The 72,089-nt window shown below is 41.3% G+C and overlaps 6 protein-coding genes across 6 annotated transcripts; 4 read left to right on the top strand and 2 right to left on the bottom strand.

Moving 5' to 3' along the window:
- The first annotated feature begins 3,197 nt into the window (after positions 1 to 3,197).
- Positions 3,198 to 4,133, top strand: LOC105197611 (uncharacterized protein K02A2.6-like). The gene has a single exon (XM_011164074.2). The coding sequence runs from the start codon at positions 3,198 to 3,200 to the stop codon at positions 4,131 to 4,133; it is 936 nt and encodes a 311-aa protein (XP_011162376.2).
- Positions 4,134 to 25,116: 20,983 nt separating this feature from the next.
- LOC120359457 (protein PXR1-like) lies at positions 25,117 to 26,768 on the bottom strand. Its single transcript, XM_039456946.1, has 2 exons — positions 26,558 to 26,768; positions 25,117 to 25,490 (listed from the first exon to the last, which is right to left on the bottom strand). Exons 1-2 carry the CDS (start codon positions 26,565 to 26,567, stop codon positions 25,192 to 25,194), a joined length of 309 nt encoding a protein of 102 aa, XP_039312880.1. The 5' UTR covers positions 26,568 to 26,768; the 3' UTR covers positions 25,117 to 25,191.
- Positions 26,769 to 38,972: 12,204 nt separating this feature from the next.
- LOC120359376 lies at positions 38,973 to 47,130 on the bottom strand. The gene is made up of 2 exons (XM_039456601.1): positions 45,261 to 47,130; positions 38,973 to 39,419 (listed from the first exon to the last, which is right to left on the bottom strand). The coding sequence occupies exons 1-2, from the start codon at positions 45,892 to 45,894 to the stop codon at positions 39,391 to 39,393; spliced, it is 663 nt and encodes a 220-aa protein (XP_039312535.1). The 5' UTR covers positions 45,895 to 47,130; the 3' UTR covers positions 38,973 to 39,390.
- Positions 39,825 to 47,728, top strand: LOC120359375. Its single transcript, XM_039456600.1, has 2 exons — positions 39,825 to 41,440; positions 47,370 to 47,728. Exons 1-2 carry the CDS (start codon positions 40,807 to 40,809, stop codon positions 47,468 to 47,470), a joined length of 735 nt encoding a protein of 244 aa, XP_039312534.1. The 5' UTR covers positions 39,825 to 40,806; the 3' UTR covers positions 47,471 to 47,728.
- Positions 47,729 to 54,503: 6,775 nt separating this feature from the next.
- LOC120359343 (leiomodin-2-like) lies at positions 54,504 to 56,443 on the top strand. The gene is made up of 3 exons (XM_039456486.1): positions 54,504 to 54,991; positions 55,585 to 55,747; positions 56,428 to 56,443. The coding sequence occupies exons 1-3, from the start codon at positions 54,916 to 54,918 to the stop codon at positions 56,441 to 56,443; spliced, it is 255 nt and encodes an 84-aa protein (XP_039312420.1). The 5' UTR covers positions 54,504 to 54,915.
- A 180-nt stretch (positions 56,444 to 56,623) lies between these two features.
- On the top strand, positions 56,624 to 57,436 carry LOC120359342 (extensin-1-like). Its single transcript, XM_039456485.1, has 2 exons — positions 56,624 to 56,660; positions 56,726 to 57,436. The coding sequence occupies exons 1-2, from the start codon at positions 56,624 to 56,626 to the stop codon at positions 57,385 to 57,387; spliced, it is 699 nt and encodes a 232-aa protein (XP_039312419.1). The 3' UTR covers positions 57,388 to 57,436.
- The last annotated feature ends 14,653 nt before the right edge of the window (positions 57,437 to 72,089 follow it).

Below are 72,089 nucleotides of genomic sequence, written 5' to 3'. Positions count from 1 at the left end.
ATATATTTTAGCTTCAATTTGTAGGATTATTACTTTACATAGAGACATAATTTTAATTAATTAATGAAAGTAAAATTCTTTAATTACTTATTAAAATAATCTGTATTAAAAAATAATTTTAATTCGATTAATTTATAGATATGTTAACATTATCGGGCAAGCCAGTTTACTTTGTAATTGAGGTAAAGCAATACTCGGAGAAGTGACAGACTTCTTCATATTTTGACGTTATAAATTACTGTACGGAATTTAAGAAAAATCAGACGTTTATTCGGGTCCTCTCTCAGAGTATTGTTTTACGCCAATTACAAAGTAAACTGGCTTGCTCGATAATGTTAACATATCTATGAATTAATCGATTTAAAATTATTTTCTACAGATTATTTTAATAAGTAATTAAAGAGATTCACATTCATTAATTAATTAAAATTATGTCTCTATGTAAAGTAATAATCCCACAAATTAAAGCAAAAATTTATTGCCGTGATGACATAATTTTAATTTATTACTGTACAGAAAAAAATTAGAGGACTTCCGTTTCCGGTAGCGAAAGTGATTGACGTGTGTGTGTGGAGAGTGCGAGTGATAAGCAGGTATTAGGGGATAAGGTGAGACGTGGTGGAGGGCGAGGAGGTAAAGGGAAAAGGAAGGGACTGGTGGTAGAGGGTAAATAAGGGTAAAGGGCCGGGGTAAGAGAATAGTGAGGGTTAGTAGTGTTGGGACAGGATTTGGAGGTTAGACGGGAGAGCAGGTTTAGAGTGTAGAGAGAAAGCAGAAAAGAGGGAGGGTAGCGACATCGGGCAGTAGAAGTGAGAAGCAGAGCAGGAGAGAGTAAGTGCAGTAGCGGGAAATTTTGAATTGGAGTAACGTTTGAGTAACCGATTTAATATCTTAATATATGATTTTATATTTTTACATTTGCTACATCTGTATAATAATTGTAAAAATAAGCTAAAAATACTATTACACTTGTTTTCTTAAAGTAAAAGTGTGATCATCTTAAATATAAAAGAGTCATATTTTTTAGTAAATATTTTCTACAAAAAAAATAGATTACTTAATTTAAAAAAAAAAAGAAATTTTTATTTTTCTTTTAATTACAACCTGACTGCAAGTAAATAAACTCTTGAATAGGGAAAGTTGGCAGGTTAGAGGAAAGACGAGATAGAGGAAGGAAAGGAGGGAAGGAAGGAGAGGGAAAGGGAAGTAGAGGAGGGGAAAGAGGAGGAGAAGAGGAAGGTGCAAAGCAGAGGGGATGAGGGATAGATTATATAGTCTGTCGCTGATAGAGGCGTTTAAGAGAGGAGAGAAAAGGAAAGAGATAAATGCATTACAGGCAGATATCTTTAAGAAAAGTATAAAGGTAGTGAAATCGCCGGAAAAACAGCTAGAAAAGCAGTCGGAAAAACAGCTGGAAAGGCAAGAAGAAGGGGGGTTGAGTGAGATATTAAGGGAGGTAAGGGAGGGTTTTAAGGAAATTAAAGCGGAATTAAGAGAGGTAAAGGAGGGGAAAGCAGAGATGAGGGAATGGATGGAAGATATGAGGAAAAGATTAGACAGTTTAGAGAAAAGAGTGGAAGAGATTGAAAAAGGTAGGGGGAGAAAAAGGAAGGGGATGAGGAAAGGAAGGAAGAGGAAGGGGTAAAGCAGATGGAGAGAGGGAGAAAGGGAGAGATGAAGGAATTAGAAGAAAGGATGAAGAGAATAGAGTTAGAGGGGGAAAAGAGGAAAAAGGAAGAAAGGAAGAGAAATATAATCGTAAAAGGAGTGAAAGCAAAGGAGAAAGGAATAGAGGGGTTAAGAAAAGAGATAGAAGAGATAGTGGGGGCAAAGGGGGCGACAGCGAGAGTGGAAGGGATAAGGAGTATAGGGAAGAAAGATAAGGAAGGAAGGGAAATGGTAAGATTAGCGAGTGTAGGGGAGAAAATTGAATTGATGAAAGGAAAAGCAAAGCTGAGGGAAAGAAGGGAGTGGATAGTGGATGATCTGACAGAAAAGGAGAGAAGGATAGAGTGGTGGATAAGAAAGGAAGCGGAAAGAATTAGGAGGGAAGGTAGGAAAGTAAGAGTAGGTTATATGAAAGTATGGATTGAGGAGAAATTATGGGTATGGGATGAGATTAAAGATGAGTTGAGGGAATGGAAAAGAAGTAAGAGAATGGAAGGGGTGATGGAGAAGGGTAGAGGGGTGGAAAAAGAGAAAAAGGATTTTTAGTTGGGTGGTTGACGGAGGGAGAGGAAGAGGGGGAAATAGAAGGAAATATAGAAAATGAGAAGCATAGGAAAAAGAAGAGGAATAAGAAAAAAGAAGATGGCAAAAAGTATAAAATAGGCTTTTGGAATGTGGCAGGCATGGAAAATAAAGAGAAGGATTTCAGGGAGAAACTAAAAGAATGGGATTTGATGTTCCTGAGTGAGACTTGGTTACAGAAGAAGGGATGGGAAAGAGTTTGAAAATGGCTGCCAAAAGGATACGTGTGGGAAGTGCAAGAGGCGGCAAGGAAGAGTAAGAAGGGTGGGCAATGGGAGGAATGATTGTGGGGATAAGGGAAGGGATAGGAAGAGAAAAGGATGATAAGGAAAGAAAAGAGGAGGGATTACAAGCAGTAAAAGTAAATTTAGGGGGAGAGTGGTGGAGACTAATAGGAGTGTATGTAAATAGAGATTTGGAAGAAAAAAATGGGAAAGCTGAGAGAGTTGATGGAGGACAGAGAGGAAGGGGGGAGGGTGTTAATAGGAGGGGATTTCAATGCTAGGACGGGGAGAGAGGGGGGAAGAATAGGTGAGGATGAAGAGGGAGGGGTAGAATAGGGAAAGAGGAGCTCGAAGGATGAAAAGGTGAATAGAGAGGGAAAGAAGCTATGTGGTTATATAGGTTTACCTGAAGATATAATACAGAGTTTACCTAAAACAACTCGAGAAGAGTTGCAACGAGAAACATACAAGGACGGAATTCTAGCCAAAGTTATCGATCGTTTACAAGTCGGATGGCAAAAATCCGATACGAAAGACAAGGATCTGCTTCCTTATTATCGTCGTCGTTAATACTGAACCGTCGTAGAAAAAACTCTTGTGTCTGACGATAAAATTATTATTCCGCACAGTCTTCGGCAAGCTGTTCTACGACAACTGCACATTGCACATCCAGGTATTCGTCGAATGGTACAGTTGGCTCGACGTTATTTTTATTGGCCTGCGATGCACGCTGACATCGAGGATTTTGTCAAGAAATGCAAACATTGTGCGGAAACCGCTCCAAATCCTACGAAGAAACCACTTCATCCATGGCCGGAATCAAAGTGGGAACGTGTTCACATGGACTTTGCAGGTCCAATTCATGGACAATGGGTGCTTATCACAGTCGATAGCCACTCAAGATTAACGGATGCTGAATGGTTTCCAACCATTACAGCAACAGCTACGTGCAAATATCTGCGTCGTCTATTTTCGAGATATGGCCCACCAAAGGCTATAGTTTCTGACAATGGAACGCAGTTTACAGCAGAAGAATTTGCGCAACTCTGTGAGGACTTTAATATTATTCACTTACGCAGCCTTCCAAGACATCCTCAGTCAAATGGGTTAGCAAAACGTATGGTAAATACGCTGAAACGCTCTTTAGATTTACAAGTTCCATCGCAGACAGAAATTAAATTAAATCAGTTCTTGTATACGTATAACTATACACTGTGTGAGGTAGCTCCGGATCACAAATCTCCAGCAGAAGTATTCTTTGGACGAAAATTCCGTACGCTTTTGGAGATTTTCAACCCGAAAAACAAATCGGAAGGAAAACCATCTTATCAGCAGAAAAGAATGAAGAAGCAGTTCGACACCCATCATGGGGCAAGAACTCGAAAATTTAATCCGGGACAATTGTTGACGGTACAGCTGGCAAACGGCCGTCGAGTCCCTGGAAAGATAATCGACTGCATAGGATCTACAATAGCACGAGTCCGAATAGGTAAGGATATCATCAAACGGTATTTCAACCAAATCTGGAAACGCGTCGTTTCCTTGGATGAGAGGAAACGACGCGGTAAACGAAGAGTTGTTACCGGCAGTACAAAATCCGGTAACAGATCCCCCATTGTCTCGCCTACCGTTCGAAGGAACCAACATCACCTACAATAAGGATGTTTCCGCCCAGGAACTAGCTATACGGCGCTCTAGCCGACTCGCAGACAAAGATTGCCCAGATTACAAGAAACTAGGAGGAGCACGCCGCTACGGAAAACGTCCTTCTTAACAAGGGAGGAGTGTTGGGACCTTTGGGGTCTCATGCAACGTGCCGCCCGAACAGACGCCGAGAGAGGTGGCGCTATCGTAAGGGCGCCAAAAAACGTGGATGAGCGCGCCTCGCGTCGCCACGGTGTGTGTGGTTTTCAGATACGCAAAGCGGGATGTGGACAACTTCCACGCCTTGTACGAACTATATTCATTCTTGTATCTATTTAGAGTTACTTACTCAATAAACCATTTTTTCTTCAGTACGTATAGATACATAAGCTGTTATTTGGCACCCAAGAGACACAACAATTTCTTTATATAATTAAAAATTACAACAGCGCGCGACGAACCGCGGTATCCTGTATACCGGCCGTATAGTCTAAAGAAATACCATTGCTGTCAGTTTCTCAAGCGCCTCGATTCCATGTCTTCTCTCTCGATCCAGCGTCGAACGAGGAAGATACGGTATCAAAACGCCCCCCACTACTTTTTGCCGGCACCCCGACCTCCGCCGCGCTGCCATGAAACACGTACGTGCGCGCCTCGCGTAGCTCGTGTGTGTGTGGCAGCCGAGCGTCAGCGCGGAGAGACACTATTTATACGGATGCGTGTATACCCAAGGACTTTGCTTTTATCCATGGGGAAATTTTCCAAACTGAGAAGTCACCACTTTCTACATACTCGCAGTTCATGATTAATGAAACGACTAGAGCTTATTGGTCGTTACGTTAATCATAAACTGTAAGTATGTAAAAAGATAGCGACTTCTCAGTTTGGAAAATTTTCCCCGTGGACAGAATCAAAGTCTTTGGGTGTACGATGAAAGAATATCGATGGTCTCGCGTCAGGAGTGAAACATCGTTATACAAAAGCATCATTAGACAAAATTCCTTTTGTCTTCTTTTGCAAAAATTGTCATAATTATTATTATTATTAATATTATGATAATTTTTACTCAGTTACTACATTTATTAATAATAATTGTATATAGTTAGGTAGTACATGATGGCAAGATTAACAGAAAAAGAACGGAATTACCTGTTAATGATGAGAGGATATGGTGATAATCAGAGGTCGTTTCAAGAAACTTGCGACCTGTTCAATGCAACATTTAACGACCGGAATCCAATTTCAAAATCGACAGTAGTAAGAACGATTGGGCGTGTTATCGGAACCGGAAACGTAAAAGATCGTCCACGCAGTGGACGACCTAGGACTGTTTTTGATGACGATAGTGTTACGTCCAGGGTTGAGGAAAGATAGGTAAGATATGGAGGGAGAAAGGAGGGACGTAACAACTTGAGAACGTGCACAGAAGGCACGACAGGCCGCGTCGACAACCCAGGGTATATGGGTCAGTGGGACCACAGCGGGGGCCCAATGACAAACACCCGGGGGTGTCTCGCGTCCCTTGGTCCTGTTTTGAGGCAGCAAATTTAATTGCTTTACCTCGGGATCGGACCTAGTGCTTGGCTTAATAGAGCGAGGGATGATGAGTCAGGTTGAGAAATCAATCAAGTTCCTTATAATCAATCATCGATTTATTGAAAGAAAATAATGAAAGATATATATAAGAAAAAAAATTAATTCTGTGTGAAAGTAATTTATTACAAATTAGAGCTGTTAAGTAACACAATTTAATAATAATAAAAAAAAACGAAAAATCCGCAGACTCGTGATACAAAGCTCGAGATTAACAACTACGATTATACATATATACAAGGTGAGTCATTTTAATCTATGGACCCGAATATCTTCCAAATAACGGTATCTACAAAAAAATGGTTTAGATAAAAGTTGACCAGGACAGAGGGAGGGGGTCATTCAATTGTACCATTGGTTTTGACCTTGAGGTCAATTTTGAAGGTTATTTCAAGGTCACAATGGTTTTTTTAAATGGGACACCCTATTTTTGACTGCGTATTTCGAAAGAGCGGAAAATTTTACATCAAACTTGTCTTATGAAAAAATTGTTTTTGCGACCTTGGAAAGGTAAAAAATGAAGGTGAAATGCCTAAAAAACGATCTGGTGTACTTTTTCTGAAATGACGTGGTTTTCTGGGTAACACAAATGTGCATAATGCTTAAACATTACTACTTGCAACTTTCGGCCGGATTCTTCGACGCATGCCTTTTGCTCCCCTCCCACCGCTCGCGCCTTAGCAACGGCACCGCCGGACGGCGTAACGCACAGTCCTGAGACGATGTATCGCGCTCCTTAGTTACGCCGTCCGGCGGCGCCGTTGCTAAAGCGCGAGCGGTGGGAGGGGAGCAATAGGCGTGCGTCGAAGAATCCGGCCGAAAGTTGCAAGTAGCTGACAGCACTGCGATACCTAATGCTAATAATCAACGAATGAAAAAAACTAAACAATTACGTTTGATTTAAGGGCTTACAGGGGTCTATTGAGTGAAAAAATACAAGATTTTTGTGATTTTTTTTCTGTGTTCGGTTATGACATACATTTACGTAATAAAGTGTATTCAATAAAGTGTATTTTGAAGTATAATTTGTAAAAATTTCCAGTAAAAATATTGTAAATTCAGCCGATGGCAGCCATTTTTCGGAGACGCTGTAGAAAAAAAGCGCTTTGCGGTGTCCCTCGTAACTTGATGTAGGTTTATCTGAAAGCAAAAAACCAAAAAGATTTCATTTCTGGACATGTTTTGCCATCCCCCAACGATGCCCGAATTTTTTTTTTTCATTTCTAACTTTTTTATAACGTTTTTAAGCAAAAATCGTGTTTTTCAGCACTAAAAGTCGGCCATTTTGTAGCTGTAAAATCGAAAAAAGAAAATTTGAAAATAAGTTCGTTGGGGATATATGTGTAGAAAGTGTGTGCAAAATTAGAAATCGATCGGTTGCATATTCGCTGAGTTCTGATGGACACCGACTTTGAAAACAACATTTCGAGAAAAACGCGTTTAAAGTTTTACATACATTTATACGTGTATAAGATGAGAATTTTTCACTTTTTTTTTGTTACTTACATAGAGTCGTCGATTCCAGGCCAGTATTCAAGTGCTCCCACAGAAATTGCGATGTCCAACGCATCTTTTTGTGCCTGCCTTCGTCTTATTCGTTCTTCTTTAGTTGTTACTGCAGCTTGTTGATCGGCTCTTTTCACGCGTTCGTCATCCTGCTTCCTGTGGTATTCGTGTGCACTTGGTCCGAGAGATACACCGATATCGTGTAAAAATACCAGTATAGCGTACGTTCCCTCGTTAAATTGGCACGCAGCAATATTTACTGCCAATTCAACAATTTTCGAACTGCTTGATAGTTTTTTCGGCGCGATTTTCCAAATAAGGTGATTTAAACTTTCGTTGTTATTTAAACGGAATAAATGTGTCGAAACACGCAGGTAGTAAATCACATCTAAACAGGAAAAGGGGCCTTGCATACACAAAGAAATTTCAGCGGAAAAACTCGTTACGGCGATGGTCGGGCGCTGCCGGAGGGTCGTATACCTGCCGCTTATACGTGTGAGTCCGTACGGGTCTCCGAGGCAGAAACTTCAAAAAATCATATCTCCGTCAATTCTTCACCAAATGACTTGAAATTTTAACACAATACTCCTGAGACTTTGTACTATCGAATAAAAAAATAAAAATTTTTGACGATTTTTGACCCCTGTAAGCCCTTAAGATTTATAATTATTGTTATAATAGAGTTTTATTCCTTTTCTTTCTTACTCACTTCTGCATAATTGAAAAATTTACTATTTAAAGTTGCTTAAATTTAAAAATTCCAAACATACATACAGGGTATGTAGGTACCCTCTCGATGTGACCCACCTCAACGTGGTGAGAGGGTGAACTCCATCCCCGAATGTATTCGGGGATGGGGGCCAAGAGGTCACGTGGAAGGCATTTGTCTTCAAACCGAAGACAAATGCCTTGCCCAAGGCGTCTCCTGGCGCGGCGGGCACGGGAAGGAGAGGGACTGGTAATCCCTGTGTCTGGGGACGGTGTCGTTCTCACGGCTCGCGTCCTGGCACGGGGAGAGCCAGTCCCTCCGGGAAGGACGGGCCGGCGGGTTTTGGCGCTGCCAATCCCGTCGGGCTGGGCCGTTCCGGGCCGCCTGGACGTATTCCAGGGCAGGGTCGGAGCGGCGGGGGTGTCCCGGCGCGTGCATCGTGGGAAACTCTCCCCGATGCATCGGGTCGGGGCGGCCCTCGGGCCGCTCGGACTTTTCCGAGGCAGGGCCGAGGGCGCGTGCGGACAGCGGCGAGGAGTCTCTGTGAAGGGACTTGTCCCGGAACGGAACTCCCCGCCGCCACCAATCGGACGAGACGGGCCGCTGGGACCCCGGTTCACCGGACCCAGCGGGCTGGGCCGTCTCCGGGCCGCCCGGACTTATTCCGGGTCAGGGTCGGAGCGGTGGAGGACGGTCCAGCGCGTTCCTCGTGGGAAACCCTCCCCGAGGTTGCGGGCTGGACTGGCTCCGGGGCCGCTCGGAAGTATTCCGAGGCGGGGCCCGGGGCGGTGTTGGCTGGCCCGGCATTCCGCGACGGCGTCCCTTCCGAAGCGGGTGCCGGGCCGGAGTCTTGTCCCCCCAGGGGAGTTGTCACCCCCCTGGGTGGACGTGCTGGTCGCCACGGCGGCTAGGGTGCGGAAGGGGCGTCGCTTCCGTTGCCCGACCCGTCCGTGGGGCCCCCCGGGTGGCGCCACCCGTGACGGTGCCCCCGCTGTCGGAGGCGGGGGACCCCTGAAAGCCCATACGGGGTGAGCCCTTGATGGCTCCTCCGTATGGGTGTGTAGGGGGCTGGAGGCCCGTGCCCTGGATGTCACATCCCCAGGGCCTGCGCCATAAGCCGACCCCCCCGGAGTACCGGGGGCACCCGTACCGGTCATGTTTCGGCGGGGTGGGAGATACGCCTGTCGGTCCAGCCGTCACGGGGAGTGGGATTAAATTAAAAATGATACCAACAAATATTAAAAAGGAGGGAGCTAGCGGTGCGTCCACGGGCGCACGACTAGGAAGGGAGGGGCTGGGAGGGGCGAAATCTTCGTCTTCTCCCGACCTTTTGAGTCAGGACGTCTCACCCGCCGAAGGGAGAGACGCCACGAGATATATAAGAGGACCTTCCACCGGGACCGGCGGGCTGGAGCTCTTCAGCCCGTCCGGCTCCCTGGGGAGTCCCAAAAAGAAGGAGACAAGGAAACTGCAAATCACCCTCGAGGACTTTATGCCCAAGGGTGGAAGTGCTAGCTCCGCGGGCTCGAGGCCGGGTCCGGCCTGTAGTAAGGGGAAAAAACCCACCAAATGCGGACCGGATACCGCTGGTATCAAGCCGGGTAGTGCTCCCGGGCCTCTTGGCCCGGAATCGGCGAAAGGAGGCTCTCTACCTCCCTCCCCACGTCTCCCCTCGGGGTCAGCGGACCTTATGGACGTTGACACTGACGGGGAATCCGTAGGACGGGGGAAAAAAGGGCCTACAATAAGACGTCGACTGCGAGGTACTACATCACCTCCTCCTCCTCGGAGTCTGACGAAGGACCTCCAAAAAAGGGTCGTGGCAGGCCTGCCAAAGACCCCTCTCACGAGGGGCAATTTACAAAGCAGGCCCTAGCCAAAAAGGCAGAGGCAGAAAAAGCCAAAAAACTAACAAGGGACCACAAAGCCATCCTCAACCCTGAGGTTGAGCCCTCCTCTGAGCGCGCTGCAAGGGCAAAAAACGATGCCCTGGAGCGCGCCGAGGAACTGGAGGCGCAACCCATGGCTGCTGTCGCGGCAGTCATGACGGAAAGCCTGGGCATGATGGCCAAGTCAGTGGAGAGGTCCAACAATATACAGGGACCGATCCGCAAGGACCTCTGGCGGGCCTATACGGACCTCACGGCCGGTCTGACGGCCATCATGTCCAAGAACGGGGAGGACAACGAGGCGCGACAGCGCCGAGAAGAAAGCGCGGCCCTGGCCAAAGCCAGAGCCAAATGGATGGCTGAGAAGCGCAAACTCGAAGCGGAGCTCGGACAGCTCCGCGTTCGAGTGGCGCTTCTCGAGCGAAAACCCCCCACGGGTACAGACGTAGAGGGTCAAACCGACGTCGAGACCCAGACTGACCTCGACGAGGATGTCTCGAGGGCCCTGGTGGGATCTCTGCCCCCCCGCACGTCGGGTCCAACTATGGGCCTGGACATGGGGGTCGAGGAGCCTCCCGCCTCGGAATTCCCTCAAACGGTGGGCGGCACGACCATGCGACCCAAAACAGGGCCGAGGGTCGTGTCCGTCAAAACCCTCAAAGAGCCCCTGGTCATAACGGCCAGGGACCTCAAGGGACCCTATTACCGTCCGCCGCTGCAGGGGGTCAGCAAACAGCTGAACCCACTGTCTAAAGCGGCGGACCGGGTGACAGCCCCCGTCCCCCGCTCCTCCTTCCCTGCCCTTCCCCCTCCCTCCAGTTCTCTGGAGACATCGGGATGGGCCAGGGTCGGGGAGGGCGGGAGGAAAGAGAAGAAGAGGGCGAAAGCCCTGACCGAGGACGGCCTCCGGGAGGTCCTGAGCAGAGTCCTCCCGGCCGTCCTCGCTGAGATGGGGCTTCTCCCGCCCAACAAGGCCGTGGAGAGGCCCAAGACGGCCCAGTCTGGGGGCAGGATGGCCACCCAGACACGGACCGTCCCGCAAAACAAAGCGGGCAAAGCAACCACGTCGATGGCTGCCAAACCCGCTCCGGCGAAGGAGACCACCTCTCCCTCCATACTAGAACTATGGACAGAGGTGGTCTCCAAAAAATCGAGGAGGAAGGCCGCCAAAGCTGTCGAGGAGGCGGCCAAGACGGCTCAACCGGCTAAGAGGGCGATAAGGGTTCTCCCTATCCCGTCCCCAAACCCCCCCCCCAACAATCTTCTTCCTCATCGAAGAAGAAGAAGAAAAGGGGCGGACGTGGAGGGGGCCAGGGGGGAACCGGAGGGTCACCTCCGTCGAGAGGTGCCAGCTCCCAGGGTCCGGCCAGAGTGACCAAAATTAAGCCGCCGACCACGGCGGCTGTCACGGTCACCTGTTCCGACCCGGGAGCATACGCGCAGGTCCTCAAGACCGCGAGGGAAAGAGTCGACCTATCCTCTCTCGGGATTGAGGACCTGCGCCCGAGACGAGCCGTCACGGGGGCCCTGATCCTAGAGGTCAGGGGCGCGGAAAACGGCACTAAGGCCGACGCCCTGGCCGAAGGGATCAGGGAGGCCCTCGGAGAAAGAGACGATGTGAGGGTGGCTCGACCGTGCAAGACGGTCGAGCTACGCCTGAGTGGCCTGGACGACTCGGTCACCTCGAGCGAGGTGGCCGAGGCCTTGGGAGCTACTGGAGGATGTTCCCCCCACGATATCAAGGTGGGGGAAATCCGAATGGCTCTCAATGGGCTAGGCACTTGCTGGGTTCGGATCCCAGCCAAGGCCGGTAAGGCGGCTCTGGCCGCCCCCCGCGTTAGGGTGGGCTGGTCGAGCTGCCGAGTGGCGCTGCTTCCCCCTTGCAGTGCCACAAGTGCCTGGCCCAGGGCCACGTCCAGGCCAAGTGCAGCAGTCGGATCGATAGATCCGGCTGCTGCTACAGGTGCGGGGGCCTTGGCCACCTGGCCAAGGCCTGCACAGCCAAGGCGGGCTGCCCGGTTTGCCGTGACGCGGGCAAGCCCGCCGAGCACAGGATCGGTGCTAAGGGGTGCCTGGCGAACAAGCCGCAACGGGCGCCCCTGAGCACCGAGGACCGGAGGGAGGCGGGGTCATCTGTGACACCAGTCCCATCCCCGCCCTCCCCCCCGGTCCCCATGACAGCAGTGGAGGAAGCTCCTCTCCCGCAGAGGGAGAGGAGCCACAGAAACGGAGGCGCGGAGACCCGCGACAACGAGATGGAGGTGGAGGAGCCTCAGGGGACAATCGAAAATGCCCCCTAGGCTCCTCCAGGCCAACCTCAACCACGCCAGGGCTGCGCAGGACATGCTTGCGCAGTGCCTGGCGGAGGGAGGTGGCGGGCTGGCCATCGTCGCCGATCCTTACAGGATACCTTGTTACTTCCCCCCTAGCCTTAACAGGGGGAATACGAGGCGGCCCTGGATGCCATGGAGAGCGAGATTATAGCTCGCTCTCCTAGGCCGGTCGTCGTGGGGGGAGACCTCAACGCCCACGCTGTGGCTTGGGGCTCCCCTCGCACAGACCTTAGGGGCCGCCTCGCCCTGGAGTTTGCGGCGGGGCTCGGCCTGGTCCTGTTGAACAGGGGCCGGGTCAGCACCTTCGTGGGGGCAAGGGGGGAGTCCATCGTTGACGTGACGTGGGCTTCCCCCAACGCCCTTAACAGGGTGAAGGGATGGCGCGTGGAGACGGGCTCCTTGGGAGAACTGTCTGATCATAGGCTAATCTCCATGGAGCTCGTCTCCCCCCCCGCGGAGACGCGCGAGTCACGCCGCCGCAAACGCGATGGACGTCGATGGGTTCTGAGGAAGCTCGACCCGGAAGCCCTCGAGGTCAGCCTCCTGGCATCTACCTGGCCGGGAAGAGAGGCTGACCTTGGAGCCGAGGAGGAGGCGGAGCGCCTATGCGACATGATGTCGCGCGCATGCGACGCCTCCATGCCCCGCAGCCGACCAATGGCGCGCCGCGCCGTCTACTGGTGGTCCGCGGAGCTCGCTGAACTCAGACGAGCCACCGTGGCCGCCAGGCGGGCGCACACGCGCGCCAAGCGGCGGGGCATGGAGGAAGTGCTGACAAACGCCACGGCGGTCCTCAGGGATGCCAGAAAGGCCCTGAGGACCGCCATAGCTCGGGCGAAGGCCGCGGCCTGGCAGGACACGCTCTCCGAGCTGGATCGCGACCCGTGGGGCATGCCATACCGCATCGTGACGAAAAGGCTTCGCCCATGGGCGCCTCCAGTCTCGGAGACGCTGGACCCCCAGTTCCTCCAAAGGGTGGTGGACACACTGTTCCCCACCCGGGGGAGGGACATCCCGGAAAAGTCCGGCCCTCCCCCAGAATGGACGGAGGAACTGGAGGTGTCCAGGCACGAAATGGTCGCGGCCTTCGCCCGCATCAGGGGCAAAGCGAAGGCGCCCGGGCCAGATGGCATTTATGCCAAGGTCTGGGCCAGGGCGTCGCCCATCGTAGGGGAGGCACTTCGTGCCACGTACACGAAGTGCCTCCGAGAAGGCACCTTCCCCAGGAGGTGGAAGAGGGCCCGGCTTGTCCTCCTCAAAAAGCAGGGCAAGCCGCGGAGAGTCCCTTCGCGTTCAGGCCCCTCTGTATGCTGGATGATGCGGGCAAGATTTTCGAGCGAATAATCGCTAACCGCATCATCCGGCATATGGCCCGGAACGGTCCTGAGCTGTCCCCCGAACAATACGGGTTCCGAGAGGCGCGATCGACAATCGACGCGATACGTCAAGTTCGGTCCCTCTCGGAATCCCTAACGGGGGACGGGATGGTGGCGTTGGCGATATCATTGGATATCGCCAACGCCTTTAATAGCCTCCCCTGGGGCGAGGTAGTGGCGGCGCTGAGCGAGCACTTTCGCTTGCCGCCCTACCTCGTCGCCATCGTTCAGGACTATTTCCGGGAGAGGGAGCTGGAGTTCCGCGATAAAGACGGACTCCAGCAGCGGAGGGACGTGTCCTGCGGCGTTCCACAGGGGTCTGTGCTGGGCCCCCTGCTATGGAACGCCGCATATGACAGAGTGCTCCGCACGGCCCTCCCCCCTCGCTGCTACGTCGTCGGCTACGCCGACGACACGTTCATAGTAGCGGGGGGGACCTCCTGGGGAAGAGCAGTCGCCAATGGCGACTGGGCTGTGGCCTGTGTCGTCGGTGCCATTAAAGGCCTGGGCCTGAGGGTGGCCCCGGAGAAGACAGAGGCCATCTTCTTTCATGATGGCTCCTCCGGGGTACCGCCCCAGGCCTTCGTCCTGGTGGACAACACCCGTGTCCAGGTGGGTGCAACCCTGAAGTACCTTGGGTTGCACCTGGACGGTCGCTGGGCCTTCGCTGATCATTTTGATCAGCTGGCCCAGCGGTTGGGCAGGAGGGTAGACGCCCTCAATGGGTTGATGCCCAACCTCCGGGGTCCGAGGATGGGTGCTAGACGCGCGTACGCCCTCGCGGTCATGTCCGGGGCGCTGTATGGCGCCCCGGTGTGGTTCCGCGAGGCGCTGGCCAGCCGCCGCATCAAAAAGGTGCTGCACGACGTGCAGCGGCGGCTGGCGAGAAGGATAACGCGCGCGTTTAGCACCGCTCCCAACGCGGCAATCATGGCCCTGGCGGGGCTCCCCCCGGCGGAGTATACGGCCGATGCCCTGGCGTGGACTTACGCCAGGGCAAAAGCCATCCGCCTCGAGGGGGGGGTAGTTACCCCCAGGGCCGCTGCGTTGCTACGGGAGAGTGCCCGTCGGCGGGTGATGAGGGCATGGAAAAGGAGCCTCATCGACAACCCGCCGGCGGCCGGATCTCGGATCTTGGAGGCCGTCCTACCACACCTGGACGATTGGGTGGGCCGCCCGTTTGGCGGTTTGTCCTACAGGACGACACAGGTGCTCATCGGGCATGGCTGCTTCGGTGAGTACCTGTGCAGGATAAGGAAGGAACCGACGACACGGTGCCATCACTGTGGCGCCGCCCGGGACTCCGCGCAGCACACGCTGGAAGAGTGTCCAGCGTGGGAAGGGCTGCGCGGAATCCTGAGGGCCGAAGTGGGAGATGACCTCACACTGCCGGCCATCATTGGTCAGATGGTCGGCAGGGAGAGTGCCTGGAAAGCGGTCTCCTCCTTCTGCGAGCAAGTAATGCTGCAGAAGGAGGAGGCCGAGAAGGTGAGAGAGAGGCGGCCGGGGGGACGAATGCCCCCTGGCAACGCCAACAGTGGCAGGGGCGGCAGGGACGAGAGCCATGACCCAACTTGGCTCCCGCCCCGGCCGCCTAGGCGAAGAAAAACTGCCCCCCGTCCTCCGGGCCCTAGTGGCCCTGCTGTACGGAGGCGGAGGGGCAGAAGAGCCGTGGCGGTCGCCCCCTCCCTCCCCACTATCGAGGAGGAGAGGGACGACGGCGACCGCCACGGAAATGATGATGAAAGGGAGCGACCCCCCTCCCCTACGGCTGCCGGCCCAGCTTTTGGGACGCGCAGCCGTGGGAGGAGGGCCCCCCACCGTATTAGTGAACCCGGCGAGGCAGACCCGACCTGACGGTCCGGGGGGGTCGACTCCGTGACGTAACGCGGAGCCGTACCCCCCCTGCCTCGCCGGGGAGGGGGGAGTGGGAGGATTCTCCCCCTCCCCCCCCTAGGGTAGTCAGGAGGGCCGCGCCGCCGCACAGGGCGGCGCGAAGAGGCCCGGGGTTACGGCGGGGGCCGGATACCCCGGGCTCTACCCCCAAACCAACAGGGGAAGAGGCGGGGGGGCTGGTGTCCCCCTCCCCCGACCTAGGGCTGCCAGGCCCAAGAGCCCTGCCGGGAGTGCCCACGTGGACGCTCCCGGCGCGACGAATCGGCCCACGGCCGACCGGGTCCGGGGGGCTCCGGAAGTATGCTGCACGCGTTCCCGGAGCCCCCCAGTCATGGACCAGGGCAGGACACCCGGAGAGGTTTTAGTGGGTATGTCCCCGCCGACACGTCGTCGGCGGGGAAGAGCCCCACATAACCACCAGGCCTCCCCCGAGGCCTGGGGTATGCGGTAACGCATTTCCTCTCCGTTACTAAAAAAAAAAAAAAAAAAAAAAGGGTATGTAGGTAATTACATTCACAAGTTACCTTTCCAAAATGGCTGATTATAGTCCTAATGAGATTGTTGATATTATATTAGTTTTAGGGAAGTGTCATAGCAATTACAATGCAGCATCAAGGCTTTATGCTCAACGTTTTCCTGAAAGGCGACATCCAACTGATATGACAATACGTAGTTTAGTTCAAAGAGCTCGCAATGGACATCTTGTTCGTCAACGTCAACATCATAAATATGAGGAAAATGATGCGCGAGCGGTAACTATTTTAGCAATACTTCACCTTAATCCTCATGTTAGTACTCGCCAGATTGAAAAGGAAATAGGTATACCACAAAGAACTGTTGTTAGAATTTTAAGAGCTCTAAATTATCACCCTTTCCACATCACTCTTACGCAGGCTTTACAGCCTAATCATCATCTGATGCGTATTGCTTTTTGCCAGTGGGCTTTACAAATGTTACACGATGATCCTAATTTTTTTAGGTATGTGCTTTTCTCAGATGAGGCTAAATTTTATAGTGACAGACAATTTAATAGACACAACTGCCATTATTGGTCTGATGTTAATCCCCACTGGTATAGGCCAATAGATCATCAAAATCGATGGAGTATTATGGTGTGGTGCGGCATTGTAAATGGTTATTTGATTGGACCTTATTTTTTTGAAGAGAACGTTGATAGACACAGTTACTTATCGTTGCTAAGAGATCACTTATCAGGCTTATTAGAAGATGTTGACTTAGCAACAAGAGCAAGAATGTGGCTTCAACAAGATGGTGCTGCACCGCATTATGCACTCATTGTACGTGCCTTTTTAAATGCCAGTTACAATGACAGATGGATTGGACAAAGAGGTTCAGTTTAATGGCCTTCTTGCTCACCAGATTTGACGTCGCCTGATTCTTTTTTATGGGGATACTTGAAAAATATTGTTTTTGCTGAACGACCAACCACAAGAGATGATTTTATGGACCTCATTCGTAGAGCTTGTGCAGCCATTCCTAGAGCTACTCTGCTTAGAACTTTGGATAGTTTTCAAAACAGATTGCAGTTATGCCTCGAAGCCAACGGAGGTAATTTTGAACAATTACTCCGTGGGTAATTCATTTAAATTACAGTGTCAGTGAGAGGCGAGGGGACTCACGATAATCAAGCACCCCGACGTGAGAGGCAAGTGGACTCACGATAATCAAGCACCCCGACGTGAGAGGCAAGGGGACTCACGATAATCAAGCACCCCGACGTGAGAGGCAAGGTGACTCACGATAATCAAGCACCCCTACGTGAGAGGCAAGGGGACTCACGATAATCAAGCACCCTAGGGGAAACAGAACTTATTACGTCCACGTCGTTGTTTCCGGGTAACGCTAAAAGTAAGATAAAAGTGCTTTTGACCTTGATATGACCTTGATATGATCTTCAAAAGATCAGGTCGAAAAACTAAAAAATTCCTATGCTCATGTAATAAGTGCCATTGTTTAAGAGCCCATTGTCAAGAAACAGGTTCTGCGGTCAAAAATAGGGTTTACTAATCAAAAAATGCGTTATGAGTCTCAAACAACCTTGAAAATTGACCTCAAGGTGAAGCTAGTCAAAGTGATTAACACTTTTACAATTCATTGACTTTGTTTAAGCATTATGCACATTTGTGTTACCCAGAAAACCACGTCATTTCAGAAAAAGTACACCAGATCGTTTTTCAGGCATTCCACCTTCATTTTTTCCTTTCCAAGGTCGCAAAAACAATTTTTTTATAAGACAAGTTTGATGTAAAATTTTCCACTTTTTCGAAATCCGCAGTCAAAAGTAGGGTGTCCCATTTAAAAAAACCATCGTGACCTTGAAATAACCTTCAAAATTGACCTCAAGGTTAAAACCAATGGTACAATTGAATGACTCCCTCTGTCCTGGTCAACTTTTATCTAAACCATTTTTTTGTAGATACCGTTATTTGGAAGATATTCGGGTCCATAGATTAAAATGACTCACCCTGTATATATATCAGTGCTGTCAGCTACTTGCAACTTTCGGCCGGATTTTTCGACGCACGCCTGCTGCTCCCCTTCCACCGCTCGCGTTTTAACAACGGCGCCGCCGGACGCCGTAACTAAAGAGCGTGATACATCGTCTCAGGACCGTGCGTAATACAAAAGTTATAAGATCATGAGTCATAAAACAGTCTAATTGTTTAATGACTTATGTTTCTACAAAAGTTATTGAATTTTTTTTTTAATATTTTAATAATTACATTTAAGTAATATTTTATTATTACATAATTAAATAATTATTAGTATACTATTATTACGTATATTATAACGTATGTGTACTGTAAAATTAAAAATTTGTGCAATTTATTTATTATTTAAAATTCAAAGTTTTTAAAGTACTTTTTCAATTATGTTGGTTTATTTAAAATCATTATATGTATATAAAATTATAATTATATAATTGTATTAAAAAATAATAGGTTTTCGCATCACCCATGAAGTACTATTAAAGATGCATTTTTTTAAAGTGGTTTCCCCAGTAGGCCTATTCCACTAATAAGAAATAGGAAAATAATTCGCGTAAAAAAATTAAAAATTCAAATATTGATTAAACAAAAAATATTCGCAAAAATAAAGAATTAAATAATTCGATATTCTAAATCGTACATGAATTTACGAGAGATGGAACATCAACGGAAATATTAGAAGTCGAAGTTCGCATCAACGAAGGTAATGAAACGTCGTTTAAGCAAGAACGCTTGTCCGTTTTTGTATATTTTAATTTTGAAAAAGAGGACTCGCATAAATATATGGATCCGAACATTGAAAAAATTCGAAAACTAAAATATACAAGTTTAGGATAATTTGATCTATTTAAAATCTTAAAAAATTCTATTCCTTTTTCTGGTCGCGCTTTAAGAAACAAATCAGTTTGCAAATTGCATAGGTCTTCTTGAAATTTTAAATTTTGCTCCTAAATCTGAACTGTCAAAGGATTTTCAAACAGAATTATATCTTTTCTAAGTGATTCAAAATCACTAAAACGCGTATCAAACTGAGTTATTAAAGATTCTATTAAATAAAGATGTTTTTTAAAATCACATTCGTTGCCATATTTTGTTAGGAGAATTTTGCATGATGGATAAAACTCTGGAATACCGTTTTCTAAATGATTTTTTAATAATAATAATTTTCTACGAAAGGAATCAATATGACTAATTAATTGACAAATTGTTTGATTGGCTTTTTGCAGGTTCAAATTTAAAATATTTAAATGAGAAGTTAAATCGGTAATAAAAGCAAGTTCAGTAAGAGAATTTATATCTTCAAAAAAAGATTTAAAATCGTTTGCTGCGGACATTTTTTGCAAAAAAAGATAAATTTCTTTTCATACCGTAAAAAATTTTTGTAAACATTGACCGGCACTTAGGCATCGAACTTCGCAATATAAAGGTATATCCTTATAAATTGCATTATGTTCTTCAAGAAAAGATTGAAATTTTCTATGATTTAAAATTTTGTTACCGCCTTTAATTATATTTATAATTTTTGTAACAATTTGCATTGTGGAGCACAGTTTAATTGCTTTTCCACATAATGCCTCTTGGTGAATAATGCAATGGATAAGAGAGAAATTTAAATTTTGTTGTTTTATTTGGCCAAAGAATCCTATTTTTGAACCTGTTATTGTTCTTGCGCCATCGGTAACGATAGCCAAACACTTGCCAAAATCGGTGTTTAATTTTTCAAGAACTTGTTCAACGGCATTAAAAATATCTAAACCGGTTGTCGTATCATGTAAGGGCACAAAATCTAAGAGCTCCTCGACACATAAAAAATCGTTTTGTATGATTCGAGCAAAAATGCTCAATTGACTCACGTGTCGATTATCGGTGCTCTCATCAAAATAAAAAAAATATGAGCATGTTTTCAACAAATATTTTCATTTTTCTTCTATAGAAAACGCGATATGATTAATTCTTGATGCTACCGTATTTTTACTCAATAGAATATTCTTAGCTTCTGAAAGAGTTAATGAATTCCCGAAAAATTTAACCGCTTCAATAAGACATTCTTTTACAAATTCACCTTCAGTAAATGGCTTAGAATGTTTAGCAATAAAATGTGAAATGGCATATGATGCAATAGTTGCTTTTTTAGACGACAAAGTATCATTATTTGAATTAAAATTTTCATTATATGCTAATCTTGCTGTATATACTAATTTTAACGCTTCTATTACATTATTCTTATCTGGATCCACATATTCTGCATAGTCCTTAAAACGTAGACTTTTATAATGTTTATCAATAATAAATTTTTTTACAACAGAAGGTTGATAACCGCACAATAGACAAACCGTTATATTATAAATACATGCAAAGAAGCTACTTTCCCATCTTTTATCAAATTGTTGTTTATACCTTTGTTCATCAGCCATCCTTCACGTTTAATATTTAATAAAATTAAAAGGAAGTTAATGAGACACACACATAGGAAACACGCACTCTGATACCCATGTCTTACAAGAAACTAATGGCAGCGGCAGTTTTTCTTAACAATCGACTGACAGAAACAAAGTAGCATCAAAACAAACATCGCGCAACGAACGTTAAAGCGCGCGAGATTCACAGATCCAAGATTTAAGGGGATCCTAAACATGGCCCTTTTTTACCGACAAAAACGATTAATTTTCGGATAAGCTGTTCTTCTAATTGCATTTACAGATTTCAAAATCCTTCTCGTCAATTAAAGTATAGACATTAATGTACGTCCTAGTAATGCCCTTTATGCCGAAAACGTTAATTTATATCTTTTTCATATAATTTTAGTCCAACATGGCATCTAGAGCTGTCAACGAGTGCCAATATTCACTTCATACAAATATTTGACGGTCTTTTCCTACAAATCGAGTGTACTAAGACTTGCAGATTATTCGCAAGAACAACGTAGAATTTCCAAAATTTGGCTTAGAAGTCTAATAGAAAAGATTTCTTTGTCCGAAAATTTGTGAGCATACGTACGTCCAATATCGAAATATCACAGCTGATCGCACTCGATCGCAGTAGAAGAAAGCAGAAAATTAGTTGCCCTGTATTTTGACAGATGGCAGTGTTCAAGTCGGACGAAGCAATCGATCTGTTTATCGATCGATTGGATTGAATCTAAGCTAATCGATTATTAGGTTAGGTTTCAAACAAATTCAACTCGGCGAGCGGGTTATCTGCTTCGGCTGGATGATTGAATTCTGATATAAACTGCTAGTACTAAAAATCTATAGTTCCGTATACTTTAGACGTTACGTATAATGCAGATTTTCAGTACTAACAGTGAATTTTAAAACGCAGACCATGACACACATAAAAGGATGACGGAGAAACCTCGATAGAATTGCATTTCGCGATTGCCCTAATCCCTTCCAATACAGTAAAATGATTGTAATAAAATTTCTAATAAATTTTAAACGTCAAGAAAAAGAACAAAATAATTCAATTTAATTCTTAATATTTTTAATTTAAATTTATAAGGAAAAAATTTTGTTAAAAACAATTAATTGTGTTGGACCATAATAATTACGAAGGACGTTCTAATATGATGAGCTGTCCCAGTCGGCACAGAGAAATCAAAAAGAATTCAGTTTTATGTTATCAATCAGAATTCATTTTCAGATGCAAAAAGAATTATTTTGAAAATAAGAATTCTTTTTGAATATCAAAATGAACTCTTAATTGATAACATAAGCCTGAATCCTTCTGCAATTCTTTTTGAATCTCTGTGCCGACTGGGATGTTATAAAGTTTTGTCATTTTAGGAACGATGCAAGGAGAAATAAAGGATGGACTTGTTTTTAGGGTAAATTATTTTATTAAACAAATTTGTATGATCTCATTGGTGTGGTTTTCCTCATGACTCATCTTTATTTAAAATTAAAATACACGAATTTTTACATTTGTTGAAGCTTGGACAGATGTACGCGATTCCGTATCCCGCTTCGTGATTCCGTTTTATTTCCTACACTTCAACTGCAGTGGTCGCTACAATGTGACTATTTATTCTTATAAGATACCTCTCAATAAATATATTATTTTACCATTAGAATGTTAGATTCAATTTTTACACCGAGAAACATATAATACTACAATAATGAGTAATTACATGACAGTATAATTAAACTTTGCTTGTATTTACATGGGTGGGCTACAATGTAGCTATTATACAGAAGAGGTACAGGATGTTAATTTTCTACATAGCTTTTCTTTTATTTTTGTTTACACGTACGATAACAATTTTTTTCGTTTTGGAGCCAAACGAACCTCTCATACGATTACATACATTTTTCAGAAGATACTTTCATTAAACATACAAGGTAAATAAATGAAAAAATATAACATAATTACCAAACTGTGCACAATTCTTAGATGTACAGAAATTTCCATTCGCCATATAAATCATATCGTTTGAAAATTTAAGGATCGCATAGCGTAGCTCTACATACTTGGCACGAGAGTTTTTTGTATCTCTACATTATGAATCATTACCAACCAATTTGTATTGATTTATATTAATAAATCAGTACAAATTGATTTACGTTAATAAATTAGTACAAATTGATTAGTAATGATTCACGCTCGTACAATTTGTTTAATCATTTGGCTGATAAGATCAGCACAAATGACACGTGCATGCATGCACACCTTGCGCGAATCCGTCGATGCACATTGCTCGCTAGTCTCATACAAAATGGCAAACGGACAATTCGTAATACTTTGTAATCACAAATGGAATATGACGCATAGTCTGGCACTGACATGAAAAGTCTCTGCATTGAGAGATAATTGACATTATAATTAAATGAAAAAAAAGTTTCTTTTATACTTCAAAAATATATTGAAAGCAATTATATCGCCCATGCATGGATCGGTTGAGGAGTCACATTAAAATTCTTTTTCAATCTAAAAAAAATTACTTTCAAATTTAAATATTTGTTTAATGGATTCATAAACAAAAAATGAAATTTTATTTATTGATGGTAGTACGATGCATACGTATACGCCGGCGCTGGGTACGTTGGCGGGTACGCCCCCGCTGGCGGTGGTGGATACATTGGCGGTGACGGGTATCCTGGCAGGTACGCTCCCGCTGGCGGTGGTGGATACGTTTGCGGTTGCGGTAATGGGTGCGCCGGAGGTTGTGGTGGTGGGTACGCGTACGCTAGCGCTGGCGCTGGTGTGTACGCTAGCGTGTTCGCTGAGTATCTCGTGTATCCTCCACGACCATATCTCTGCCGATTATTTTTTTTATTTAATCGTTGAATACTTCTTCTCATGAATTCCATTTTCTGAAACAATAAAAATTCATTTGTTATTTGGTTATTTATTTTTAAACAAAAATTTATTCCCTATTCAGCCACTTATGAATAATGAATAAAAATTTAATCATTATTTAGTGTAACGACCGTGTTTCGCGCACGGACGGTCGACGGTACAGGATCGGGCGCGAAAGGTCGCTTGGAGGAATTAGACGTTTTCTTAAAGGTAGAAAAATAACAAGGTGTTTATTCTACTCGACGTTTTTACATTTGGCATCGGCGGTTGTACAGATGCGGTACAGAGCCCTGTGTTCGAGTGCGCGGACGAACGTGATACAAACTTGTTGAACTCAGATTTACAAGACGCGCGGACGGACGCGACACAAACTTACTTCTCCTAGACGCTCGGACGGACGCAGTACATACTTAATTTTCCTAGACGCTCGGACGGACGCGATACATATATCCAGAGTTATATCGGTTAAGCGCGCGGACGGACGTGACACAGCAATTCGGCTCGGCGTAGTCTGTATACGCGGGAATCTGTTTACAGGTGCACCTGTTGTGCGAGACGCGGTTCGGCGAATTTAGTCGCGTGTTTTTCGGCGAATCCCGGCGGCCTTGTTTTCGTGGCCGTGACGTTCGGCGGTAGCGCGGCGCGGGGAGCGGTGAGCGCGGCGCGTACACGGATTCGTGTTTTCTCCGTTAGCTTCGTAGCGCGGACCGTCGCGAGGCGGTTAAGACCGCGAATGTTCGCCGGGGGACACCCCCTCACGCCAAGTGCGCTTGGTGGAGGCACGGAGCACCGTACCCCCGTACGTGAGGTGGCGTCGGACTCGGGAGGCGGGGTGGATGGAGAATCGCCTTCGTGTCAAGTGACTTGACGGGGCCCAAGTGTACTTGAGTCCAGGTTGACGAGTCGGGAAGCGGAGCGCGGGATCGGACTCGGAAGCGGCTGTCAGCTAAGTAACTTAGCGGAGACCGAGGCGCTCGATCTCAGTGACAACCCGGGGAGACTTCTGTTCGACGGACCGGCCAGAAGCGGATCAGGTCCCTGCCTCCGGCGAACGTCGCCTTATATACCCGAGGATCGTGGTGAGGGGGATGCGCGGCGCGTTACGGCGGAGCGGTCCGGCGGCAGCATCCCCGCCACTCGATCTCGGGTCTCTCGCTCCGGATCACGCGCGCATATCGTGGCTACGGACGGCGCGGGAACGAGAGCGCGTGCGCGCGAAGATGAGAGCGCGGGAGCGATCGCTTGTTTGCTTCGATATTTGTGTATTTATTAGGCGCTATGCGCCGTTTAACGGCCGTCCGGCGGATGTTCGGCCGGACGGTTCGGACGGTTTGGTGGTCCGGGGGGGGTCGGAAGGCGGTTCGTTACATAGTTACATTATTTAGTTGAATTAGGAATAAATATTTATTTGTTATTTAATACATTTTTAATGAATAACAAAAATTTAATTTGTATTCTATATACTTTGAATGACGAAATAAACGAGAAGTTATTATTATTTTTATTCTATACATTCTAAGTAACGTTAATTGAAACTTGAACTGTTATATTCGTCAAAGTGTTTAGATTCTAGACTAGTAATGAAATATTTATTACTTAGGACGTGATTTATAATAATATGACATGCTGCATAATCAATGGAAGAGGAAAAATGATAATATGGCTTTTTCCTCTTGTACTGACTTTGCACTATGTCACATTTTTATAAATCGCGTCTTAAAAGTAATAAATATTTCATTACTAGTCCAGAATTTGTTTAACACTTTGACAAATATAATCAGAATTCAAGTTTCAATCTGTTACTCAAAATGTATAGAATAAAAAAAATAATTTCTTAGTCGTTTATTTTGTCATTCAAAGTGAATTGAAAAACAAAATAAATTTTTGTTCCTTGCGCTGACAAAAAAATGTTTGTGCTAGCATAAAATTAAATTTAAAAAATTGGTTAAGTTTAAAATACATATCATACCTTCGCTATTGCTTTTATTTCTTCCTTTCTTTCTTCTTCCTCCTTTTGCCTCTTGTCTTCTTTCTCTTTTAGTCTCTCTTCCTCCTCCTCTTTCTTCTCTTTTAATCTTTTCTCCTCCTCCTCTTTCTTCTCTTTTAATCTTTTCTCCTCCTCCTCCTCTTTCTTCTCTTTTAATCTCTTCTCCTCCTGCTCTTTCTTCTCTCTTTGTACTCTTTGTCGTTTTTCCTCTTTCTCTTCTGCTATCACTTTCGGAGTTGATGTGGAAGGCTTCAGCGAGCTTCCCTCGCTTCTTGCTGAAAAAACAGACCCGATTAGAGAAATAAATTCATATCAAGGACCTCAATTTGCGAATTATGTCGAATGCCACACGCAACATGTTTACCGTATATGTGTGTGCTGAAGTGAATGCGAGCACACACGTACACGGCATGCATGCTTGTGTACGGCATGCAACAGGATCCGCAATCTAGGATACTTGATTCAGATGTGAACCTTATGTAGAAACATACACATACACACACACACACACACACACACACCCCAGTTTTGAAATGATAATGAAATCGGCGTGTAGAAACACACACATACACGTACGCACGCACGCCGATTTCGATGGCGATGGATAATCCAGTGAGGTTAGCGGTAGCGATGCGCGCGCCGCGGCTACTTGCTCTGACATTGGCCGCTTGAAATACGAAATGTTGGCTGTAAGAGATCGCTTCACAGCCAATTCAATTCCCTGATATCTTATATTCTCTTGCTATACTTTTCCTTACACACACGTACACGATATACATGTTTGTGTACGGCATGCGACCTGATTCAGACGTACATCTTGTGCAGAAACACACATCTCAGTTTCGAAATGATAACGAAATCGGCGTGCGTGCGATATCCTAGATTGCGGATCCTGTCGCATGCTGTACACAAGCATGCATGCCGTGTATGTGTATGTTTCTACGCAAGGAAACAAGGTATACCTTGTGTAAAAACATACACATACACACACGCACGCCGATTTCGTTATCATTTCCAAACTGGGATGTGCGTGTCTGTGTGTATATACGTGTGTGTTTCTACACAAGATACACATCTGAATCAGGTATCTTAGATTGCGGATCCTGTCGCATGCCGTATACAAGCATGCATGCCGTGTATGTGTATGCTCGCATTTTTCACTTCAGCACATACATATACGGCATACATGCTTGCGTGTGGCATTCAACAGAATCCACAATTTGAGATCCTTGATCCGAATTTATTGACGTTATCACAGGGACCCCTTCCCCCCCCCCTACACACACACACACTCCCACACATACACACGCACAAAATTAATTAACAAATAATTCATACTTACGTCTCGGCATCGTATGTCCTTCCGCAGCTTCAATCCACGTGGTTGCCGTGCCGATTCCAATCCGTGGTCCCGCGAGTACCCGTGAGGCAGAAACGAGAAAGAAGCGCTCGCTCGTGGTAACGGCAGCGCTCTCTCCCCACTCATCGGCCTACGTCGAGTAGCGACGAGTGGGGAGCTCTTCTGTCTCTTTTTCTCCACAGCTTTAGATACACGAATTCCGATCTCGCGATTTGCCGATCCGCGTTGCGATGCGCGTAACACATTATTGTCAATATTTCAAAGTTTATATATATATATATATCTATATATATATATATATATATATATATATATATATATATATATGTTTATATACAGGGTGCGAGAAAAGTTCCGGGACGGCGAAATATCTCGAAAACTAAGCATTTTAGGAAAAAGTGTTTCAGACAAAAGTTGTAGGGTTTAAAAAGATCTATTTACTGATCTTATCAGTTTGACCTTGGATGGCGTCGCCAAGGTCAGATCGAAATTACATTAACTTTTTTAAATGGAACACCTAACTTTTTATTGCATATTCTTGTAGCTTATCTCGAGACCTTTCCAAAACATTACAAGAAAGTTTATTTTCGTTGAGTACTTTCCGAGTTGTGAGGCTTGAAAGCTACAGTGTACTGTAGTGTGGGTCCAGCCAGTTAAGGCAAGAGTGGCGTTTGGGTCCGGCCAGTTAAGGCAAGTGTGGCGTGTGTCCGGCCAGTTAAGGCAAGTGTGGCGTGTGTCCGGCCAGTTAAGGCAAGTGTGGCGTGTGTCCGGCCAGTTAAGGCAAGAGTGGCTGGACCCACACTACAGTACACTGTAGCTTTCAAGCCTCACAACTCGGAAAGTACTCAACGAAAATAAACTTTCTTGTAATGTTTTGGAAAGGTCTCGAGATAAGCTACAAGAATATGCAATAAAAAGTTAGGTGTTCCATTTAAAAAAGTTAATGTAATTTCGATCTGACCTTGGCGACGCCATCCAAGGTCAAACTGATAAGATCAGTAAATAGATCTTTTTAAACCCTACAACTTTTGTCTGAAACACTTTTTCCTAAAATGCTTAGTTTTCGAGATATTTCGCCGTCCCGGAACTTTTCTCGCACCCTGTATATATATATATATATTTCTGTAAAAGAAAATATTCGTGATACATATGTTTCTAATATATGTAAAATTATTCATATAAAAAGTTAGTAGAAAAACCACTTATAGTACAACATTTATTATATAACGAAATCTTGCAAAAAAATCATAATTTGCAATCATGTAGATGTATTTCCAAAAATAGATGTATGTAGAAGTATTAACCTTATATAAAATATTGATAATTGCAAATTTTGAAACAGTTTTTTGGCCAAAGTTAGGTATATATAGTTGTACGATATTTTAAATCTCTGTACTTACTTTCGTCTATTATTTCGATAATAGAAATAAAACGAAAGTAAAACTATGTTATCAGCTGAAAAACCAGCATTTCTAAATAAAATATATTCATAAAATGCGTGTTTTTATTTTTCTAGATGATTTTTATAAACATTTACAAGATTCTCCCAAACTGTGCACTGCAATTTTGCTGGACACAACAAAAACCCGATTGTTATATCACGAAATTGAATTGCTAATCATTTAAATTTTTTATTTGATACTTGTATGCATTTCTACTATCTTTTGTAATTTCGAAAAATTGTAAAGAAATTATTGCGAAAAATATTGCCTGGATTCATCAACTATCCGGGAGTAGGGGGGATAGTAGAGATGCATACAAGTATTAAATAAATAATTAAATTGACTAGCAATTTAATTTCGTAATATAATAATCTGATTCTTCTAAAGCTGCGTTTGTCCAGCAAAATTGCGAGGTGCAGTTTGGGGGAATGTTGTAAATCTTTATAAAATTCACCTTGAAAAAATATTTGAGCACTAAGAAAAGAACTGCTTTCGACCAGTAATGCCATATTCATTATTTCAATTTGTTACTTTAATTCTTGTCACATAATGATTATTTGAATTTTACTTATAGAAATTTTGAAAACGAATTTTTTTAGATGGAAGAAAAGAAAAGAAATTCCACATTTCTATATAAAATAAACAAAATGTATAAAGTATGTAAATTACAATTACTTTACGTACAAATTGTAATATTATTTAAAATAAAAAAAATGTTCATTTATTAAAACTCGATTTTCGACATAGCATTCTGCAAAATTTCCATACAAGTCTCTGATGAGTATTCTGTTACTTTGTCATACGCTTGAGCGTTGCCCTTTCTTCTTTATAAAAGTATGCGCAATTTATAATTTATTATAGATAATGCGATAAATGGTATTGACAAATTACATAATACTATAATTATGTATTTTTTGTTATATATATATATATATATATATATATATATATATATATATATATATATATATCTTGTAATATTAATAATCAACATTTTATTGTGAATCACAAACTTAAAACTTTTAATCTCGGAATAGTTCCGTTTCTAAGAATGCGCATCACGTGTTACAACAAGATAGCTACAAAATGAAAATTAGAAACGGCATTAGGAATTGACGCATTCTTCAAGCCCAAAACAAGTAGACAATATTGGTTACATGCATGCGCAAAGATAGTCGCATAATGTCACTAACGGTTGATGCGCGTAAACAAAACAGCGACGAGATCAGCAGTCATCGACTTGAATTCACTTCTGTCGTCGTCGCGCGATGTGATACACATCGCATGTACTATACGACTGAGAAGTGTACAGGAGTGTGTAGAAATACATAAAAGTTTTTAAAATAGACATTTGTGTAACACGAAGAAACGTGTTACGTGTAGTTTGTATATTTTAAAAAATAGTGTTTGTTTTATACAATGGGAAATAAGTCGAAACTACGACTATTTCGACCCCGACTATCTCTGAAAAAAGGATGGGTAAAAAGGTGAGTTCCTGTAAATTATAATTAATTCTCTATCTCTCTCTTTACAGGTCCCAGGTCTATCCACGAAATAGGATACGACCGATTTGTAGGAACGTAGAAGCGGTCAAGAAGATCAAAAAAGTCTTGCTTTATTTTGTAATGTCCGCTACAATTATCATGTTATTAAATAAAACGTCTGAGCCAATGTTTGGTTATGCTGCGCCTTGCATAGCCGATTGCATCTCGTTGGTGATGGCGACGCGCGGCGAGGGGAAGGTGCCATGGCGCCTTGCTGTCTGATTCAGATCTTTCCCTGCGATCGGCTATGCAAGGCGCGGCGTAATCGAACATTGGCTCTCACGTTTTATTTTATAATTACATAATTATAGCGAATATCGCAAAATGATGTAAGACCTTTTTGTTCTTCTTGACCGTTTCTACGTCCGTAAAGCTGCTCGTAGTATCCCATTTCTGACACACACACACACACACACACACACACACACACACACACACACACACACGCACACGCACACGCACACGCACACGCACACACGCACACACGCACGCACACACACACACACACACACACACACACACACACACACACATGTACGTACGCGCGCGCGCGGACTATATATTTTTCATGACGGTGTTTCTTCGTCTGAATGGAATATAGCAGGGTTGGGTAGATGCGTAGTAACTATTTGCGTAGTAACTATACTTTTAAAGAGTTAAAAGTTAATAAAGTTACAGTTACTAATTCCTAACATACTTAACGAAATTTTAATGTTTAATTTTTTAGTTATTTTTTAAACATATTAACTTTAATCCATTAACTTTTTTCCAAAGTTAAAAATTTATCTATGTATAACAGGGTGTCCACTACCTGGAAAAACATAATTTTGAAAAAGCAAGCTATAATTTTAGATACTAATATTGTATTTATATTATGTTATATATATATATATACCGGGTGTCCCAGACCACCCGTCCCACCCGATTTTTTCGTAAACGCGACATTTTAAAGAAAAATGTTTCAGACAAAAGTTGTAGGGTTTTAAAAGATCTATTTACTGATTTTATTAGTTTGACCTTGGATGGCGTCGCCAAGGTCAGATCAAAATAACATTAACTTTTTTAAATAGGACACCTCATTTTTGGTTCCAGAATCTAATAGCTGGTGTCAAGACCTTTCCAAAACACTATAAGAAAGTTTATTTTTGTTGAGTACTTTCCGAGTTGTGAGGCTTGAAAGTTACGGTGTACTGTTACCTTCAAGCGTCATAACTCGGAAAGTCCTTAACCAAAATAAACTTATTTATAGTGTTTTGGAAAGCTCTCGAAATTGACTACAAGAAAATGCAATGAAAAATATACCTGTTTCAGACCACCCGTCCCACCCTTTTAAAACGTAGGGATGTGCTTGTACAAAAAAATGGCTCAGACAAAATTTGCATGATTTCGAGGGATCAACCTGATGATGATCTTGAATTCGACCTTGAGATCAATCTTGGGCATAAAGGTATAAGTCAAAGTAACATTTTTAAAATGTAAAAACGAAATAATCGGTGCCGCCTGTAGGTATTAGCGTTACCTAAGGTGTACCACGTGTAGGTAACAAGATCGTACTTACACCTTATCGGGGTGCTTTTTTAAGGTGGTTCCCCTCACCGTCACCTTTGTCGGGGTGCTTTCATAAGGTGGTTCCCCTTGCCGTCACCTTTGTCGGGGTGCTTTCATAAGGTGGTTCCCCTTGCCGTCACCTTTGTCGGGGTGCTTTTTTAAGGTGGTTCCCCTCGCCGTCACCTTTGTCGGGGTGCTTTCATAAGGTGGTTCCCCTTGCCGTCACCTTTGTCGGGGTGCTTTCATAAGGTGGTTCCCCTTGCCGTCACCTTTGTCGGGGTGCTTTTTTAAGGTGGTTCCCCTCGCCGTCACCTTTGTCGGGGTGCTTTCATAAGGTGGTTCCCCTTGCCGTCACCTTTGTGCATACGCATGTTGTTCAGTCTCGATGTTCAAAATGTCCACCACGTGCATTTATACAGGCTGTTACCCTACTTTGGAAATCATCCGTCGCCCGACGAATTTCGTCAGTATCTAGAGACTGAATGACTTGTCGAATTCTGTTTTTCATATCTTCTGCAGTCGTAGGTCGTTCGCGGTATACAAGGTCTTTTATTCGTCCCCACAAATAATAATCTAAAATTGTAAGGTCCGGTGATCGTGGTGGCCAATTATGTGGACCATGTTTACCTATCCATCGGCCGCGAAATATGCGGTTCAGTTGATGACGAGCAATGACAGACGTGTGGGCGGGACATCCATCCTGTTGAAACCACATATTTAGACGTAATTGGAGTGGAATATCTTCAAGTAAACGTGGAAGTTTGTTTTCGAGTAAATCGGCGTATAAAAAACGGTTTAAATTCTCTTGAAAGAAAAATGGTCCCACGATATGCGTATCAACAATTCCGCACCAAACATTGACTTTCCAGATACGTTGATGATCCATTTCTCGATACCAATGTGGATTCTCTTGTGCCCAATAACGAAAATTATGTGTGTTTATTTCGCCGTCACTTTTAAAGGTGCACTCATCAGAAAATAAAATACTTCTATGGAAATTAGGTAATTGTTGAGTAATCCAATTACAGAATATCAGTCTTTGTCTATGATCGTTCAATGTCATGGCCTGGTGAAGTGACATTCGATATGGATGGAATGAATTTTCACGAAAAATTCGACTGATCGTGCTTCGACTTATTCCACTATCTCCTGCTCGTCGCTTTAAAGAATCATTCGGGGTTACAAAGGCAGATGCAATTACATCAGGTGCTCTTACTGAACGAACTGATCGATGAATTTGCCTTCCCTCATTATGATCCGGCTGAACAATACCTTTTACAATTATTCGACGTTGTAAGCGACTGAAAACTTTGCGCGAATGTGGTGTATGATCGGGATATTCATTTCGCCACATTATTTCAGCTGCTCGAAAACTTCCAGCTCTACCCAAAACTGACATCATTAACGCAGCTTCTTCGTTCGGGTAAGGCATAACTACAAATTACGCTTACGACCGGGTTGCTTATTAGAAAACGTGAATTGGTGACGAGTTGCGTAATATTATGAATTCTAAGCAATGACTTTTAGGAGTGGTATGTAAGGGTGCTTTTTCGTGAAAATTACTTTATTGCTACAATAATCAACATTAAATGAAGATTAATATTAATAAATCAAGAATAAACGGCATCATAGAGCTGTACCGAATGTTAGAGATCTCGGTAATTAGGTATCTTCAAAACTCTACGCGTAGGACTATAGGTACACGCACCGGCAGAAATGGTGTCTTTCGACGCTAGCGCTCGGCTGCCGCACACACGCGGAGCCGCGCTCGTACGTGTGTCTAGGCTGCGCGGCGACGATCGGGGTGCGGGCGGAAAGTGGTGGGGGGCTTTACGATAGTGCATCCTCCTCGCTCGACGCTGGGTCGAGAGAGAAAGCATTATTCGACGTGATACCATGGGCGAAGTCGGTGTCCTCTGCTTATATTTTTCATTGCATTTTCTTGTAGTCGATTTCGAGAGCTTTCCAAAACATTATAAATAAGTTTATTTTGGTTAAGGACTTTCCGAGTTATGACGCTTGAAGGTTACAGTACACTGTAACTTTCAAGCCTCACAACTCGGAAAGTACTCAACAAAAATAAACTTTCTTATAGTGTTTTGGAAAGGTCTTGACACCAGCTATTAGATTCTGGAACCAAAAATGAGGTGTCCTATTTAAAAAAGTTAATGTTATTTTGATCTGACCTTGGCGACGCCATCCAAGGTCAAACTGATAAAATCAGTAAATAGATCTTTTAAAACCCTACAACTTTTGTCTGAAACATTTTTCTTTAAAATGTCGCGTTTACGAAAAAATCGGGTGGGACGGGTGGTCTGGGACACCCGGTATATATATATATATATATATATATATATATATATATGTAGTTACTAAAAAAAAGGATTACAATATAGTATTAATAAAAACGTTCTTGAAATAAAGCGGTACGCATTTTGTGTATAAGCATCCATTATCTTGTTACTAAGATACGAGCGGTGAATTTTGGAACGCAGCCTAAATCTCAACTCTGCTGTAGTTCATTGCAACGTCATCAATAAATAATACCAACATTCAATGCAATATTATATTTCTTAAAACTTTTAGGCATTTCAGAAACAATAACTTATGCATTTGATTCATATATATAAAATTGTTGTTATACGGAATGGCCACTAATTTATCATTTTATTATTTTATGAATAAGGCTAAATAACAAATATGACCAGACAAAAATTGTATAGTGAAGAGAGACAAGTAATGGTGTTACATTAATTTTCAAGCCCATAATTTTTTTCAATGTAATGAAACATTTTTTGTGTAATATGATTTTTCTTATTCTGCACAAAAAATGATTGAATCAATAGTCTACAAGAAATTTTATATTCTATTTTGCATATTTCAATATAAAGTATAATAGATATATAAAGTATGACAGATATAAAGTATAATAGATATAAAGTATAATAGATATCTCGTAAAGTATTTTTTAATAATTCTATCATAATACTTTTATATGTAGAATGATAACCGGAATTATACTGTAGAAAAAAATTTTAATTATTAGCAGTACAAATTGAAAACCGCCGTTTTCCAGTAGATGGCGCCAGCGGTAAATGCTGGCGCCAAACGTTAGATCAAAAATTTTTAATGTAAGGTTGGGCATCTGGCAACAATTCCTTATCATTGCAGTTGTGAATTTTTATCGGCGTTATATATTTTTTTGTGATCGAAAATATCGAAATTTGTGCCCAATAAGCGTCATTTGCGGGAAGTTTTGCTTTTTGCCTTCAATTCGAAAAAATCTGCGGCTGAGACGCATCGAATGATTGTAAAAATTTATGGTGATGCTTCCATTAGTGAAAGAACGTGTCGAGAATGGTTCCAACGCTTCAAAAGTGGTGATTTCGGCGTAGAAGACAAGGAGAGTCCCGGACAGGTGAAAAAGTTTGAAGACGCACAATTGGAAACATTACTGAATGAAGATTCATCTCAAACGCAACAGGAGCTTGCAGATTCATTGGGCGTGACTCAACAAGCTATTTCACAACGTTTGAAAACCATGGGAATGATCCAAAAGCATGGACACTGGGTGCCATATGAATTAAAGCCGAGAGACGTCGAACGGCGTTTTTTCGCGTGCGAACAGCTGCTCCAACGGCAAAAACGGAAGGGTTTTCTGCATCATATTGTAACCGGCGATGAAAAGTGGATCCATTATGATAATCCAAAGCGAAAAAAATCGTGGGGCTACCGCGGCCATGCATCAACATCGACGGCCAAGCCAAACATCCATTGCTCGAAGCTCATGCTGTGTATTTAGTGGGACCAGCTCGGCGTGATTTATTATGAGCTGTTGCAACCGGGTGAAACCATCACAGGAGCTCGCTGCCGAACACAACTAATGAGTTTGAGCCGAGCATTGCTGGAAAAACGGCCACAATACGAGCAAAGACACGAAAAAGTGATGTTGCTGCACGACAACGCTCGGCCACATGTTGCTCAGGTCGTTAAAACCTATCTGGAAACATTGAAATGGGACGTCTTACCTCATCCGCCGTATTCTCCTGGCATCGCCCCTTCAGATTTCCACTTGTTCCGATCAATGGCGCATGGCCTGGCTGAGCAGCACTTCCATTATTACGAATAGGCCAAAAACTGGGTCGATTCGTGGATCGCCGCAAAAGACGAGCAGTTTTTTCGACGCGGGATTCGTATGCTGCCCGAAAGGTGGGAGAAAGTAGTGGCCAGCGATGGACAATACTTTCAAGAATAAGTATGTAACCATTTTTCAACAATCAATCCTCAAATTTTGACAAAAAACGGCGGTTTTCAATTTGTACTCCTAATACGATGTGTGTTCAAAAAGTATCGCGAATTTTGAATTTTCGCGGGTTACGTATATTCGAATTTCGATCTTTTTGTGGCGTTATGTTGGTACTCATGTCTCTCACTTATGCCGACAAGCTCGGCCATTTTGAATGTTCACTTAATTGTTGACAGCTGCTTTGCTTGCACGTGTTTTGGATCGTCTTCGATTTTTACCTATTCAAAAAAATGGATCAAAGAACCTGTATCAAATTTTGTGTGAAAAACGAAATTAAGTGCGCGGATGCATTCCGAATGTTGACTGTGGCATATGGAGAAGCTACCTTGGACCGAAGCAACGTTTATCGGTGGTACAAAATGTTCTCAGAAGGCCGAGAAGATGTGAACGACGAAGAGAGTGCCGGACGCCCGAGCACTTCAACAACAGACGAAAAAATTAATGAAGTGGAGAAAATGGTATTGGCCAATCGTCGAATCACCGTTAGAGAAGTTGCTGAGGACCTAAACATATCGATTGGCTCGTGCCATTCGATTTTTATCAATGATTTGGGCATGAGACGGGTCGCCGCGAAATTCGTACCAAAATTGCTCAATTGCGACCAAAAACAGCATCGCATGAACATTGCTAATGAGATGTTGGACTCTGTCCGCGACGACCCAAATTTGCTCCAGAGGGTCATAACTGGTGACGAATCGTGGGTTTATGGTTATGACGTGGAAACCAAAGCTCAATCATCTCAATGGAAGCTGCCGCACGAACCAAGACCGAAAAAAGCGCGCCAAGTTCGGTCGAATGTGAAAGTTTTGCTGACAGTTTTCTTCGATTGCAGGGGCGTGGTGCATCATGAGTTCTTGCCACAGGGTAGAACGGTCAATAAGGAATATTACCTGCAAGTTATGCGCAATTTGCGCGAAGCAATCCGCCAGAAACGCCCGGATTTGTGGAAGAACAAAAATTGGCTTTTGCACCACGATAACGCCCCTACTCACACATCGTTGCTTGTGCGCGACTTTTTGGCCAAAAACAACACACTAATGATGCCGCAGCCACCGTATTCCCCAGATCTGGCCCCCTGTGACTTTTTCTTGTTCCCTAAACTGAAGAGGCCCATGAAAGGACGACGTTACGCTACGCTTGACGAGATAAAGACGGCATCGAAGGAGGAGCTGAATAAGATAAAAAAAAATGATTTTTTGAAGTGCTTCGAAGATTGGAAAAACCGTTGGCACAAGTGTATAATATCTCATGGGGATTACTTTGAAGGGGACAAAATAGATATTCATGAATAAATAAATAATTTTCGAAAAAACACAAAATTCGCGATACTTTTTGAACACACCTCATATATATGGGGCATTCTCCGTCAAAAAGGCCACCCCTGCTGCCCATTTCAATTTTTGAGATAAAATGTTCGAAAAGGGCTTAAAATTTTCGTTGAAATGTCTATTTTTCGATGCCATTTGGCCTTTTGGAAAATTCAAAATGGCGGACCTAATATCACGGCTAGAATGAAAAAAGCCTTTGAAAAAATACATAATAACATGAATAAATGTGCAAGATATGACGTAGCAGGGGTCTAATCCTTATGTGTAAGTGTGTGAGTGTGTGTATGGGGGGGGAGGGGGGATACGCGCGCTCATACGCGTGCGTGTATAAATGAATCACGTAAAAATCCTTGCTCAACATGGTCTGGCTATTAAGACATTTGCATACAAAATTTCGAATCATTTCATTATCCTTGTCCTGAAAAAGTACGCGTCAATAAACCTACGGTACAGAAAATATTGTTCTTTAAAAAACATTTTCTCCACAGAATAATAGTAAGATTACTTAAAATTACTTTGAAACTTATACTATACTTATATTCCTCTTTTTGAGATAGTTGATCTATATTAGTCACTTTAACTCTTATGTTTGAAATGCTTGATTTACGCGAATCCCTTAGCCTCTCACATTCGGGATGCTTGATTTACGTGAGTCCCCTTGCCTCTCACATTCGGAGTGCTTGATTTACGTGAGTCCCCTTGCCTCTCACATTCGGGGTGCTTGATTTACGTGAGTCCCCTTGCCTCTCACATTCGAGGTGCTTGATTTACGTGAGTCCCCTTGCCTCTCACATTTGTGGTGCTTGATTTACGTGAGTTCCCTTGCCTCTCACGTGTGTACGTGTGTGCGTGTATGTGTACGTGTGTCTGTATATGTAGATAGATGTTTCATGAAATATTTTTTTATTTTTATGCTATATTTCTTACTTTTGTTCTCATAACTGCCATAGTATTCCATTTGTATCATTGGAATACCTTCTGATTAGTACTTTATTCTCGTCCACAACTATAAACCCATGATTTTTAAGAATTTGTGGTACAGGCGGTGCAGTTTCAAATCTCTTCTTAAGTTTTCTTTTTACCTTCTCATGGTCAGTTTTTTATAAATAAAAAATCTTTATGTTCTTGAAATGTTTTTTAGCCCAATTAAAAAGAACTTGAGATGTTAGTATTGCATCCTGTGGTTTAGCAACAAGACTTGCTTTATATGCCTCTCTTTTGAAAGTAGCACCAATGCCATCATAAGCACTTTTACCGTGAGCAGTCGCACTGTAATGCCATTCTGCTTGAATATTGAAATCATGTTTATGATGCACTAACAAGGAACGTTTGGCAACCCGAAAATTCAAAAAATTCTGAAATTTGGTGTACACATAGAGGAGTTCATCCGTAACACAAAAATATTTTTTGTTGGTGCCCAATTTCAGTTTAAGGGGGTGAAACATCCCTTTGAAAAAAATCGGATTTTTTCTTTCCAAGCATATATCGTCGAAACTATAAGAGATAGAGAAAAATGTTCTGAATAAAAGTTGAATGGCTGCAAGAGTACTTTATAACAGTGATAAAGAAAAATTTTTTTTTTATTTTTTTAATAGTTTCCCCCACCACCTACCTATTTTTTTTCAAAATTTTTATTTTTTTTTATAAGCAAAATAAAGCTTATTTTATTACGAATTCAACGGTATATGACAAAGCTATGTTGCAACATTTCCATTTTTTTTAAATAATTAAAAACCACTCCATAATGCATGGTACGCGCACCCGTCCGTGCACTATGAAAGTGTCCCCCTTCGATTTTGACGAGTCTTTAATACGTTGTCGTACAGATCAAAATAAGGGACACGTATTTTTTTATACGTGCCCACTCTCACTTTTAGGGGTGAAACACCCCTTTGAAAAAATCGGTTTTGTTTTTTCGAAGCGTGTATCGTCGAAACTGTAAGAGATAGAAAAAAATGTTCTGAATAAAAGTTGAATGGTTCGAAGAGTACTTTACAACAATAATTTAAAATAATTTTTTTTTGTTCTTGTGAGATATTTAATTATTATTAACATACATTTCACATAGCTTTCAATTATTTGAGCACGACAATATTACATGTATACTCACGATGACATAAAAGATGAAACTAATTAAAAGAAATCATTGACGTATATGAAGAAATATGTATTATATGTTGTTTCGCTCGTATAAAATTTTAGCCGGGCCAAGAACGAATGATAATCAAGTTATTCTAAATTACATATATTTTTATTATGTACAAGTAGGAGCAAGCATTATACATTAGCGAGCAATGTACATTATTATAATAACGCGGAACCAATTTCTGCCTCACTAGGCCTCCATCAGCCGCTATCATAAATATCTTAATATTAACAAAATATTGTTAAACAATTAAACTTGAGTAAACGACTCTCGAGTAAAAAATAGTTACATATTCTAATTGTCGTGGAAAGTCAAAATTAAAAATTATACAAAATTATAAATTAACGATTTTCACGAGCCTCCCGCCTCTCCCGTAGTATTTGAATTATTGCTCCTCTTCCGCCACCGCGCCGCATGATTTCTTCAGCTGTAAAAGGAGGAGCTGTAGAAGAATTTGTTTCATCAATGAGTGGTCGTACTATATTCACCGGGACACTTGCTTTACAAGTGTCGCATTTTGAAGGCGGAAACTATAATAGATAACAAAATAAAAACAATAATAATAGAAAGTACAAATAATTAATGTTATTCATGTAACTAATAAAAGAACTTACTTGAAGATTAGGTTGATAAGATTTGCCACAGCTTGAACAGGATTTCATTTTTCACAATAAAAAATGTTGCAAATATACTAAACTGACGCAAAGCGATAGCACTATATTACTGTTTCATTTATACTATTGTTTTACGTATTTATACTACTGTTCTAATATAGGTATGCTTACATTATTTATTAACTTTACTTCGAACATTATACATTCAAATGTTACGTAAATATTTCTCTAGATGTGCGCGATTTTATAATTAATATTTACGCAGACTGTCTTCGAAATATTTTCGTCATCTCCTATTAGAAAATAGAGTTCCAGGAAAAATCTTATTTATCGTGTATAATAATGTAATAAAATAGCATAATAGTGTAATAAAATAGCATTGAAGTAATGTAATACGTTGCTATTTTTCGAAGTAAAGTTTAATAACATAAAGTCACCTTGATGTCTAGACTAAAAAGAAACTCGGTCTTCGCTTCGCATGTCACTTGGCGCGAGACGCGACCGCGCCTCTTAATTTTGCATACCAGACGATAAATAAGATTAAATAAAAGATTTCTTGGAAATCAATTTTCTAACGTTTAAGCTATTTGCGCAAAATCTATTCGCGCGGTAAATAAATTCATGTAATTGCGTCTTTTGAGTCATATAAATATATCCGAGGAAGTATTATTTCCAGTTTCATTTGCGACGTCAATCAGTTACCATTCTGTCGTTAGTAATCAGTGCTTGACAGAAATTTCTGTAAAATGACGCCGTTTAATGTAGCAAACGTAATAAACATGTTAGCTACTACGTTTCAAATTGCGAGTATAACACAGACACCTATAACACCAGTGGAAATTGAAGTACATAACGAAATTACGAAATAACGAACAAAAATATTTTACAAAAAGCTCAGGACACACGTTCAGTGATATTGATAGATCATGATTACGTGCTTGATTTTGAAGATCCGTCGGAGCCACATTCCACGCAAGTTGTAGAACATATTACGCCTGCAGAAAAAGAAGAAGATGAAGGCAGTTTCGAACCTGAAGTATGCGTTGTTGATGATGAAGGAGGCATAGTCGACTTCAGTTATAAGAGAAAAGCTGTGGAGTTTTGGAAAAGTGGAAAAAAGGCCTGTAGAATTTTAAGTGCAGTACAACACAAATTCCGCAAGGTTAAATCTTATCATCAACTATACAGGTGGGAGACAAGTTTAGAAAAAGGTGGAACAAATGCAGATAAATTTGCATTTATTGCGGAATATGTACTGCACAAGTTTCAAGAAGCTTGTGATAGAAAATCAATCATTCATGATATGAATTTAAGATTATGGGCCTTGGAGGCAAAGGATCAAGTGGATCTACCCGAATTCAGGGCAAGTAAATGGTGGATTTGGAAGTTTAAAAAAGTACACGGAATTGTTTCTCGAAAAATAACCGCATTCCGAACGCAATTTACATTTAAAGATCAAGAAAATATACAAAATGTCGCAAAAGAATTTGTTTCAAATGTAAAGTCCAAGATCCCAGCTATAGGACTAGAAGAAGTTTATAATGCAGACGAGAGTGGCTTCAACCTTGAAATACATTCTGGGCGAACATTAGCGAAATCAGGAGTGAAAATAATTGAGGCAGCAGTTCAAAGTATATCTTCAACAACACATAGTTATACTATAATGCCTCTTATTTCGGCAAGTGGAAATCTTCTTTCACCACTGTACATCGTTTTGAAGGGGTCTACAGGAACATTTGGACCGAGGGTGGAAGAAACTCTATTTCGTCCAGTTAACATATACATCCAGGCTTCAAAATCAGGAAAACTCACTGCAAAACATTTCAAAACTTGGTTCACCGAAGTATATCTACCGAATACTGGCAGTAAAAGTATGCTTCTACTTGACTCATGGACGGGACACTGCCCGAGCCAGCTAGAGCAACATGTACCACAAGGTAAAGAAGAAATACTCACGATGACATAAAAGATGAAACTAATTAAAAGAAATCATTGATGCATAACGATAGCAACTTACATTACTTCAATGCTATTTTATTACACTGTTATGTATACCGCACCATAAAAAAAGATGAAACTCTATTTTTTAACGTTAAAAAATATATATAATAATTACATACAATTAGGCATGATTTATATATATAATTTTACGTATTTTTATATAACCATACATAATTGTTTACAGTGATATATGTATAGATAGATATACAATATTTCTCTTCAGCTTACAAAAGATTGTCAAGAAGGAGTCTTGGTTTACAATATTACTCTAAAATTCATGCATCCATTCACACAATTCTACGCGCTTGCTACCTATTCTTCATCTTCCTATTCTCTACCTATATACATCTCTACGCACTTTATAAATATTTTACCTTTTACATTTTTAACAATTATATAATGATTACAGAAAGTTGTGTGCAATTATTATATACACTGGGCAACAAAATTATCGCAACACTCATTTATATCAAAATTTCGCACAACTTCAAATAATCGTAACTTCGTTAAAAATTATCGTACTTGAAAAAATTTTTTTTATTTTAAAGCTTAAAGTCTCTACTTTAAGATGCATTTGGCCAATTTTGAATTTCTTCTTTCCTCCTTCCGCCGTCTTTTTAAAAGTAAAGACATGTTTTGTCTCCGAACATTTGCAAAGTTTGACGCACTCCACGGAGTAGGACGAATTTTTTTCGCAAATGTCACAATAATCATTGTAAAATTTGGACTTTTCGCTGCAAATTAAAAAAAAAAGAGGTTCGTATGATTTTTTTTTGAGGAGTTAGGATGTATCAAAGTTATGTATGCATTTTGGTTAGTTACCGTCAGCATTAGCATTACCCGATGTGCACCACGGGGAGGTTGCTGGTCGGATTTCGCACATCGTGCGTGTGTGTGTGTGTGTGTGTGTGTGTGTGTGTGTGTGTGTGTGTGTGTGTGTGTGTGTGTGTGTGTGTGTGTGTGTGTGTGTGTGTGTGTGTGTGTGTGTGTGTGTGTGTGTGTGTGTGTGTGTGTGTGTGTTACAGCAGAGATGAGGACCCCACGGTTCGTCACTTCCGCAGTATTTTATGACTCCAAACCCTCTCTGCTGTGTGTGTGTGTGTGTGTGTGTGTGTGTGTGTGCGCGAGCGTGCGCGTGTGTGTGTGTTGCATAAAAAATGTGGGTGCTCTCGCATTTAATATGAGGTATTCCCACCTCGTCTTCGAATGACTTCTTGTAAACGGTCATGCATATTAATGCATGACCTAATTGTGGCTTGAGGAATTTCGTGCCATATTTGCTGTAATATTGCTGCAAACTCCTGCAGATTTGTTGGTTGTCTCTCCACATCTCGCAATCTTTTTCCCATCATATCCCAGACATGTTCAATGGGATTCAAATCCGGGCTCATTGCTGGATGTGGTAACACCTCGATGTTGTTTTGTTTGAAGAAGTTAAGAGCAATCCTGGCAGTGTGTGGGCGAGCGTTGTCATGCATGAGAATAAAATTGCGCCCCATTTGACGACGCATGGTTATTATGTGAGGACGCAAATTTTCTTCTACATAACGTTCTCCTGTCAATCCAGGAGGTGGTATGATGACAAGATTTGTGCGTTCATGCATCGATATTCCACCCCATACCATGACAGAGCCACAACCAAACGCTCGAACAGGCTCGACGCAGTTTTCTTCAAAACGCTGTCCATTACGACGCCAAACACGTAGTCTTCCATCGGAACGGAAAAGACAAAACCGTGATTCGTCAGTGAACAATACATTGTTCCACTGTCTCAGAATCCAATTCTGATAAGTGCGTGCATATTGCAAACGAGCACGTCTATGAGCCACATATAACATTGGCACTCGAGCACGAGCTCGCGACCGCAAATTTCCTTCGTGCAAACGCCTCCTGATCGTTTGAGCACTAATTTGTCTGTGCGGAAGAACTTTATTTGCAATTACTCGTGCAATTCTTGTTGGATTTCGATTTGTCTCATTGATGATGCGGCGATCTTCTCTAGCTGACGTTATTCGTCTTCGACCTTGTCCTCTCCTTCGACGAAATCCGCCTGTTTCTTGATAACGAGCCCAAACTCGAGAGATGGAGGATCGATGAACACCTATTCTCCTTGCAACATAACTTTGATTTAATCCTTCTTCCAAAAGAGCAATGATTTGCGCACATTGAATTTCGTTCAAACGAGGCATTGTTACGACTATCGTTTGCTTCTTGAGTGTAATGGGAATAGGTTTACGGTTTAGAGTTTTGATGTTGTACGACTATCGTTTGCTTCTTGAGTGTAATGGGAATAGGTTTACGGTTTAGAGTTTTGATGTTGTTCGTCGAAGGAGAGGACAAGGTCGAAGACGAATAACGTCAGCTAGAGAAGACAACATCGAGGTGTTACCACATCCAGCAATGAGCCCGGATGTGAATCCCATTGAACATGTCTGGGATATGATGAGAAGAAGATTGCGAGATGTGGAGAGACAACCAACAAATCTGCAGGAGTTAGGAGCAATATTACAGCAAATATGGCACGAAATTCCTCAAGCCACAATTAGGTCATGCATTAATATGCATGACCGTTTACAAGAAGTCATTCGAAGACGAGGTGGGAATACCTCATATTAAATGCGAGAGCACCCACATTTTTTATGCAACACACACACACGCGCACGCGCGCGCGCACACACACACACACACACACACACACACAGCAGAGAGGGTTTGGAGTCATAAAATACTGCGGAAGTGACGAACCGTGGGGTCCTCATCTCTGCTGTAACACACACACACACACACACACACACACACACACACACACACACACACACACACGATGTGCGAAATCAGACCAGCAACCTCCCCGTGGTGCACATCGGGTAATGCTAATGCTGACGGTAACTGACCAAAATGCATACATAACTTTGATACATCCTAACTCCTCAAAAAAAAATCGTACGAACCTCTTTTTTTTTTTAATTTGCAGCGAAAAGTCCAAATTTTACGATTATTGTGACATTTGCAAAAAAAATTCGTCCTGCTCCGTGGAGTGCGTCAAACTTTGCAAATGTTCGGAGACAAACCATGTCTTTACTTTTAAAAAGACGGCGGAAGGAGGAAAGAAGAAATTCAAAATTGGCCAAATGCATCTTAAAGTAGAGACTTTAAGCTTTAAAATAAAAAAAATTTTTTCAAGTACGATAATTTTTAACGAAGTTACGATTATTTGAAGTTGTGCGAAATTTTGATATAAATGAGTGTTGCGATAATTTCGTTGCCCAGTGTATAACTATCACATAGTTTTTATATATATTTACATATATTTACATGAAAATTACGGATTATATGTGCTACAGTAATGATAGTCTTCGTAAAAATGTTTGAAACAAAAATATTCGCCACACCATGCACAACGCATAAATGCGGCCTTTCCACAGATACTACATTTTGGCACATGCTTTTCAGTTTTAAAATAACAATATTCTACAGGGTTTTGAAAGTGGTCGGGACGCGTTTCTACATATCCGCTTTTAAACCACGAATATTTAAAAAGGTTTTTAAATCTAGGTGAAGATAGTTGATTGTGAGTTAATGATTGTAATTTAATTATTTCATTACGGGAGTGCAAATTAATATCTTCCTCTTGAAGAATGACATTATCTGAAAATGTTCGCACAAAATTTTTCCAAATTCGGAATCCAAAGTCATCTAGAGGCTGAATGATACCCGTCGTCTTCTTTGGAATGGTTAAAAATGTAACTTCTTTACCTTGTGGTACATGTTGCTCTAGCTGGCTCGGGCAGTGTCCCGTCCATGAGTCAAGTAGAAGCATACTTTTACTGCCAGTATTCGGTAGATATACTTCGGTGAACCAAGTTTTGAAATGTTTTGCAGTGAGTTTTCCTGATTTTGAAGCCTGGATGTATATGTTAACTGGACGAAATAGAGTTTCTTCCACCCTCGGTCCAAATGTTCCTGTAGACCCCTTCAAAACGATGTACAGTGGTGAAAGAAGATTTCCACTTGCCGAAATAAGAGGCATTATAGTATAACTATGTGTTGTTGAAGATATACTTTGAACTGCTGCCTCAATTATTTTCACTCCTGATTTCGCTAATGTTCGCCCAGAATGTATTTCAAGGTTGAAGCCACTCTCGTCTGCATTATAAACTTCTTCTAGTCCTATAGCTGGGATCTTGGACTTTACATTTGAAACAAATTCTTTTGCGACATTTTGTATATTTTCTTGATCTTTAAATGTAAATTGCGTTCGGAATGCGGTTATTTTTCGAGAAACAATTCCGTGTACTTTTTTAAACTTCCAAATCCACCATTTACTTGCCCTGAATTCGGGTAGATCCACTTGATCCTTTGCCTCCAAGGCCCATAATCTTAAATTCATATCATGAATGATTGATTTTCTATCACAAGCTTCTTGAAACTTGTGCAGTACATATTCCGCAATAAATGCAAATTTATCTGCATTTGTTCCACCTTTTTCTAAACTTGTCTCCCACCTGTATAGTTGATGATAAGATTTAACCTTGCGGAATTTGTGTTGTACTGCACTTAAAATTCTACAGGCCTTTTTTCCACTTTTCCAAAACTCCACAGCTTTTCTCTTATAACTGAAGTCGACTATGCCTCCTTCATCATCAACAACGCATTCTTCAGGTTCGAAACTGCCTTCATCTTCTTCTTTTTCTGCAGGCGTAATATGTTCTACAACTTGCGTGGAATGTGGCTCCGACGGATCTTCAAAATCAAGCACGTAATCATGATCTATCAATATCACTGAACGTGTGTCCTGAGCTTTTTGTAAAATATTTTTGTTCGTTATTTCGTAATTTCGTTATGTACTTCAATTTCCACTGGTGTTATAGGTGTCTGTGTTATACTCGCAATTTGAAACGTAGTAGCTAACATGTTTATTACGTTTGCTACATTAAACGGCGTCATTTTACAGAAATTTCTGTCAAGCACTGATTACTAACGACAGAATGGTAACTGATTGACGTCGCAAATGAAACTGGAAATAATACTTCCTCGGATATATTTATATGACTCAAAAGACGCAATTACATGAATTTATTTACCGCGCGAATAGATTTTGCGCAAATAGCTTAAACGTTAGAAAATTGATTTCCAAGAAATCTTTTATTTAATCTTATTTATCGTCTGGTATGCAAAATTAAGAGGCGCGGTCGCGTCTCGCGCCAAGTGACATGCGAAGCGAAGACCGAGTTTCTTTTTAGTCTAGACATCAAGGTGACTTTATGTTATTAAACTTTACTTCGAAAAATAGCAACGTATTACATTACTTCAATGCTATTTTATTACACTATTATGCTATTTTATTACATTATTATGCACGATAAATAAGATTTTTCCTGGAACTCTATTTTCTAATAGGAGATGACGAAAACATTTCGAGGACAGTCTGCGTAAATATTAATTATAAAATCGCGCACATCTAGAGAAATATTTACGTAACATTTGAATGTATAATGTTCGAAGTAAAGTTAATAAATAATGTAAGCATACCTATATTAGAACAGTAGTATAAATACGTAAAACAATAGTATAAATGAAACAGTAATATAGTGCTATCGCTTTGCATCAGTTTAGTATATTTGCAACATTTTTTATTGTGAAAAATGAAATCCTGTTCAAGCTGTGGCAAATCTTATCAACCTAATCTTCAAGTAAGTTCTTTTATTAGTTACATGAATAACATTAATTATTTGTACTTTCTATTATTATTGTTTTTATTTTGTTATCTATTATAGTTTCCGCCTTCAAAATGCGACACTTTTAAAGCAAGTGTCCCGGTGAATATAGTACGATCACTCATTGATGAAACAAATTCTTCTACAGCTCCTCCTTTTACAGCTGAAGAAATCATGCGGCGCGGTGGCGGAAGAGGAGCAATAATTCAAATACTACGGGAGAGGCGGGAGGCTCGTGAAAATCGTTAATTTATAATTTTGTATAATTTTTAATTTTGACTTTCCACGACAATTAGAATATGTAACTATTTTTTACTCGAGAGTCGTTTACTCAAGTTTAGTTGTTTAACAATATTTTGTTAATATTAAGATATTTATGATAGCGGCTGATGAAGGCCTAGTGAGGCAGAAATTGGTTCCGCGTTATTATAATAATGTACATTGCTCGCTAATGTATAATGCTTGCTCCTACTTGTACATAATAAAAATATATGTAATTTAGAATAACTTGATTATCATTCATTCTTGGCCCGGCTAAAATTTTATACGAGCGAAACAAAATATAATACATATTTCTTCATATACGTCAATGATTTCTTTTAATTAGTTTCATCTTTTATGTCATCGTGAGTATACATGTAATATTGTCGTGCTCAAATAATTGAAAGCTATGTGAAATGTATGTTAATAATAATTAAATATCTCACAAAAACAAAAAAAAATTATTTTAAATTATTGTTGTAAAGTACTCTTCGAACCATTCAACTTTTATTCAGAACATTTTTCTCTATCTCTTACAGTTTCGACGATACACGCTTCGAAAAAACAAAACCGATTTTTTCAAAGGGGTGTTTCACCCCTAAAAGTGAGAGTGGGCACGTATAAAAAAATACGTGTCCCTTATTTTGATCTGTACGACAACGTATTAAAGACTCGTCAAAATCGAAGGGGAACACTTTCATAGTGCACGGACGGGTGCGCGTACCATGCATTATGGAGTGGTTTTTAATTATTTAAGAAAAATGGAAATGTTGCAACATAGCTTTGTCATATACCGTTGAATTCGTAATAAAATAAGCTTTATTTTGCTTATAAAAAAAAATAAAAATTTTGAAAAAAAATAGGTAGGTGTTGGGGGAAAGTATTAAAAAAAATAAAAAAAAAATTTTCTTTATCACTGTTATAAAGTACTCTTGCAGCCATTCAACTTTTATTCAGAACATTTTTCTCTATCTCTTATAGTTTCGACGATATTTGCTTGGAAAGAAAAAATCCGATTTTTTTCAAAGGGATGTTTCACCCCCTTAAACTGAAATTGGGCACCAACAAAAAATATTTTTGTGTTACGGATGAACTCCTCTATGTGTACACCAAATTTCAGAATTTTTTGAATTTTCGGGTTGCCAAACGTTCCTTGTAAGTTAGCAATCTGAAATTTATTTTTAAAATGCTGTTTCGCCCCATCCGTCATGTATAATAATCTTAAGATTTTTGACATTTTTTAAAATCTCTGGAATTAATAATGTTTGTACAGTGTAAACGGCAGCGGTATCGTGTTTCAAACTCTCTAATAAAAATACATTACTCTTGTGCTTCCATTCAGAATTTTCTTTATAATAGTAAATAACAGGAAACACAGTACACTGATCATTGTTGAAGTGAAATGCTTGTGAGGCATTTTGACAAACATATGAATAGTTTTCAGAAAAATCAAACATGACAATTACTTCATCTTCACAAAGATTCTCTTTTTTTCTGAAATGAAAAGCATTTGTTGTTTGGCGATAAATGAATGAGATTTCAGAATTTGTAATTTGTTGCATAACTCGTTTATGAACTCATCAACTTTTAACTGTTGCGTTAATAGAGTTGATCGATCTGTTCCGGTCCATAAAGAACATTGAACATGGGAAATGCATGAATCGTCCAATAATTTAGAAAGCTTTGTAGAAAGCTCGGTAGTACCTGGGCATTGATCACATTTATCAAGATAGCAATCAGGATTCGATTCCTTACATATAATTTCATTCAAACAATCTTTATAATTGGAAAGTGGCTTGTCTATATTTTCTGTTAGTTTCCGTACATCAATTGCATCAATCATTAACTTGACATTTTCATGGATTGTGCAAACACAAACGGAATGTGTTCCAGAAGCCCCAGGGAGTATGCAATTTCTAGGTCTAAGTTTAGCAAATGTACTAAAGCTAACATCATATTTTGGGTTGGATTCTTTAAATAAGGCATGCAGTTCTTTTAAATTTAATAGTAAAAAACGTTTTTGCATTATTATCCGTTTATTAAGGAAATGGCATTCTTCATTCCAGGCATTATCCTGCTGTTTATATCACTATTATAAAACTCAATTACTTTTTCAACAGTAGTTTGTGGTAAAACTTTCCCAACTCTTTTAGTAGTATCAGCTAATACGCCATGGTTGAATTTCAATTCCTTAGATTTTTTTGCTAAATATCGTGATGCACCAAATTCTTTTACTATTTTTCTCACACTCCAAGACGACGGAGCTATAGTGAGAATTCGCACCCTTAAAGGATCATTGTGTTTCAAGGTGGAAAATTTTTGTTTAAGACCATCAAGCATTTCTTCCAGTTCAATTTCTCTAGGTGATCGAATGTTATCTTCATTATAAGAAATCTCTGAGTTATCAATATCCATTGTTAATGAGCTTCCATCACATTCCATATTTGTGACACAATCATTAGATTCATCTAAAGACATATCAACATATTCAGTCCTACTTTTTTTCCTACATGCACAACAAATTTTAGAATTAGTCGGTATCTCAGGAAATTTGTCCCGAATGAATTTTGGTATCACTCGTAAATCTTTACCACAATGTCCTTTTTCACCAAGTTTCTTGAATGGATTCATACATCTATCTGTACGAGATTTAGCCGACATTTTTTATTTTGGATGTGGTACAGGTAAGAGATAATTGAAATAATTGTAGAAAAAGTAAAAGTCGATAAAGAAGAGACAAAAACGTGAGTTGAATATTCTATTTAACATAAAAAAACTTATTGATTGACTGAATTGCAAACTATAATTAATTAACTCAATAAATTCTGTGACTAATAAATGTCTTGTGATGAGGTTCTCTAATCCAAAACAAGACGAGAAAATTTGAAAAATGAAAAAATATTGCTGTGCCTTTTATTCCATATGTGTAGTTTTTTATGTATGAGATATAAGCACTGCCACATCCATCTAGCGGCGATACCGCGTACTACTCGCAGGTGTACGACTTTAAAGATAGATCTTTTGGGTTCATGCAGTGAATATGTCGTCAATATATTTGATTTACCTGTTCGCTATCGACTGTCAATCTTATGTATTTTGATCAACAGATGCTGCTGCATTTTTACGTGATGTTTGCTAACACTATTTGCAATAAAAAAACTGCTTGGCGTTTGTTAACAGTCTGTCATCAATATGTTCGACATTTGCTTACTGTTAACCACTCTGTCATATATTTTACCAAGATTATTGCATATTAACAAAAGTGTGCTACCATAATTGACTATAGCAAAGTATGTTTTCTGTTTGCGGTTTTTCTACTAACTAATCTGTTGCCAACATTTGCAATTGTAAAAAATGTTATGAGGAATAATATAAGTTTCAAAGTAATTTTAAGTAATCTTACTATTATTCTGTGGAGAAAATGTTTTTTAAAGAACAATATTTTCTGTACCGTAGGTTTTTTGTGACGTACTTTTTCAGGACAAGGATAATGAAATGATTCAAAATTTTGTATGCAAATGTCTTGATAGCCAGACCATGTTGAACAAGGATTTTTACGTGATTCATTTATACACGCACGCGTATGAGCGCGCGTATCCCCCCTCCCCCCACCTCCCCCCCACACACACACACTCACACACTTACACATAAGGATTAGACCTCTGCTACGTCATATCTTGCACATTTATTCACGTTATTATGTATTTTTCAAAGGCTTTTTTCATTCTAGCCGTGATATTAGGTCCGCCATTTTGAATTTTCCAAAACGCCAAACGGCATCGAAAAATAGACATTTCAACGAAAATTTTAAGCCCTTTTCGAACATTTTATCTCAAAAATTGAAATGGGCAGCAGGGGTGGCCTTTTTGACGGAGAATGCCCCATATATATTGTGACGTGGCAGTTTTATCTGCCTCGCCACTTCGTCCTCCGCCTGAGCATAGCGCAAGGAGGCGCGTAAGACCGGGTCGGGCACTCAGCGAAAGAGCGAAATCTCCGGCGGGACTGCGGCGCGTATTGATTTCCTTTATTTATTTGCGGCTTATTTCATGTATCCGCGGGCACCTCGACAAACGTCGCCTAAGGACCCGCGGCAGCGAGGAGGATGGGCAGCGGCAGGACAAGGAGAAGGCGATCGTCCAGGGCCGGCGCACGGAAAACCGACGGCGGAGAGAAGGACGAGACTCGACGTGGTGACCAATATGCGCCGCGCCAAAGAGGCTCGCGATTGGCGCAGCCGAGGGACAGGCCAGGGCGGACGAATGGCCAGGACGAGGGCCGTCGAATGCCGGCTGTCCATCAAGGAGTGTAGCGGCGAAGAGTCGTCGCTGGGAAGATTCTGCTGCTGTCGTCCGCAGGGACGACGAGAGCGACGAGGATGTCGGATGCCGACGGGGACCGCACGACACCTGCGGAGACCCGACACTGCGCTGCCGTGACGTCACGGCTAGATAAGGGCGGCCGCTGATAGGCCGCGCCGCTAGGCGCAAGGATATCGCGCACCCTGTGGGAGGGGTAGCGCTCATCGATCGCGCATCGAGCGCGATCCTCTCGGCTTTTGCGTGCGACCCGTTCGACTGCGTGCGTGTGTGGAAACGAGCGAGCGAGTGCGAGATATCGGTCAGCTATCGGCCTGTCCGCTATCGGAAGGAGTGCCCGGCCTTGGCGAGCTTCGTCGGAGCGAGGGGAGGACACCCGAGGACCCGAAGGAGGACCGTGCGGAAGTCGAGGTGACCCTCTAACCTTCGTGTAAAGCCACGAGCTGTCGATGTCGACCGGCTCGCGTTCTGAGGTGGAGCCCTTAGGTTCGTGTGCGAGTGCGTCCGCCGCGTGGCGATTGAACGCACCTTGCTTTTTAGTGTTTGGTCGGCTCTCCACCTCAAGCGTGAGACCTTGTCGAGGCACCCAGCTGTCGGCTGCCGCGGGTACGTTGACTGTCCCGCCGTAGAAGCTCGCGGACGACCGGCTTCCCGGGAAGCCGCAAAGCCCTCGCGCACGTGCGCGAGTCGTGTCTCGGCCGTGATCGCACGGCCGCTCGGGCTATCGGTGCGTTGTTACAGCGTGCGTGTTATATTAATTTTGTAGCGCGGTTCCGGCGACTGCGTTGTCGCCGGCGCGAATCTTATTGTACGCGCTTTCGTCTTGGAATTACGGGGCTCGCTTTAGCGGAGGCTCCGCGTTCGCGTTCTTGCCGCGCCGGTCAGAGCGCGCGTGATTGGCTGCCGCGCTTCACGCAGGACCAGTCGTCGTGATCGGCGCGTGTAGCGTAATTATGGTCGGAGTCGAAATAATTCCCGCGTCCGGCTTACTAATTTCTGTTGTCTACTCCTTATCTCGTTGTTTTTCTTTACTACGCTAACCGCTTTTTTTTCTTATTTGATTGTATACCATCGCTATTATTCACTGCAATACATGTGTTCTCTCTCTGTTATATCGGCCTGACTTTGCTTAATTTCTCGCCTACCCGTCTCCTCCAGTAAGAGAGCCGCTTCGTCCCTGTCTCCGCTACCCCGCCCCTCTACCGGTTAGAGGAGCTAGCTGGCCGCGTGCGAGCGACGATTCCGCTTTTGTGTGACGAGTTATCGCGTGATACGAATTGGCGTTTAGCGTGGAAAAGTGAACCCGGCGACGCGACCGGCGTAATCGCGTCTGGCGCCCAATTTCGCGATTTGGTTGGAATCTAGCTGTCGGTATTCTCGTCGCTCTCGCGCGCGCTTCGTGTAGCGTCTCCGCTACCTTGTTTGATCGCGTACTTCGCCGTTGCTCTCCGGCGTCCGAAAAGTGCGTGACAATATATATATATGTATTTGTATATTCATATATGTGTATATTGAACAAATGTGGCTATTATATTTTGCGTGTGCCATACGTGAAAAATTATTTTGGGGAATAATTTTTATTTTTTCTGAAACGTTACCGAAGACGCGTAAAGTTGTCTATCTATTTATGTTTGAAAGAAAGAAATTAAAAAATGTTACAATCAATATGTTAGATATTGTCATTATGAAGCGTCATTTACATACAGAAACATAAACTTGTGTAAGAATGAAAAACTGAGAAATAGAATTTCGTATGAAGCTGCTTGTGTAACAGAAATAACCAAATTGAAGACAAGACCAGCGGCAAGACGCAGTGGTGTAGCGGTTAGCCCGTCGGACTGTCACGCCGTGGGCCAGGGTTCGATCCCAGCCGCCGCCGCCGTTACTGTCGTCTTCCGCATAGGCCACGATAGATAGGCCTTTTTTTCCAGGATGTAATTCCTGTTCCGCCGTGCCGGCCTAACTCAGGTGTACTATCCGCTGCCGGCTGAGATGTTACAATCCGCCCTCGGGCTTGGGCCCCCCGAGGGTATCGCAGTGTAACTGCGATTCCCCCTTTTGCATTAATAAAAACGTTATAATTTTTTTTTTAATACAGTTTATGATGTAAGCATAGTAAAGTCATTTACATTTTCTTTTTCACGTATATTAAAGTAGAAGTATGTAAAATTAAATATTTCTGATTTTTTATGTAAAATTATATAAGTATTACTTCATATTAGTATAGCTTTGAAGCGTTCTCGTAGATCAAAGCTTATTATAAAGCTCATAATCACACCGACAAGATTAGCAAAAAAAAAAGAATAATAATTTCAAGTAAGATTGGAGTCTAAAAAAACATTTCTTGCATAAAAATCTCCTTTTGTAAAAATATTACTAAAAACTTGTAAAAATGAATGCTGAAAATTATAAACTAAAGAAACAAAAAATAAAAAATTTTAAAGCTTACAAATTAAAAATCTTTATTTTCAGACTTACTATTTTTTATTAATGCAAGAAAAGACTACTCTTTTATGTCATAAATGTAATTAATACTAGAATAAAATTTATTAACATTTTTATAATGAAAATGGGTGCATCATAATACTGTCTCTGCGAGTGTATTTGCAAGTGCACACTTTGGAACGTACATCCTGATGCAGGCGACACAAAAGTGTTTCCTAGATATTGGGCAAAGGTTTATTCTCGGCCGTCTACATGAATAATGCTTCACATTTGTTAGGGTACAATAATTGATAATTGTTTACTAAAATTGTATGTAATGTTTGTAAAAATTACATAAGAATAATTACAAGTATGACAAACAAGACTTCAGAGGCTGCAAGTTTTTGAAATGGTTCACCTAAAGGGCGCCAATACGTAAGCGTGAATCTCGCCGGGCCTAGGAGATTGCGCATTACTTGCGCAGTGGTGGGGATAAGGTAGAGCGTGGCAGTCACACTTGCATTCGCGTGCCGCCACGTGCCACGTTTTGTGGTGAACCGTTTTACGAGTGTGATTTGATAAAAATGAGATTAAAAAAGGAAGAGTGAAAGAGAGAGAAAGTGAAAGGGGAAAGTGATAGTGAGAGAGAGAGAGAGAGAGAGAGAGAGAGAGAGAGAGCTGAAGAAGAAAATGCAGAAAGGGAAATCAAAAGAGGCCATAAGAGAGGGCACACTTCGTACGAAGACGACAATGACGACGAGGAAATGTAAGTAGACCTTACCCTACATATATAGTAGTGCACAGTCGCGGTCATTAGAGTTGCAACACTTTTTGTTCGATGGTTTTTGGAATGCAGACTTGCTCATCGAGCGGCGAACGTAATTTGTTAAATCTGCACGTAAGAACAAATTACGTTTGCCGCTCGATGAACAAGTCTACATTCCAAAATCCATCGAAGAAAAAGTGTTGCAACTCTAACCACGACTGTACAATAAAAAAAAAAAAATTTATTTGAGCCTTGTGCCTGTGCCCGAGTTGTACACGAGCGAGACAAAAAGCTATCGAGAAGAAATGGCGAGGCGTGTTAAATCTCTCATCATCCGCGACATTCGCCTCGTGGTATCTTCTCGCTGATCGACTCGCTCGAATACAACTGGACTATGAATTGAAAATTGTCGACTTCAATAATTTGTATTTCGGCTTCTAAGAGAGTCCTTTTTTTAAAAATTTGCACACACCTTTGGAATAACATTAGAGTTACCAGTAAAATTTTGAAGAAGGAATCCTCTCAGAAGTCGAGTTATAAATAAATCTTTTTTTATCTTTTTCTAATTTTTAATGTTTGTGTTTGTATTTCAGCAAAAAGTGAAGGCGTCATTTCACGATTAGTTTCGAGGTCTGAATGCGCTGGCTGTGGTGATACAAAAAAAAAACATGTTTCGCCACAGCCACCGCCACCGTCACCACCACTACCGCCTCCGCCACTACCGCCTGCATCGCCATCGCCGCCACCGCCGCCGCCGCCGTCATCATCGCCGCCGCCGCCGCCGCCGCCGCCGCCGTCATCATCGCCACCACTGCTACTATCGGCGGAACGTAGTCTTCCAAGATATATTTTGTCAAACGAGTATCCCATGAGCGGCCAACGTATGCCGACACCGTGTCTCATGGGATACTCGCAAAATATGAGACACCGGGCGCCGATCACGAGCACCGCCACCGCCAGTAATAACGCACAAGGTAATACAATATAAATATAAAAAATTAGACACATGCCTACGCACACAAAGGGAGATAGATAGACAGACAGACAGACAGAGGGTTGGAGGGGGGAGAGAGAAATTTTATTACACGACTTGCTAAGTCGTGTAATTGCTGCTAAGTAATTGATTTAATAAATAATTAATCCTAGATCTTGCTCAGCTAAATTACTAACAGAAATAATTGAAGCCTTACCTATCCATGAATAAAAAAAAGCATTTGGGATCTAAATAGACGTTAGGAGATACATTAAATATGGCGATATAAATTAATAAGGCTGATCATTAATATTATAAATAGTACAGAACATTTTAATTTTAGCAATATAGAAAATATTACAGTAGAAAAAATCATAAAAATTGCATTTATGATATTATTAGCAGCAATTACACGACTTAGCAATTCGTGTAATAGAATTTTCAATTTGTGTTATATATCCAGAAAATTCTTGTCCTAAAGTCAATGGAGTTGCCTATATATATATATATATATATGACTGCTTTGCTACAATCGTACACACATGCGCGCTTGCGCGTATGATAGTAACGAAACAGTGTATATGTATGTATGTGTGCGTGGGTGCGTGTGTGCGCGCATATACACATACTAATGTTTCTTTTTGCAGCAAATGAAGAACATGTTTCGGCCCGCGTTGCAACAGGCGAAAAAAGAAGGTCAGTATATGCAACCTAAAAAAAAAAAAACGGAAACTTTAAAATGTTTTCAACGTTTTTTGCAGGATATATTGGTGGTGCAGGATATGGTGGAGGATCTGTAGACGCGCCACCAATAAAAAATCATCCGCCTTTTACTGAGGCGTCCAATCCGCCGCCGCCCACCCAGGTATACTATCCGCCGCCGCCGCCGCCGCCGCCCACCCAGGTGTACTATCCGCCGACGCCGACTCAGGCGTACCATCCGCCGCCGCCGACTCAGGCGTACCATCCGCCGCCGCCGACTCAGGCGTACCATCCGCCGCCGCCGACTCAGGCGTACTATCCGCCGCCGCCGACTCAGGCGTACAATCCACCGCCGCACACTCAGGCGTACAACCCGCCGCCGCCGGCCCAGGTGTACAACCCGCCGCCGCCAACCCAGGCGTACAATCCGCCGCCTCCGACCCAGGCGTACAACCCGCCACCGCCGACCCAGGTGTATAACCCGCCGCCGTCGACCCTGGCGTACAATCCGCCGCCTCCGCCCCAGGCGTACAACCCGCCACCGCCGACCCAGGTGTATAACCCGCCGCCGTCGACCCTAGGGTACACCCCTCCTCTGCCGACCCAGACGTACAATCCGCCGTTGCCGACACAGGCGTACACCCCTCCTCTGCCGACCCAGGCGTACAATCCGCCGCCGCCGACTCAGGTGTACAACCCGCCGCCGCCGACCCAGACATAAATTGTAGCAATTTTTTTGTATTTTTATAAATAAAAATTATCTTAACGTACAGAAAACCAATTCATCAATTTTTCAACCTTTTTCTATATTAAAAGTACATTGGAACAAAAGTACATGTAATTAATTCATTTAATTATACATACATACATACATATATATATATATATATATATATATATATATATATATATATATATGTATGTATGTATGTGTGTGTGTGTGTGTGTGTGTGTGTGTGTGTGTGTGTGTGTGAGTGAGTGAGTGAGTGAGTGTGTGAGTGTGTGAGTGTGTGTGTGTGTGTGTGTGTGTGTGTGTGTGTGTGTGTGTGTGTGTGTGTGTGTGAGTGTGTGTGTGTGTGTGAGTGTGTGTGTGTGTGTGTGTGTGTGTGTGTGTGTGTGTGTGTGTGTGTGTGTGTGTGTGTGTGTGTGTAAGTAAAAAACGTATATAGAATAATACGCGTGCGCGCGCGCGTTGCAATTCTGATCCGCGACACGAAAATCTGAAATCGTTTCGCTAAGCTGTGCAGTGTTGCCGGCTTGTGCAGTGTTGCCGGCTTGTGCAGTGTTGCCGGCTTGTAACGAGAGAAATCAAAAACGCTCGAGACAGAAGAGGATAGGTCGAGAAGAATAAACTGCTTGAGAAAGAAAAAGACAGTAGAGCTCCTCACGCATCTTTCTTACTTGACACTGGGTCGAGAGAGAAAGCATGATCTGACGTAGACTTATGACAACTGCGGTGTCCTCGCCGTTACTGATGTCGATCGAGTACACGTGTATTGGTCTACGATAGTTAGCGTGCCGTTCTAGGCGCTTTGTTACATCCTATTAGGGTTTTTCTACTAAAAAATATTCTCGTTTTTGTTGGCGATGGAACAAAAATTTTGCAATATTGCGGGAACTCGACGATCCTTGATCAAAAATTTAATGATTATGTAGTATTCATTCATAAATGTACTACATACAGCAAAACCATAGAACTGGCTATTTAGACATTCTACAGAAAATAATAAAATATTTCTAGCACCTATAGTAACATTACGGAAGAAGAATTACTAGTTAGCTGCATAGCATGCGTGGAAAAACGTTGACTACCCAAGCAGAACAAGGAGTCATCACGACATCAAAATGATGTCAAAGTGACTACATAATGATCATTAAAAGTCACTTTTCAATCAATTACGTTAATCATTTTAATGTCATTTTGACACAATTGTGTCAAATTACTATACATAAAAATTATTTTTACAACTTATATATTGTGACGTGGCAGTTTTATCTGCCTCGCCGCTTCGTCCTCCGCCTAAGCGTGGCACGAGGAGGCGCGTACGACCGGGCCGGGCGCTCAGCGAGAGAACGAAATCTCCGGCGGGACTGCGTTGCGTGTTATTTTATTTATTCATTCGCGGCTTATTACATGTAACCGCGGGCACCTCGACAAACGCCGCCGAAGGACCAGCAGCGGCGAGGGAGACGGACCGCGACAGGAAAGGACGAGGGCGATCGTCCCGGGGTCGGCGCACAAGAAAACGCCGACGGAGAGGAGGACGAGACCCGACGTAGCGACAGATAAGCGCCACGCAAAGGAGGCTCGCGAAGAGCACAGCTGATGGACAGGCTGGGGCGGACGAACGGCCAGGACGAGGGCCGTCGAATGCCGGCTGTCCATCGAGGAGGGTAGCGGCGAAGAGTCGCCGCTGGAGAAATTCTGCTGCTGTCGTCCGCGAGGACGACAAGAACGACGAGGATGTAGGATGCCGACGGGGACCGCACGACACCTGCGGAGACCCGACACTGCGCTGCCGTGACGTCACGGCTAGATAAGGGCGGCCGCTGATAGGCCGCGCCACTAGGCGCAAGGATATCGCGCACCCTGTGGGAGTGGTAGCGCTCATCGATCGCGCATCGAACGCGATCCTCTCGGCTTTTGCGTGCGACCCGGCGTTCGGCGTACACGTTGCGTGAGCGAGCGAGCGAGTGCGAGCTATCGGTCTGTTATTGTCGGTGGCTATCGGAAGGACCGATATCGGCGAGAGTGTCCGGCCTGTCGAGCGCGTCCACTAGAGGATCCCCGAGGACCTGAGGAACCAGGAGGAGGAGCAGAGTTGGCGTCGAGGTGACCCTCTAACAATTGTGTAAAGCCACGAGCTGTCGGTGTCGACCGGCTCGCGTTCTGAGGTGGAGCCATTAGGTTAGTGTGCGAGTGCGTCCGCCGCGTGGAGATTGAACGCACCTTGCTTCTTAGTGTTTGGCTGGCTCTCCACCTCAAGCCCGAGACCTCGTCGAGGCACCCAGCTGTCGGCTGCCGCGTGTGTTTGAGCCGTCCCGCCGTAGAAGCTCGCGAACGACCGGCTTCTCGGGAAGCCGCAAAGCCCTCGCGCACGTGCGTGAGTCGTGTTACGGCCGTGATCATACGGCCGTCCGAGATATCGGTGACTTGGTGTATCGCGCGTGGTCTATTAATTTTGTAATGCGGTTCCGGCGACTGCGTTGTCGTCGGCGCGAATCTTTTACTGTACGCACTTCCGTCTCAGAATTGCGTTGCTCGCCTTAGCGGAGGCTCTGCATTCGTGTTCTTGCCGCGCCGGTCAGAGCGCGCGTGATTGGCTGCCGCGCTTTGCGCGGGACCAGTCGTCGTGATCGGCGCGTGTAGCGTAATTATGGTCTGAGTTGAAATAATTCCCGCGTCTGGATTATTAATTCCTTTGGTCAATGCCTTATCGCTGTGTCTTTCTTTCGTACGTTAACCGCTTTTCTTTTTTTTCTCTTATTTCATTGTATGCTGTTTCTATTATCTGCAATATATGTGATCTCTGTCTGTTACCTCGGCCTGACGTTATTTAGTTTCTCGCCTACCCGTCTCCTCCAGTAAGAGAGCCGCTTCGTCCCTGTCTCCGCTACCCCGCCCCTCTACCGGTTAGAGGAGCTAGCTGGCCGCGTGCGAGCGACGATTTCGCGTTTTGTGTGACGAGGTAGCGCGTGATACGAATTGGCGTTTAGCGTGGAATGAACCCGGCGACGCGACCGGTGTAATTGCGTCTGGCGCCCAATTTCGCGATTTGGTTGGAATATAGCTATCGGTATTCTCGTCGCTCTCGCGCGCGCTTCGTGTAGCGTCTCCGCTACCTTGTTTGATCGCGTATTACGCCGTTGCTCTCCGGCGTCGGAAAAGTACGTGACAATATATAACAATTTTTAAAAAATATTTGTAAGTTTATAAATGCTCTTTTATTATCAATTCAATTCAATTTTCTCAAGAATACAAAAGATATAGTCGCCATGAAAATTTACAATGAGGAACGTCAAAAAAAGGTATTAAAATTGTGACATATTTTTTGTGTCCAAATTCAAGTTTATATAATTGTAGAGAAGCATGTTTGAATTTATTGATTTTTTTTAAATACTACACTTTACAAAAAAAACAATCTTGTCCCGAGGAATCGAACTTTAAACCTTCAGCATAACAGTCAAGAATCATGAACATCCAGCCAGAGAGGTCCGTTTACAATTCTTCTTCCGTAATAATACTATAACTGCTGAAAGTATATTTTCATTTTCTCAATAATGCTTGAATAGTCGGTTATACACATGTGTAATAATAATAATAATAATGTATCTGTATTGAAAATATTTATTCATAAAATAAAAATATTTACTCATCAAAGTCGATAGAAATAAAAACTATGTATAAATGAGTTTCTTTTGGCAATAAATATAATAAAGCTGATATCTTTTTAGGCACACAAGCCTGAAAAGATATAAGCTTTATTATATTTATTGCCAAACGAAACTTATTTATACATAGTTTTTATTTCTATCGACTTTGATGAGTTCTTTTTAATATATCTTTTTCAAAGTTGACATACTTTTAAAAAATATTTATAAGATAAGAAATATAGATATGTACAAGAGTAATGTTATGCAAATTATAAAAATTTAAGAACCTCCCGGTGCTCGCAAAATTCTTATACATAATTATAATTTTTATTATTATTAATAAATCGGAGATATCGTTTGTGTACGTTGTCACAAGCGCAATACATGAGCGGTGCTAATTTTTGACACGCGCACGGGACGATTCCGCGAGCGCGACAATTCTGCGAGGAAGAGACGTGTTTGTTGGCCCAGCGGGCGCGCGGCCGCGGGGGAACCCGTGCCTAACTCCGATGTCGTACGCTTCGGCAGAAATGATGTACCTCGGCGCTGGCGCTCGGCTGCCGCACACACGCGAAGCCGCACACGTACGTGTCTCGAGACAGCGCGACGGAGATCGCGGAGCGGCCAGAAAGTGATGGGAGTCGCTACGGTCGTGCATCCTCCTCGATTGACGCTGAATCAAGAGAGAAAGCATTTTACGACGTGAATACATGGGCAAATTTGGTGTCTTCTGCCTGCGCTATGCGAGCGGTATATTATTTGGTTGGGCGTTGTTTCAATTTTTAATTACATAAAGAAATTTCTTTATGCAATTAAAAATTAAAATTATTTGGATACGAAAATTTGTTTGAAAAATAATGTAAATAGAATTACGATTTTTAATAATTTATTACAATTATGTCATCACGGCAATATAGCTTTAATTCATACGACTGTTATTTTATGTCGAGACATAATTTTCATTAATTAATAGAACTCGTAAATCTCTTTACACACTTACTTTTTAAAATAATCTGTATTAGAAAATAATTTCAATTCGATTAATTTATAGAAATATTAACATTATGTATGATAAGCTACTTTACTCTGTAATTGGCGTAAAATAATACTCTGAGAAGTGACAGACTTCTTCATATTTCGACGTTACAAATGATTGTAGTGAGAAAGAAAGAAAACTGTAGTAAGAAATTTAAGAAAAATTAGAATCTGATGTTCATCGGGGTTCACTTTCAGAGTATTGTTTTACGCTAATTACAAAGTAAACTGGCTTGCCAGATAATGTTAAGATTTCTATAAATTTAGCGAATTAAAATTATTTTTTAATACAGATTATTTTAAAAAGTAATTGTATAAAGAGATTTACGAGTTTCATTAATTAATTAAAATTATGTCTCGACATAAAGTAACAGTCCCATGAATTGAAGCTATATTGCCGTGATGACATAATTTTCATCAATTATTTTGAATCGTAATTCTATTTAAATTAATTTTAAAACGAATCAAGTGCAATTTTCACATGCTAAACCCTTTAAAAATGCTCTTCTATTATCAATTGAATTAAAATTGCTCAAGAACAACAAAGATATATTTACCATTAAAATTTACAATGAGTGTTTTAAGAACGTCAAAATAAGTGTTAAAATTTTTACATATCTTTTGTGTTCAATTTTTATTTAATAGAAGAATAATAGAAGAGCTTTTTTAAATGTTTTTATTTTTTTTACAAAATTAGAATGGATCCCTCCAGCGGCCATTCTCGTGAGACGCAACCACTTAGCATCTCGGCTAAATCTATCTCGAAAAATATAAGTTTCTACAAAAAAATGTTTCGGATAAAAGTTATAGGATATTAAATGTTCTATAACTTTTAACTGAATTTGTATTTAATTAATAATAGAAGAGCATTTTTTAATGTTTTTATTTTTGTACAATATTAGAATGGGCCCCTCCAGCGCCCATTCTCGTGAGACGCAATCAATATCTTTCTTCGTCTCTCCGATATTCGAATTTATCAATACCTTTTTATAGCCAGCCTACGGTAAACGGCACGGATATTTCTTTTTAACTGAACTACAAGTATATCTTTGAAAGTGTCTTCTCTATACCAGCTCACAATAAAAGCCTCTGGCAAAAGATACTTTCCGATTTTCATAATTTTTTTTTGTGAATACAATGAGACAAATTTATTACTTGGGAAAAGGCATTAATTTATTATTCTCTATAATTTTGACAAAATGTTGTCTCATACATTTTACGTCCTTGGAATATTTTTGATTCGAAGGATTGCCTCCTAAGGCTACAGTTGTGGCGAAAGCAGCAGCATAAATTCTACAACTTGTGCCATCAGGTTGAGATTGTACCTTTTCATATACAATATCATTTTGGCTTATTTTTGGGTAACGAAAATGTATATAATTTTTTTCGTCAGCAACCAACTTATCGTATGAACAGCCAGGTAAACTGTCATACACGTAAAGTTTGTTACCATCGAAAAATATACATCGCCAATGATCGCTACAATTTCCTCTGATTATTTGTAAGCTTTTATCGCTTTTACTCGCTTCAATCAAATCGGGGTAAGCAATATATAGCACATTTTGCGTTTCGTATTGAGATGTTTCTCTTACAACGCGTAAAAATTGTGCTAACCATGCATCGTCTAATCTGCTATATATAGGCAAGACATTTCTTTTTATATCCGAGATGGGAGGAATATCTTCATCCAGATACTTTTTCAAACTTGCTACCTGTTTGTCAGATAGGCGTTGCTTTTGCATTGTATTAACAATGATGCAATCATCATCTTGCTCCATATTTTGAGCAACTGCGGCAGCATTTATAGATGCTTTTGTAGGACAAATGTCACATTTCAATATCTTTTCTATTGCGTTTTGCCTAACATTTTTTGCTCGAATATTTCTATTTTTAAATGCTGTTTCTTGCGCTTCTACAATATAATTTGGATTTCTTATAGGCATATGTCTATTATGGCGACTATCCAAAATTTCTGCAAGCATGCATTCATTATAAAAGCGCAATAGGTAACATCTTATTATTCCAAAAAGCGATGTCTTTACTCACATGCGTTATTTTTATGCTTTTCGGTGTCCATATAGCGAAAATACAATATTCTCGCCGCGTTATGTTCAATTGACCTTGAATCTGAAAATAAAATCGTTGATTCCGATTTATTTCATGAGGATTCTTTTTATCAAATATGCCCTTCAAAGCAGGTACCGTCTCTACGGCTTCTTCCGCTGTTAAATGTTCAGCTGTGTGAGGGCATTTAATTTCTATTAGACCATTTACGTCTACAAGACCGTCAGGAGAAGCAGCAAGGCATGGATTTTCGTAATCAATGAATAATCCGCAAGGTTGTACATCTTTGTTTAATTTGGCAGCTAAATCTTTTATCGCTACTTTTTCTTGTTCACGACCATATCTCATGGCTGCGGTATCAACAGACGGAGGATACAAAATATTCTTCACCGTCGTTGCGCAAGAAGTTGTCGGTCTCAATTTGCATACGTTTCCGAAATTTGAAGCTGTCAATCTTTCACGTCTCAGTGCTAACCATAGCTCAGATTCACTCTGTTCTGTTGTATTTCTATTTGCTTCCAGTTTTTTCCATCTTCCGACAACTTTTCTAAATGTTTTTGTCGAAATTGTTCGAATACATCATCTGGAAGATCTGGTTTTTCTGACTTCGGACCATAATGACGATCTGTCCCTGAGTCTCGTTTAAATTTCCTTTTCCTTCCATTTATTTCTCGAGATTCTTTGGTTCTTGCAATTTTTACTTGCCGTTGCTTTTCCAAGTTCTCGACAATAGGAGGAACAGCTTTATTCATACTTAGGTGCAATTCTGTGTGAACTTGCTGCGTATTATATTGTACAACTGCTGCAGCAATTCTAACATTATAAGAATCGCGTGCGCCACAAAATATACGCTTTCCGCCAAGTACTTTGCAAACGTTCGAAAAGTACGCTTCTGCAGCGTTATTATTAACATCTATTAGCAAGCTATCGGAATGAACACTCAGATATGTAATTGCATCCTCTATTTTTGGATAGAGACCGTGCAATTTCAGAAACGGAACATGATTTTGTTCTGTTTTACAGTCATTTTTGCAGTTACGACCACGTTCCTTACATCTTTTATGTTCACCGAACACATGGCTGGGAATGTTCAAGATATCGAATCGCAATTCCCTTGCCCTATCATGTTCGGGTTGCTCTTCATTTTTGCGTAAAAAAACTGCTTGTATTACCTCGTTACATATGTTTAAAATGTTATTTTTTACTACATTTCTTATTTCGACAAAACCACGCTTTCTTTGCGTTTTTGGTTGAGTCGTTGCAGCTACGTTTTCTAACTTTTTACGCAAATTACGATGCAAATGATTCTTGCATTCCACTTTTTTTACCATTACCTGCTGTTCGCGATATGGATCATTGTCTCTAATACATTGATATACATTACTGTCACCGTCAGCGATAACTGTTCTGTATATCAATCCATGCTGTTCAATGCTGCACTTGAAACCCTCTCGCTTTCCATACGTGTGGAACTTGCATTGCGACCAAAATTTTTGTAGCATTTATGAGCTTTCGGTTCACAACCGTTTCGCTCTGCTACATCGCATATCGCGCAATATTTATTGCGGATACCAATGAAGAGAACTTTCTTTGTGCGGTAACCAATTATTGCACCAACACCGGAAAGTGAATCGTAACCTTTGCCGTACGATCTCTTCATCCAACTACCATCTGCTACAACAGTTATGTACGGATGGCCATTAATAATTTCATTTCTGTCTATGGCAAACTGTTTTTCAGTCTTGCCTACCATTTCCATATTATTCATGACAGTTTTCATGAAATTATCGTGTACTTTTTCACGATATTTTATGTAAGTTACTTCAGACATGCAATGAATATTCATGCCTGCGCATATCTCTTCCAGCGTGGAATAGCCAATTCCTGCTGTAATAGTTGAAGCCACAGCAGCTGTGTTAATATCTAATACCTCTGGTTCTGTGGATTCTGACCAGATGGTAGCTGTATAATGGCACATTTTGCATTTGAAAATTAATTGCGTACGTAACCCACGGCAATGAGTCGTTTCGACTCTCCAATCTTTAAATTGGCAGTCGATGCCTCGCGCATGATTTTCAAATACTCTGTGCAACTCTTTAAACAAAAACGACAGGTCCACAATGCGACGACCTTCAGGTATATTATCATGCATATCTCCATCTACAATACCTATGTCATCGATAACAAGCGTTTTGTAATCTCCGCAATTGTCGACCTCTTTATAAATACCTTTGTTTATTGACGTATCCAAGCTGTGATCATTTATGATCTCTGAATCCATCGCGTCAGTCTGTAATTCCACTTTGGAATTAGAGAAATCGCGCGCGACAGATTCATCAGCATTGATATCGTCACCCACTTTTGTGCCGACTGCCTCAAGTGCTTTCAATAATCTACGCCTGTAAAAAGATATAAATGCGTTAGTTACATTGTCAGTAAAAATGTATGGTTTTTTGTGTAAAACAGTTTCCATAATCTTAAAAAAAAAAATAAATCTCTGAAAAGATAGAACAGTTCTGTGTTTATCTTGCTTTTCTATTTCATTGTTATTTAATATTACCTCACTAATCATAATATTTCATAATAATAATATAAATATCTCAGAAAAATGATCATGTTACAATTGACACTTTTTGCAATTACAATAAAAATAGCCAGCCCACATAAAAGACTCTGGCAATCACTTTCAACTAGCCAGCCCACATAAAAGACTCTGGCAATCACTTATAACTAGCCAGCCCACATAAAAGACTGTGGCAATCACTTCCAACTAACCAGTCTATGCAAAACGGCTCTGGCAATTGATTTAAAAACGAGTGTCAAAATAAACATGGTCAGAAAACATTATTCGCTAATACAATTCAAAGTGGTAATTATAGAAAAGTAGTCCTCAAATAGTATTTTAAGTAATATTTACACTTATATTTATAATAAATTGTATTTCAAAATTAAATAAAGAAGAACTGTATCTTTCAATTCAGAGATTTATTTATTTCCAGATTATTGATTAGGAATAACTTATACATTTGTATCTCACGAAAATGTTATAATCAAGCACATTTTAGTAACAACGTGATACATGTAATATGCATCTTTTATAAGTGCTACTTTTAAATTATGATTACATTTTTTCAATTATGTTTATTATTAACCGTTGTTACCTAAAATATTAACATTTTACAAATTAATAAAGAGATTCAAATAATGGTTAAGGTATTGACAAATGAAATCAATTTTTAGACAATAAATTATTTTTTGCCATATAAAAGTCGCCATTTTTTGATATGTACTCGTATATATATATATATATATATATATATATATATATATATATATATATATTGTTATGCCCGCTTTTCGGCTAACAAGTAGAATACCCCAACTGCCAACCGAGTTTTTTAATGAGCTTTGGTGTGGTGGTAGATTAGGAAAATATAAGATTACGCCTCCAATATTAGCCATATATACGCCGTTTTCGAGAATGTGAGGGTTGAAATTAGGCGAGCACGTTATCTACCTTAAATTTAAAGGTTCAATCGTAGCATTTCGTTAGCCGCGCGACGAACGCACTAGACTCACAACCCAAAAATCATGCGTTCGAGTACTGCCTCGGTACTATTCTTTTTTTTTTATATTTAAATTACTTTTTATTTTAAACGTCAATTATTTTAATTATTAATAATTAATTATTAACATTGTTTATTACCTAAAATAAAAGAAATAATTAAATTTGTTTAAAAATATATATATTAAAAATTTAGGAAACTATTTGGAGAAATAATTCATGTTCACAAATAAAATTTCAAACATTTTATATTGTGACCTCGATTATAATATTGTAAAATCGTATATTATATTAAATTGTTTTACAATTAGTAAATTACTACAAACATTATGTTCGCAATAACACAATTTATTACATTTCTTATTTTTTATTACAAGTACTTGGATGGTATTCATCATAAAAACAATTAAATGTTTGAAATTTTATTTGTAAACATGAATTATTTCTCCAAATAGTTTCCTAAATTTTTAATATATTTTTAAACGAATTTAATTATTTCTTTTATTTTAGGTTATAAACAATGTTAATAATTAATTATTAATAATTAAAATAATTGACATTTAGAATAAAAAGTAGTTTAAATAAAAAGAAAAAAAGAACAGTACCGACGCTCGAACGCATGATCTTTGGGTTATGAGTCTAGTGCGTTCGTCGCGCGGCTAATGAAATGCTACGATTTAACCTTTAAATTTAAGGTAGATAACGTGCTCGCCTAATTTCAACTCTCACATTCTCGAAAACGGCGTATATACGGCTAATATTGGAGTCGTAATCTTATATTTTCCTAATCTACCACCACACCAAAGCTCATTAAAAAACTCGGTTGGCAGTTGGGGTATTCTCCTTGTGAGTTTGAGAAGCTGGCCGAAGGAAGATCGATCGGTTAGACAGAAGTGCGGCCGATTTTTGTTCTGTTTTGGGACGCGCAGTTGTCAAGCGATATTTTGAATAATTCCACTACAAATTAATTGTACATGTTGATCTAATTAAAGTTACTGTTCTTTTTTATAAAAAAGTCCCTGGTTATTTCGTGTTGTGCGTTTGCGCCTTCTTTCGCGAGAGTTTTGCGTGCTCGTCTCGTCGAGTACAACATTTTAGGGGTTCGTCCGATTTCTGACCACGAAATGGACATCTCGGAAGATTTAACGGCAGCGACTTCTGCAAGATCGGAGGGACTTCGCTTCGTAAGAGAATGCGTCTCCGTACACCTGCCAAATCTCGACTTTCCACCGAAGCAAATTCTCTTTGGGCGGTTACCGTAGAATTTTGTCAGCTTTGTGCTGAGATACAAAAGCAGCGGCAACGTGAGGAGGAAGTACAGACACTGCTTCAGGAGCGCGACGAGAAACTTCAGCGTCTATAGGAGCGGCTACAACATTTTTCAGACCAGTCATTACCTTTTTCTGTTTGTCTTTCAACCGCGGAAATTTCTCGGGATTCCGGAAACGCGGGCGTTAATTTTACATTAAAGCCAGATATTTTTGACGGGAGTGTTCCGCTGTGCGAATATTTTACACAATTTGAATTAATTGCGCAGGCGAGTAACTGGGAAGATTCTGCGAAAGCGGTTGCGTTAGCCTCGAGTTTGCGGGGGAAAGCGCGTTCAGTTTTAGACAGAATAACGGAATTAAAAAATTTAAATTATGGAGAAATTAAATAAAAGCTCAAATTACGTTTTGGAGAAGGTCATTTGTCTCAAACTTTTTACGTTCAATTTACGAATCGTAAACAAAAATTTGAGAAGATTTAGTTTCGTTGGGAACCGATTTAGAACGACTGTCACGTTTAGCTTATCCGGAGTGTCCTCAAGAAGTGCGCGAGAAGATTGCTTGTGCTCAATTTATTATTGCAGTCTCTGATGGATTTTTGAGACGCACTCTCCAACTAGAAGAAATTTCTTCCTTGCGTTCTGCAATTGAAAGAGCGAAAATGATTAAAGCTATACAGGAGAGTAGTTTTTCTCGTGTTTCCTCATCTAAAGATAGGAGAAAATTTTATCCTAGAGAGCAAATGAGAGTAGAAAATGGAAAAGAAGAAATTTCTTCAGAGGATTCTGAAAAGAAAAATTTTAATAAGTGGAGGGCCGACAAAAAATGTTGGCAGTGTGGTGCAAAAGGACACTACAGATCAAAATGTCCTGCGGTTTCTTCTTTAGCAAAGGGAAACTAGGTTTGGCCGAGCTTAACGGAGTTGACTCGATCATTCGAAGAGATACCCCAACATTTTCGGAAATTAAAAATTGTAGGAAAATTAAGTTAAATGATTGTTTTTGTTATCCTGGTCTTATTGATAGATAGGATTGTTTTTTGAAGATTGATACAGGCTCAGACGTCTCTATATTAAATAAAAAATTCGTACCACTTATTGAAGATGTTAGTGTGAATTCCTTACAATTAAGATATTCCACTGAATAGAAAGTTCTTACAATTTTTAAAAAGAAAGTTAAGATTGTTTTAAGAGATCATAGCTTAGAATTTCCGGTCTTTATTGCAGAAATCGAAGATGATTGTATTCTTGGAGTTGATTTTCTTTTTAACAAGGAAACACAGGGAAGTGTCCGCCTCAGATTAAAACGAGCTTTTAATATGTTATAGTACAAATAAAAATAAAGGACACGTATTTTTTTATACGTGCCTATACGCACTTTAAGGGGGTGAAATACCCCTTTGAAGAAAATCGGTTTTTTCTTTTGAAGCGTATGCCGTCGAAACTATAAGAGATAGAAAAAAATGTTTTAAATAAAAGTTGAATGGCTCGAAGAGTAATTTATAACAGCGAAAAAAAAAATTTTTTTTTTAATTTTTTAAAATACTTTTCTTCACCACTTACCTATTTTTTTCAAAATTTTTATTTTTTTTTATAAGCAAAATAAAGTTTATTTTATTACGAATTCAACGGTATATGATAAAGTTACGAAACAACATTCTCATTTTCTACAAATAATTAAGAGCCTCTCTATACGCACGGTACGCGCACCCGTCCGCGCGTTTGTGCGCTACGGAAGTGATTCCCTCTGATTTCGACGTACCTTTAATATGTTGTACAGATTAAAATAAGGGATACGTATTTTTTTACACGTGCCCTAATACACTTTTAAGGGTGAAGCACCTCTTTGAAGAAAATCGGGTTTTTTCTTTCGAAGCGTGTATCGTCGAAATTATAAGAGATAGAGAAAAATGTTCTCAATGAAAGTTGAATGCATGTTTTTCTCGCATAAGTTGACAAAAACATCTCGAGGGCAGTCTGTGTCTAACACGAAAACGCAGACATCAAGAAAAACATTTACTACAAAATAAAACGACACTACGTTGAAGAATAACAACAATTACGGTGTTGTAAGACATTAATTTCTTGTTTAGAAAATAATATGTAATTAATATAAGTTGAACATTTATTTACTGGTCTACATGATTCGACTAGAATATTTGTTCTCTTCAACATTTTACAGATAAGGAGACTTGGATTACAAAAAATTATTACTTACATATTCCATACCTTCACTATCTAACGCCAGCTCATCAACTAATAACAAAAAAACTAACATAAAACTAATTAAAAAATTAGTTAGAAATTTTATATTTTATACTGCATTTATACAATTCAATTAATGTGTTTATTAAATTCGATTAGTGTAGAAACATGCATAACCACGCTACTGGCGCGTGCACTTTGGGTCATTTCCTATCTTGAAATAGAATATTTACGTCTCGGCAGTATTGACATGTATAGATTCAAGAGTTACGTATGTAAAGAAATGTATCTGTTCGTGCAGTTTTATTGGGAGTGCTGCACGCGTTTTCACCTTCGATCGCATACGATATCTCGCTTGTAAATAATGCTGCTGGCAGCAAAGTAGACTGGGAGCTATCCGTGATCTCCGGTAGTTGTTTTCTTTCGTCAGCCGAATGGATATCTGATTCATTCGAAAGCAGCTTGAGTTTATTTTCGATATGATCGAGATGTTTGAGAACAAATTTGTTCACTGTCATAGGCAATTCGCCCTTGAACGCACGTTTTTTTATATCGCAAAACTCTGATTTGACGGCAGCTGATGTTGCTATTGTTGCCCTTTCCCAAAAATGAGCAACATCACTCCCGTCCATAACGCCACATAAGGTAGTAAGTACCTTTTGAGTCTCTTAGCGAAGTCCTTATTGTAGCAAGCGTTTATCGTATCACCGACCGATGAATTATTCGCTATTTTTCTCGCTGCACTGTACAGATCGTCACTCCAGATTTTCCAATCTGAATTAAAGTTTTCGTTTTCTGTAAAATGCTCCTCTTTCTCTATATTTGTTTTCTCAAAAAATTCATCGGCATTATCGTCGTTGACTTCTTCCATATTAATCGGCACGCCTTTTATTCTGTCATTTAAGAATTGAATT

Source organism: Solenopsis invicta, chromosome 13 (genome assembly GCF_016802725.1).
Source record: "Solenopsis invicta isolate M01_SB chromosome 13, UNIL_Sinv_3.0, whole genome shotgun sequence".
Lineage (NCBI taxonomy): Eukaryota > Metazoa > Arthropoda > Insecta > Hymenoptera > Formicidae > Solenopsis > Solenopsis invicta.
The sequence above is the reverse complement of the archived record's forward strand: the minus strand, read 5'-3'. Positions and strand labels throughout refer to the sequence as shown.

Excerpts from the sequence above, each read along its gene's own strand:
- LOC120359376 (XM_039456601.1), bottom strand. The coding sequence starts at position 45,894 with ATGAATTTAAGATTATGGGCCTTGGAGGCAAAGGATCAAGTGGATCTA. Across the intron at positions 39,420-45,260 it reads AGAGCAACATGTACCACAAG|TTTCCGCCTTCAAAATGCGA; the intron begins GTAAAGAAGTTA and ends TATCTATTATAG.
- LOC120359342 (XM_039456485.1), top strand. The coding sequence starts at position 56,624 with ATGTTTCGGCCCGCGTTGCAACAGGCGAAAAAAGAAG. Across the intron at positions 56,661-56,725 it reads GCAACAGGCGAAAAAAGAAG|GATATATTGGTGGTGCAGGA; the intron begins GTCAGTATATGC and ends CGTTTTTTGCAG.
- LOC105197611 (XM_011164074.2), top strand. The coding sequence starts at position 3,198 with ATGCACGCTGACATCGAGGATTTTGTCAAGAAATGCAAACATTGTGCG.
- LOC120359375 (XM_039456600.1), top strand. The coding sequence starts at position 40,807 with ATGAATTTAAGATTATGGGCCTTGGAGGCAAAGGATCAAGTGGATCTA. Across the intron at positions 41,441-47,369 it reads AGAGCAACATGTACCACAAG|CTCCTCCTTTTACAGCTGAA; the intron begins GTAAAGAAGAAA and ends ATTCTTCTACAG.
- LOC120359343 (XM_039456486.1), top strand. The coding sequence starts at position 54,916 with ATGCAGAAAGGGAAATCAAAAGAGGCCATAAGAGAGGGCACACTTCGT. Across the intron at positions 54,992-55,584 it reads GACAATGACGACGAGGAAAT|CAAAAAGTGAAGGCGTCATT; the intron begins GTAAGTAGACCT and ends TTTGTATTTCAG.